This window comes from Cupressus sempervirens, chromosome 5 (genome assembly GCF_028749045.1).
Source record: "Cupressus sempervirens isolate cs-2001-9-10 chromosome 5, ASM2874904v1, whole genome shotgun sequence".
NCBI lineage: Eukaryota > Viridiplantae > Streptophyta > Pinopsida > Cupressales > Cupressaceae > Cupressus > Cupressus sempervirens.
Genome location: NC_143122.1, coordinates 915,181,231 through 915,253,319, shown reverse-complemented (window position 1 = coordinate 915,253,319; position 72,089 = coordinate 915,181,231).

Here is a 72,089-nt window from a genome sequence, read left to right as displayed (position 1 = left end):
GTGTTCAATATTTTCAGTTTATCTTCTATCTCCAATTTTGTATTCAAAATATTATTAAAATGTTCTTTATTCCATCTAAGAATCCTTTCTTTTAGCATTTTTAGCTTGGAGACAAACACGAACATCTTGGAACCTTCAAATTTATCTAGCAACCACCATTCTTTAATGTTTCTAATGAAGTTAGGATCATGAAACCACATCTTTTCACATTTAAATACGTTTCTAACAGGTTTTGCAGGCTCACTGAGTTCAAAGCGAACTGGAAAGTGATCGGACCCAGCGATAGGCAAAATGGTGGACTAGAAGTTTAAGTTATACTCATCGATATTTCCTATCATAAAAAACCTATCCAATTTCTCAGCTATGTATGCAAAATCCTTTCTTCTATTATTCCATGTAAAAATGCCATTAGCTATTGGAATATCAATCATGTTACATTTTTTTGTCCAAACTTTAAAATCTAACGATGCTTGGGAGAGGTGTTGAATGCCACCCACCTTTTCTTCTAGATTTAAAATAGTATTCAAGTCACCTCCTATCAAACAAGTTTTATCCCTAAATTGGGAAAGATAAGAACTAATCTCATCCCAAACTACTATTTTCCCTATTGTATTAATGGGACTATAAATGTTAATCAAAATTAACTACAGATTAGACTTAAGACTCTGGACGCTTGCACTCATCCAATTAGTCCTAGAGATCAAACATTGATTGGCTACTTTCCTAGGGTTCCAAATTAAACCTAGACCTCTTGCAGCTCCCTCTAATTCTTGAAAGCTGAAATCCCAATAGCCTAATGTCTTATTTATCTTTATACCTTCTGCTTTATTTAGCTTAGTTTCCTGAAGTAGAATAATATCTGAGTCAAAGGTTTTAAGATTATGTTTTAGTAACCTTTTCTTACTAGGGGCATTTAGGCCCCTAGCATTCCATGTCGTGATCCTCATGTTTCTTTGGGAAGGTACTTCCCCTTCCCAACTTTCAATAAATGATCTATCTTCCTCTGTTCTCTGCATAATCCCTCTGCTTCTCTGAGTTCTTTCAAGGATCTCCTACCTCTTTTGCCTTTAATTCTTCCATAATTTGGTGACCTCAACCCTTCTTGGTTCATCTGTATCCCTAGGTGCTCTGTCTCATTTTGAACAACTGAGGCTATTAATTCACCTTGCCCTACTTGGTCTTCATGCACTAGTTCACTAATGATCTGCTGAATTATGTTTGACTGTTCTCCATCTGGATCTTCCCTGATAATACTTTTGTTACCTCTGTCCTCATTCTCAGTCCCATTCTCACTTGTCAAAAGCTATTCCTTTTTGTCCTCAATCTCTATTTTAATTAAATCTCTTCTTAAATCTTCGGCCGAATAACCGTCTCCTCCTAATTTAAGAATTTTTTGGATTAATTCCTCCTTCTGGCTCTTTGAGCTATTATCAATATTATCCAACTGAATACCTGTAGTAATTCTTCAGATAGTATTTCTAGTTCCTCATCTTCTGCACTTACATTGTCCAATGTAAAATCCAACCTAATGTCTCTGTTTAGAAAATTTTGTACCTCTTCTACCAATTTACTGTCTACACCTTTAGTGTTTTTCTCTTTTTGCTTATCTGTTGGAGTGAAGGGGGAACTCACAATTGCTGCTGGAGTCTGTCAAAACTTAGAAGTTCTTACACACATCTCCTGGATGGGGGTATTATTTCTCTCTGCTAAAACTTGCTTCTAGCCTTGTTTTCTATGACTCTCTTCCTCCGATTGTCCATCTCCTTCAATTGTGACTGAATCTGCTTCAAAAAGTAAAGAGTTTTCCAAACTTTCTATTCTATCTTCTCCCAGCTCCTCTGTTACAGACTCTTTCCTAGCAACTAGAAGTCCTTTGCCTTGTTCCTTCTCTTCTCCATTTAATGTTTGCATCACTGGATTTTTGATGCTGGATATATCTTCTATGTGTAGATCCCTTTTATTGATGCTGTCTAAGTTTACTTTCTTTCCTTTATGTGTGTCCTATTCTTGATTCCTTTCTGCCTTACTTCCACTTTCTGATCTATCTTTTTCTTTGTCATAGCTGCTTACCTACCCTATATTGTTCCTTGAAGCTTTTTGCTTCTTTTTGGACCTTCGTCTATAAGATGCCTCTTTCTTTCCTCTACTTTCACTACTTTCTTTGTGTCCAATCACAATAATGGATTTAATTCTGCTATCCAATTCTTTTCCGTCGTCCTAACCTAAATCCATGCAACTCGGTTTTGAATGTGAAACCATCTCACTCAGACTTGTGGGCGTGTTAAACTCAATCGATATGTTCCTTATTTCCTTTCCCTGGGTTCTTATCTTTAGAACCATACTTACCAAGTCTGAGGTGCGAGGAAGATAACTCAAGTTTGTCTTTCTAACATTCTCTATTTTAAAGATTTCAGATATCTCTCCTTCATAAGTTTGCAACATTATCTCATAGGCAGCCTTCTTTGTGACCACTCTTTGGTGAATATCATGAGGTTTCTTGAATTTTGTTCTGATCAATAATTTCACATTGTTGGAGTACCGCATGGAGGTATCTATACCTATGACTTCTCCTATGTTAGAACCTATTGTTTTTAGGGTTTCCACTTATTTCAATTCCGGCAGTAAAGCCTAAATAATAAACCATTTAGGGCATCTAAAATCCATCCTATCTAACTTAAAATCTAGAATCCAATCTGTAAATTTAACAAAATGACCATTAAAGAAACAATCTGATACATTCATAAACTCTTTTTTCATTTTTACACTAATACATTGTAAGTAAAGAGTTTTATCTGAATAGCAAGAGATACTTACCTAATCGTGACAAATCTCCTCTAACCAATTAGAGAAAAATAACAAATCTTCGCTAGGGCCATTCCATACCGCAAAAAATCCTAATTCTTGACATTTGCTCCATGCCTCTTCGATTTCTTCATTATGGATGTAGATGGGGTTTTCCACATGAATTGGATTAACGTTAAGATCTGTCTTCCTTTGAAATGAGGAATCCTTATAATGTTTTTTTGTAGATCTTCGATGCAGAGGGAGGTAGGGTTTCGAAGATTTGACATGAGATTCGCTTGATTGGGAGATTTGGGGTTGCGGAGGCTTGGTAGTATCAGACTTATCCCATATCAACTTCGAAAGGGCATACTTGGTGAGATTGAATATTCTAAATTGATCGTTCAAATTGAATATTCTAAATTGATCGTTCAAACTTTCTAGAGTGAAAGTTGATTGAGGCCGCGAATATCCTTCAAACTCATTTTTTCCCTTCACCCATTTTTCTTGTGGTGCTATTTGCCTGGGGATTGAATGCCAGGAAGACCCTCTCTATTTTTTTGCATATTTGTTGTTTTCTAACACACAGAATCTATTCGCAGTTTTAACTGCATATTGCAGATCTTGTGGGTTTCGGGATGCTTCAATTGTTGGCTCTACTTTTTTCGTGTGACTACTAAATTTCGCCATTCTTTCAATGGAATTGTTATTGTATACAATGTTATTATTTATTTTAATTTTTAAATTGAGTAATAAAAAATATTATTAGTAATAATTATTTTACTCATTAAAAAATAGATAAGAAGATTTTTTTTCAAATAAATTTGAAAATATAAATGTTGGACATCATTTTCTTAACACGAAAATATTTTCTGACTGCCGCAAAATGGTTTTACGGGTTTCTAAAGGTTTCTTTGTTGCTTTTAAAGTAGTTTTATGGCGTGCGACAGATTTTTAGGACAACACAAGGGAAATCCCACATTAAAAGTCTATTGGCTTATTATTATGAAATTAAAATTATACAATATACAACAATACTTAAGAGTAAACTTATATTAGTTGGTTTTATACATAAATCTAATGTAGTGGAATGGTTTATGTGAATAGTGAGATATGTTATGAGTAGAATATTAGAAGGTTATTCAATTATTATAGAATTAAAATTATACAATGATATTTGAGAGTAAATTTATATCCTTTGATTTTATGCATAAATGTAATTTAGTGGAATGGTTTATGTTAATAGTGAGATATGTTATGAGTAGAATATTATAAGGTTAATAATAAGTAACTAAAACAAGAAAATAAGAATAGAGTATTTTTTTTAATTTGATAAAGGTTGGCAATTTGAGAACTCTGGAGGAGGGTATTTGAGGAACACTTGTTGATTGGTGTCTATCCTATTCCAGTATATCATGTTTTGATTGTAGCGGATTATTATGAGTTTAAGATCAAAATTCCTATGATTAGAAAGAATTTGGATTTCCTCTTTGGAGCATGTGTATAAGATGACATGATGATGCTGATTGGCTTGAGAATTTTATAATGAAGATGAGGATTACCATAGTGATGATTAGGATGTTATGCGAGAGACAAACCCTCTTGTACCTAACATGGTTTCTTCCAAGACAAAAGGGAAGAGTGTGGTGGAATAAATGCAATGGGAATTTTGTATTATTATTAGTAATTTATATACTTTATTAGACTATAGTTGTAGATATTAAGATATGTTGTTCTAGGTAATAATGTTGTCTCTGTCTATTTATTAAAATTTGTTTAGACCAGATGCATTAAGGGCTTTGTAAAAATATAAGCAGTGTGCAGACACTGATATGATATGCATAGAGATCTTGATCTTAGAGTGAATATTATTTTAGTACAGAAAACTATATAGGCTTACCTTCTTGACTCAAAATAACTCCAATTGCATTTCCATTAGCATCACAATCAACTTGAAAAACTTTAGTAAAATTAGGTAAAGTAATTACATGTAATTCTTCTACCTTTTGTTTAAATGTTTCAAAGCATTTCTTTTCTCCATGTGTCCATCTAAATTAATTTTTATCCCCTCTCATTGTCTCTTTCATAGCATAATATACATAACTAATTTTTTTGATAAACTTCCTCTAGAAATTTTCCAATCCATGAAAAGATCTAACTTCTCCAACATTCTTAGGTATAGGCCAATCAATTACAACTTTTACCTTTTTAGGATCCATCTTAAGTCCATCAACAAAGATAAAAAAAACCAAGGTACGCAATCTCCTCCTTCATGAAAGAACATTTATTTAGGTTTATCAACAACTTTTTCTCTTTGATGCTCTCTAACCCTCATCTGATATGTATTAGGTGTTCTTCTTGGGTCTCACTAAATATTAGTATGTCATCAAGATACACAATTACAAATGTGCCCAAGAATTTCATCAATACCCCATTCATCAATCTTGTGAAAGTGCTAGGTGCATTAGTCAAACCAAAAGGCATAACCAACCACTCATACAAACCCTCATTATTCTTAAAAGTAGCCTTCCATTCATCCCTTCTTTGATTCTAATATGATGATAATTAGTTTTCAAATCTATCTTGGTAAAGTACTTTTCCCCATTCAAACAATCCATATTTTCATCCATCTAGGAGGCAAAGAAATCCAATAATATACTATGATTCTATAGCTCTAGAATCAATGCACATTCTCCACTCTTCATTCTTCTTAGGTTCTAATACTATAGGCAATTCACAAAGACACAAAATTTCTCTAATCACACATTTCTCTAGAAATCCTTGTACTTGTCTATTCAATTATTCATTCTTTGCAAGTGTTAACCTATATGGTGCCTTGTTAGGTAAACTAGCTATAGGTATTAAGTCCATAAAATGATTGATACTTCTCACAAGGGGTAAACCATTAGGCACATCATATGAAATGATGTTATGAAATTTTGTAAAAAAGGATCTAATCTTAGGTGCATGCTCAAGTTCATCCTGTTTCTATGTCTTCCTAGGAATCAAAGCAAAAAAAACATTATATTTCTTCATGTCCTTGACAAACTAACTTCCTTAAAAAAGACAAACTCTAAATGTGGCACACTAATATTCCTCTAGTTTCTCTATCAAATGTAATAATAATTGATTCTTTCCATTAGCCCAAATAGTATATTGATTCAATCTACCATCATACAAAGTTTGTCTATTATACTGCCAAGGTCTTCCCAAAAGAACATGACAACAATACATACACATAATATAACACAAGACCTCATCATAATGATTCCTAATATTAAATTTAACAAGGCATTATTAAATCACCATTAACTTGTGCTCATCCTTGATCGAACCAATGTGATAAGGATTAGGATGTTTCAACATTTTCAACTACAATGTAGAAGCCAATCCTTTTGATGCCAAAACATAAAAAATTCCACCATTAATGATTACTTTGAAACATTTTCCTTCAATCTTACATCTAGTCTTGAATTTTTTTTTCCCCCTCTAAATATGTTCTCTATTCAACTATTTATTCCACAAAGTTCTTTTGATCATCATATTCTCTCCACTTTTAGATTCATTAGGTTGATCAATAGATTCTTTGTGAATCAAGGCATTCATGCTACTATTTCCAATCTTCTTTCTAGATAAGGTACATTCAAAGGCTCTATGTACTTCTTCTCCACATTTAAAAAAAGTGCCTTTACACCAAGATCTATCTTCCCTTTTTCCATTACTATTATTCCTAGAGTAACCATAAGAATTACCTCTAGTGTACTTACCTCTTCCACTGCTAACTTTATCCATAGATTTACCTTTTTCATGAGATGTACTATTAGATTTACAACTTTCTTCATAAGATCTACCTCTACTTCTCTAAAATATTCCTCCTCCTGTGCTTCATCTATGTTTTTGTTTCTTTTCCAATATTTGCTCTACTCTCAAGGCATACATGTATGCTTCTTCCACACTTTCCATATTCACAAAACTAATTTCATATTGAACTAAAGTTCTCAGTCCGTTAAGATATCTAGCAACCTTTTCAACCTCGTTATCAGCATGTCCAGATTCTATGTCCAACTTGTAGAATTCCTTAGTGTAATCCTTTTATAGTCATGTCTTTCTATCTCAAGTCTTGCATTCTTCTTAATAAATTAACTTGGTAATCAACAATAAGAAATGCTTTTTCAATCTGCGAACCATTTTCACCCAAGTCTTGATCTTTTCCTTTACTTTTATTTATTTATCAATTTGCAAGTGTTCCCACCATAGTGAAGCATGTCCTCTAAATTTAGTGGCTACTATCCTCACTTTCCCATCATTAGGGGTACTTTCATAATCAAAATAACTCTCCATCTCTAAGATTCAATCCAATAAGGCATCTATATAAAATTTTCCAAAATAACTAGAAGGATCAAAAGAAGGTCTAGAATTTTCTCTAGTCAAAGCTTTGAAGAGTCTCTCCTCATCTTGTTTCACTTTAGGTTTAAGATTAGGTGTAACTTCTTCTTCTTCATCACTGACATAATAAATATGAACTCTTCTATAGGTTATCTCAACAACTTCAAGTCTTGCTATAATTTTCTTTAACATGTTCATAATATCATTATTTGCATTTCTTCTACCTCAAACCATTTTGAAAATAGTTTGTGCAATAATCATAACCCTCTTATAGGTCAAAAACCAAGTCTGTCACCCTACAACCTATAAAACATTACTCTCTATGATCCCAAGACTCCACAAGGAAGGAAACATTCACTCTAATACCACCTTATGCAAGAGTTGGTGGGAAAATGGTTCCAAAAGAAGAAAGGAAACACTTACCAACCACCCTACTAGAGTTACACACGGAAGAAAAACCAAAACATGAAAGAAGAACTAAATATATGTATTCCAATATAGATATGCTAAGGTAAATTTGTTACAATGTTCCAGGAATAAAGCCTACCTAGTTGTAGACATATACAATAGAACTACAATCAGTGACCTTAGGGTCTCATGCTTATAGATATAAGATAATTCTACCTTTTCTTACCAAGCTTAATCATTGTATACTCTAATCCTAGATCTCAATATATAACCATCAAGATGACAAGTTTCCCTAACAAATATGATTATTACAAGATAGAGGTCCTACCCCAAAGGGAAAATTAGAAACCAAAAAACTAAGAAAATTAACATCTATAGGAGAAAATATAGGTCCACATGTGATCCAAGAAGATCCCCAAGGCCACATAAAGCCTTGAAAATACAAAAATCTCGTAGAAGCCAATTACTAGACAGTACTTAGTATGCTAGGAAATGAACATGCCACAATCAAGGAGAAGGATAATTCTTTAGTGAGATGATTGTAAGTTTCACGACCATAGAGGAATGATCCACAATAGGTTCACATCAAGTAAATAACTTTGTGGAAAGAAATAACATAGATAACAAGGTTTTTCCCATTAACAACAACTGGTAAAGGAAGCTGGCAATATTTTTTGATGATGTAAGATTTCCAAAGATCCCAAGATGCTCTTGTTATAAATAGGAAATACTTGGGGGGGGGGGGGGGGGGGGGTGGTGAATCACTATTTCATAAACTTTTTCCCAAAACTAGATATCTATAATAACTTTATGACTTGCATAAGAAAGTATACTAACTATGTTGAACAATAAACATAACCATAAAACAAAGTAACTCATAACACCATATTTTGTTAACTAGGGAAACCTTGGATAAGGGAAAACCCCAGTGGGGATGGTACCCACAAAATTATCCACTAATCAAAAGTAATTAGTTAAAGATATTGACCTTGTTAGGAGTCTCTTACATCTGTATAGTGTCTCAGTCCTTGTTAGAAGTCTCAAACCCATTAGGAGTTGACATATACAATTTCCAAATGTATGCAAGTTGAGCCCACTACCAAAACATGCAATGTACAATAAAGTTCTTCAATACAAAAATAGATACATAAAACCTTTGCACTGTTGCTGATATCTTCAATATTTGATATTGACTTTGCTGCTCTTCACAAAACATTATCACAATTCACACTACTCTGATCATACAGGAGAATTCACATAATATAAATATCACACCCACTTCATCTAAAGCACTTTTAACATCACATTTACAATTTTCCTTTTATACCTTGTTATTTCATAATTATCTTCTCTATCAGCCTTCATACCTTTACATTATTTCCAAAAAAAATATAACATCAACTTTTGCTAGCTTAGGGTTAACATCTAGGATGTTATCCCTAATTAATTAAGTATTTAGTTTGGTACAAAAAATAATTCCTTAACCCAATACACTGATTTCCTTATCTTGCTTCGGTATTCCTGTACAATACCACAACTGGTAAAATCATTATATTTTTATTCTTACTAACCATACTATTCCACACTCTTGCACACATCATCCTCACAATCTCTACTGATTGTACCTAACTCTACAAGTGCCAATATAGCTTTTTTTGAACCACACTGATCAAAACTCTAATTGTTCTATCAGATGAATTGTGTAACACTTAGAGAATTTTCTAAGTATGTAACCCAATTCTTCATCCTTATGATCTGCTCACTTCACATGACTTATATGTTTCCATAAATGACAACATCATGTTGACAAACCTAGTCAAATTACCAACAATATTTTGGCAACATATGGGAAAATCGGCTAAGTCCCAAAATAAAAATTTAAAAATTTACAAAAATTGTGGATCATCATATATATCTTTCCTTATTTCTCCTAATTGATAGTCCCCCTTGGATTATAATTATTCACTCTATTACAATATTCTATATACATCTTTTCCTATATATCTCTCCCCACTTGACATTAATGAAAAGGTGTCAAAAAATTATATAAATGTCAAAATTGTTTTCACCTTGGTCTTCACACTAAGTTTTTTATCCTGGAGATATAATATGTAAAGTTTGATTTTAAACTCTCAAACTCTTTTTGTCATGTGTCCTTGACCACCTCAGATATGTTGATCAGGGTGCATAGTCAATAGGACACTACCTCTACTACATTAAGGTCTCAATAGATAAAATTTTCATATGGTGTCTTCACTGTAAGACATTCATCCAATTGCCTTTGCACATTATTGACCTTTATAGTTAGGTTTTCTCTCAATAATGAGAACCTCTTTTCAATTCTTTCTTTTTTCAGCTCAACAAGATTTATGTCATCATGTATCTATGTTATAGCTTCCTCTAAGTCTTCAATCTTTGTAGCTGGCTACTAAAGCTTATTTACTATGTTCTGTAGTTCATTCTACTTCTCATTCAACTCTTCATTCATATCTTTGACATAGTTTTATGACATGGTACATTGTCCATACAATGTCTTTCCTTCCATTAGTTCCTTGATACAAGTATCAAGTGTTATCAAATCATTTTTGATATTTGCACACACTGTGGAAAACATTTGTGCATCATGCTTTTCTTGTGCTTGTGTCAGTGACACTTCTAATAGTTGGGTGAACTCATTATCAAAAGTTTTCACCAATTTCATGGTTCTTAGTTGGGGATCTACCTCTATCACCTTAACTATGATGGAAGGCTGCAACTTCTCTGAAACTTCCTCTAATGATTTTTCAAGGTTCTTCACTTTCTTGTTCCTTTCAAGATGTTTTCTCAATGGTCTCATCTGATCATCATCATCATTGGATAAGTTCTAAAATATAGAGTTTAATGGAGCCTTCTCTTCTTCCTTCTGCTCCTATGTTTTCTCTTCTTATTTATTCTCCTCTTCTTCCTCTTTTGTCTTCTTCTTCTTTCCTCCTCTTCTCTTCTCCTATCTTATTCTTCTCCTCTTCTTCTTTCCTCTTCTCCTCTTCTTGTTTCTCCTTCTCCTTCTCTCTTCGTCTTCCTTTTTCTTTTCTTTTCTTCTTTGTCTATTTTATTTCTTTCTTCTTACCTCTTGTCCTTCTCTATTTCTTTCTTTCTATCCTCCTCTTCTCCATTCTTCTTTTTTTCTTCCTCATCCTTAGAAATGGTATAACCTACCAAATTATCAATAATGGATGGTTCATAGTCCTTAAATGGATCCTCTTCTATGTCTAAGATAATTCTTGTACTATCTATTTGCATAGTGTCAGTAGAAATTGTTATCTGTGGAGTGGTCAAAGCCTCAGTTATTACTATAGTTGTTGTTGTTGCTTCTATTGATAATGTTGCTGGTACTACTAATGGTGGTATGCTCTATTGTATGGATTTCTCCCCCTATGTCCTTGCTTTCCTTCTCTTGACTGGGTTCCACTAAGGTCATAAATTTCATAATTTCTTGTTTTGTTTCCTCATTATCTTCCTCAATTTTCACTCATTAGGAGTATTTCTCTTCTCTTATTCCTTAGTAAGGGCTCAATACCTTTCATGATGTTTGCAAGATGCTCATCATTCTTAACTTCACATAACTTATATATCATGTTCTCCCTTATCTTTTATCCTCTTCAATTACTCTTTTCTTCTTATTTATCAATCTATCATAAAGATATTTCAGAATATATTTCTATACAACTTCAAATCTCTTGTTAGACAAAATCATATGCCTAACTACTGTATTTTCCAACTATAATTTGTCCATATTACTCTAAAAATTGTAAAAATTATTTAACTGTATAAAATTTCCATTGTTTATGATAGTGTTCTTTGGTGTCTCTATTTTTGGCTTCCAAGGTTTCCTTCCACTAGGAACCTTCTTTTCTATCTTCACTTCTTCTGCGTCTTTTGTCTTTACCTCAACTTCTTCTTCTGATTCATCTAATTTAGACTCAACTATCTGAGTCCTTCTTCTTTGAATACCATGAAGTATTTTTCTTTTCTTTCTAAGCCCATTGGCCATTTTCTTGGTCCTCATGTGTGTAGGAGATTCTATTGGCTCCTATTTTACTTTAGTTAACCTCATAGACCTTCTAGTACTAGAAGGGGTAACTATATGTACTTTGAAAATGTTGACATTTTCTTCATCTTGTTTCTTCTGAACTGGTTATACAAAATGTGGTTTCTCCTATGATACTATTGTGTATAGTGCACTATCTAATGATCTAGCTATTGTCACTCCCTATGTTGATCCATAATCAATTGCTAAAGGTTTAGAAACTAGTAATTTAGACTGTCCACTTGCTTTCATTTCTAGAGAGATTCCCATAGCTTCCTTGTATTCCTCTCTAATCATGCCTATTTCCTTAAAATGGTCTCTATCTTCTTGTCCACTCTTTTCTTTATTTCTTTTCTATGAAGCTAGATGTCTATCTGTCTGACCTTTTCTTCATATGTGCCCCATCTAGGATGCTCCTTGTTTTTCTTTGATTCTAAGATTATCTTGACATATCCTTCTATTAGTTCCTTTGATATTTCATACCCTAAGGGTCAATGAACTTAACCCTTGGTTCTACTACTGCCATACATGTTACATCAGTTTCAACTATGAAACATATGTCATCTTTGTATTTCTCTACTAGGGAAGGAGGGATTCAATTTCTTTGTTTCATCTCTGGTTAAAAATTCCTCATCATTCTAGTAATATCTTATGTCATTCTTTCTTCTAGATGCTTCCTATTGTAGTGTGTAATTAGGTTCATGGTGCATTTTTTGGCATTCCATTCATACTCAAGAAATTTTCTTATCACTTGGAAAAACAAATGTGTTATCAGAGACTCAAACCTAAATACTGCATTCTTTTTTATCTTGATTCTGTCAATGTTGTCTAGTAATTGTTATTTCAAGATCTCACACATTCACGTTTTCTTTCTTCATAGTCATTAATGAAACTGCACAGATAAATCCAACAGGTACTAAACCTTAACCTATAATTCATTTTGTAGCCTACTATCTTGCTTATCAATTTGACATAAGTCTCTTTGATCAAATCTAACTTCACGCTCCTACTGTTTGACTTGGTTTTCAAAGTGGTTTCAACTATCTTCTTCACATTCTTCTCATTCACATGATTTCTACATTCTTCTCATTCTTCTCATTCACACGATCATAACTAGTATGTCACCAACCCAAAACATATCTTAGTGAATCTTGCTCAGAATAATTCTTGTCCATTCATGATTGTCAAAATCTATGTAAAACATATGGCTAATGATGTTTAGGTCATTTAGGTATTCAAACCCTTGCTTGAGTGATAGTTCATTGTTACAAACTAAGTCCAAGTCTCTATGGATGTCATCATCACCTATACTCTCAAACTTGTAGTGAATGTATGCCATAATGTCCTCTACATGTAAAATGTTGTAGGGTATTTGTGAAAATTCTCCTAGAGGGTCATCTTCCAATGAAACATAGGGATGCTTCTTGAATTTATACCTAGACCTTCCACTGACATCACATAATATTGGGGTTACCATTCTTTTAAGTTAAAATTCCAATCTACAACTGTGCAAGCAATAAATACCTCAATTTATGAAACTAGGGTTGTTGAATCTACTGCTCAAATCACTTTAATTTTGCCTTCAATTTTTTTTCCAAATATCTCTTTTAACTCTTGCACGATCAAATGGTACTCAAAAACTCAATTTAAACCTTTTAAATCACATTGAATTCACTTTTGCATTAATTGCACAAGTATGCAATCACCAGAAAGTTGTTTCTATATATTAGTTAACTTCTTTTGCTTCGCACACTCACATGTGAGTTTCAAATCTCATGAACTATTAACCATAGCTTCTTCTCATCATAGTCTAACTCACAATAACTGTGCAAGTCTCCAAACTTCTCATAATGTTTTAATTAAGTTTCTAATCCTAAATTTCTATTATTTTGCTTATATAATAATTTTCTCAATCAGATAATGATTAGATACCAACTATCATTGATTCCAATCTATTATCTAGTGCTCCACTTGACTAAGTTTCCAACACAAGTATGAATGTTCTCATTCCTTAGCTTTAACAAATGATTCATGAAGGTTTTCTACAAGATCTTTTATGTTTTCTGTTTGACTATTATCGTTACTCTCATTCCTTTGGTTGTTGTTTATTTTCCTTCTAGGGTTAGGGTTTTTCATTTTGTTCCTCATGTTCATTCTACAAATTTTTTTGGTGCATCCCTTGTTGTTACAAATCTAACACACTATAACACCATTTCATATCTAGGTCCTAACTAGCCAATCTGTGCTCTGCAATCTCTAGCAGCATGTCCAAAGTTGTTTCACTTATACTACATAATGTTGTTCCTTATAACATTGGTTCCTCCAATATGTCTATTTTCTATAGGGTTTTTACCTCTAAACATTCTACTATTATTCTTGCTATTATCAAATTTAGGCTCTCTAAAATTTACTGCTCTATGAGCAAAACCGTGATACTTAAAAGAATAACTAGAGATAGGTGTAAATGACTTACCTGTACAATCTCTTTTCATAGGAACAAATTCATTACACACAAAACATCTACCTTTGAATTTGTTTCTTACTTCTTTAGGTGATCTATCTTGCTCAGGTTACTTAGCTACATCAAATTACTCAGGTTGCTTAGGTACATTAACTTGCTCAACTTGCTTGGGTACTTCTTCAGATTGATTTGAATCAATATTGTTCTAATTATCTTCCTTATGTTGAGGATAATGGATCACAAGATCTGGTTCTTTTCTAGCTTTAGACTTCTTCACTAAATTTTCTCCAAGGTATCCAAGACTTGTCTTATCATAAGAGGGTCTCTATATAGAGATCTTCTCATCAAGCTTTTCAGTACTCGAATATAACTTTTCAAGCTATAGCTTAGACTAAGTTCAAGCTCATATGTTACTTTGGTAAGATTGGATCTTAGATATGTATTTCTAGCTTTCAAATATGACTCAAATTTATTGTCATCATCCTTCAAGCTCAACTTCTAATCAGTAATCTTCAATTCAGGCTTTAGGATCTCATTTTCTTTCTTTAGTCTTGAAACTTCATTATCTTGAACTTAAGATAATCTATCTTATCTTTCAACTTTCCAATGCAGTCTTTAGCATCTTCGTATCTATCTTTCAAAGTATCTCTTTCTTTAGTAAGAGTATCAATTTGCTCAAGAGCTTCTTCTAGCTTCTTCTATAGCCATTCCATATCTATAGTGATCTTACTCAAGCTATTAAGAATTCTTTGAGTAAGTATTCTCTGTTACCAATTGTTAAAAAATGAAGCACTAAGGGGGGGGGGGGGGGGGTGTGAATCAATATTTACCAATTTTTTTCCCAAAACAAGATATCTATAATAATGTATAACTCACATAAGAAAGTTTACTAACTATGCTAAGAAGTAAACATAAACATAAAATAAAGTATCTCATAACACCATATTTTGTTAACTTGGGAAACCCTGGCATTGGGAAAAATCTGGTAGAGATGGTATCTGTTAGGTAACAATTTTTCCTTTTTACATAAGAGATATTTTAACACTGAGAAAAACCATCACATAAAAAATGAGTTCTCCATAAATAACTCTCTATGCTTTGAGGCATAAATCCCTCACAAAATAATAGATAATAATTCCTATATTTTTAAAGAATGAAATAAAATGTGATCTTTTAATCAGAAAGAACTAAAGGCATCCAAAATACTTTCCCTTAAATATGTTAAAACATCTTCCAATAAGATTAATTGATAGATAAGCCTTATGACTTACATAATACAAATCATATATATTGATCAAATCAATTGAACATAATGATTCAAGTGCTATTATCAGGTTAAAATGAATCAACTATTACAATCAAGATTCAATTCCACATGAAATAAACCCAGAACCATAAGATTTTAGGCATATAATAACATAGTATGAAGAGCCAATTGATCCATCATCATCATTTCTATTAACCATTTGTGAAAATGTCACATTCAAAAGAAGTAGCAAAGATTACTATCTTACAAATATGTTCAAAGAGTCAAGCCTCAAAAAGTTAATTAAAGTAGCATATATAGCCACACAGGGCTCGAAGTAGTTTTTAAAACGATCCCCTCATAGAGTAACTAGAAAAGCCAACTAATAGAGTTTAAATTAAAAACATGCCAAAAATAGAGTCATCACAATAAAACTATTGGCCAATTCCCCTATAACTAATCTAATCGCCAGTTGTACTAGTTGGATCAACTTGATGCTCTTGGTTTATGGAACTATTCCCACCATCTTCCTTGCATTCTTTGTGTGATGCCTAGAACTTGATGATTTCCTTTTGTTGAGGAACACCCAATTGTTCAGTCCTTAGTTTCCAAATAGTAATTACGTTGCAAGTGTACTCCATCTTTTTTTCCTGCACCATCAAGTGGTCATTGTAGATGGCCATCATGGCATTTGCTTAAGCTGTGATAGAAAAATTCACAACTGAGACCTCCTTTATCTCTTTCATAGCCTTTAATTTGTTTTGGCAAGCATCCCCTATATCTTATAAGTCTTTGTTAGGTAGGTACTCATTGCCCAAATTTTTTGACATCAATGCAATTGATGTCATTATCAAGGATTTGTTTTAGACATTCCAATTCTTTTACCAGTTCTAGATACTCATCTAAGCATTACTCAATCACCATGTTTCTCCATTCTAGATTAGTTCTCGATACATATAGAAAATCAACACTTATGTTGGTGTTTGACTTCTCTAACAAAAACTTGTCAACTCCATAGTCTTGAACTTTAGTGATATGAACAATGATTTCATCCCATTTTTCTTTTTCTTCTTCCCAAGTGCTCAAATTAGACTCTAGGTCATGCATCATCTAATTGATCTTGACCTTTGTCTCAAAGATATGAGTGATGTAACTAAACTCGTGAGAAATAAAAAACTCTATCCATTCATCAAATGCTTTAGAAACTAACCTACCTCTTTTTACCTAGTCAAGGAAGTGTTAGTTTGTTGGGGAAGTAACATCGATCACAGAGAGTGCATTGGGTTGAGACTTGGTCTCATTATTTTGAATTACGTGAATATATTCTTCCAGCAGTCAAATGGACTACTTCAACTCCTTTTTCTCCTTCCATTCCTTCCAAATTCTACTAGTGACTCTTGCATGCCCTACATCCAAGATTTTCATGTTTGTGGCTCTTGTCGTAGGTCCAAGGGCAATCTTTTCCATGGTATAGTCCTGGGGCATTATGTCATCAAGGCTCTTATCTACATTTGGTTTGTACACATCAACCTCCCAATTACCTACTTTCTCATCAATCTCAAGCAAGATCTCTATTTTGGGCTCTTTCTCTTAGGGGTCTTGCCCAAACATTTTCCCACCATATCCTCCACTAAGACATTTATAGGAACAATGCTCCTTTTCTTACTAGCAAACATGTCAAACTAGTTTTGTGTGGAAGGATTACTTTTAGATAGAGGTATTTGAAAAATAGGGGAGGTTGCAATAGACATTGAACCCTAAGTGTTAGCTCTATCCAATTCTTGTTGGGTGCTTTGATCCATAACTTTAATCAAGTTTTTGATAGTAGAATCAACCACAACTTCAATATCTATCGATTCTTCACTAACACCTATTTTAGTACCTTGTTGAAACTTTCTCCTTTGAGTACACGAATGGATCCACCTTGTTGCAAGCATCTCTTGAACTGTACTTTGGACCAAAGGTTCAACTTTAGGTTCTCATATGGGTGCACCTACATAAGAACATGTGACAATTTTGTCAGTACACCAAATACAAAGTGCAAGCTTAAAACTAGTAGGACCTCTCAAGGAGCTTGAAATGGCTTGCCCCAACTTCAAATTTCTTTTGTCTATCAACCAATTTTTGGTTCTTTCAATAACAAGAAGGGTTCTATCCTGAAGATCATCTTCTTCAGGTGAATCCCAATCCAACATAGGTATAGGAAAAATTCCACTTATTGAGCATAAAAAGGGTCTTCCACCTCTTCATTCTTGTGTTCTTCAACATCAAAGATGTCAATACACACCTTGAACATTTTTACTTGTTTCAAAGTGAAGCTAGGGCACCATATTTTCCTTACTTCATAATCTTCTTAACAATCAACCCAAAAATCCTCTATTTGTGGTTTGTGAATGAAAATAGGGTGTAGATCAAACTGAGACTGCACAAAACCTTTACTATCAAATCTCGAGTGAGCGAAGTAGGTAGAAAAGTTCATTTTCTTTAATTATGCTTGTAGACCTAAAGCATCTTCAATGCTTTTGCACCTATAATGACCAAGCTCAATTGGGAAGACATAACCAGAGCCCTTTCTAGATTTACATTTTTTATCTACTTCTACCATCTTCTTGCAAATTTCAAACAAATTATAGTGATCTATGCAATACCAAGGTAAATTCAAAGGTTTTCCGTCATAACTACCAACTCTCACATATGTAAACTTAGGAAACTGAGTGAAAAATATTCCATAAGTAGTAAGAAATTGAGCCACCTCATTTGTTAATCTCCAATGCTCTTTACCTCAAAGTTCAAAAACTAGCTTGTTGAGGAAAGTGTCTTATACTCTTTTAAAAACCTTGGTATTTTTCTCTTTTTGCAAAAAAGGAAAATATTCATATACAGGCATATTGTATACCCAAGCTTGATGTGGCAAACCTTCCCATTCCCTATAACATGCCAAAATATAAAATAGGTAAGAAGACATGTAGAAGCCAGAAATCCTGAACACTTGTGACACATCTTCATGTAGTCTATCTGCTATAATCTCTTCCCAATAAATGTACTTATTCTTGCTTAGGATGGTCTGTACAAATAAATACATCCAATTTTCCCAAAAGAAGGCATTCTAATTTTCCCAAAAGAAGGTGTTCTTGTTGTCTTTAATTATATTAAGTAGGGTTATCATTTCTTTGACTTCAGTAATCATATGATCATGCATTAGAGGGTGAGGGAGACATGAACCACCCTTCTCAGGCTTAAGAAAAAAATTCTTAGCAATGATATTATTGAATTTACTAGCATCTTTAGTGTTAGCACCCAATAAGATCACAATTTTAAAATTTGTGATTCATGTTTTTGAACCACTTTGAACCTCAGTTCAAAGTAGTTCGAAGTGGTTTGATTGTTCAATTGACTCGTCCTGCAGGTTCAAAACAAGTGAAGTTCAGATTCTGGGCTTGAAATGTAGATTTAGTGATAGGATTCAGATTCAATGTCTTCAAGATCAATGATCTAGTGTAGAGGTATAAGGACCATTTAATTCAGGTTCAGATGACTTCACAAGAGGCCTTATAGGTTTAGAATTCAGTTTAGATGTTTGATGATATCATTGTCAGATTGTAAATCTGGAGGCATTTAATTAAAGAAGATCCATCCATCAAAGGGGGGAAGATCAAAGGCAATCGGGTTTCATTTTGGATTCAATTCAAATTATAGAAAGTCGATGAATATATTGGATTCTTGGATTTGTTTATCTTCATCGAGATCATATTTCGACAAACATGATTGTCTAATTGAATATTGATAGTGCTAGAAAAGAATGGTATATCTACCAGAATACATTTCAAGCATCTGATAATACAAATATAGAGCTCAAGACAAGTTCCTGCAAATCACTCACCTGTATTGATTGGAGTGATCAGTCAGCTATTTATGAAGAGAACATGAGTCATGAATTTCTATCAAAGACATCATTTTTTACCCTTAGGCTCATCATCTAAGATAGAGAGTTTTCTATGATAAGATTGACCAAACTCGATCGAGTTCAGCATATTGGGACCCACCACTATGACCACGGGTTCCTCATTAAATGAAGCATCCTTGCCATCCAATGCTCATGTCGCCAGATAAGGCAGCTTTGTGATGAGGAGCATGAACCCAATATTTGGAGTGCCGATTGTACATACCCGACAAGGCACCAAACTTTCTATATCCAATATACGATTCCCATTTTAAACATCTTCCCATCCTACAAACCCGCAGCTGCGGAGGATATGAATGGCATGGTGCTTGAATGGAGGTGAATTCGCTAAAGCAAGAATGGGAAGTCTATTATAAGACAAAAATCATAGGTTCTAGAGATGGTGTAGAGATGAATAGAACCCGCTCACCTTCACACAATGAAAACTCTTGATTGATAAATTGTCCGAGTGTGGCAGGCCCGAGTAACATTTCTATCACCAAAGTCACAGAGAAGCTGATGCTTCATTTGAATCCATCCTGATACAATACATAATCTTATTTAAATCTGTGCTTGTATGCAAAGGTTTTAAGCAACACTGGTCGTGTAATGGGCGAGGTGGTTACTACTTTGGAGCAAGAAAATAATAGTATTGCCAGTAAAGCAGGCAAGGAAAAGGAATTGTCTTTAGCAGATATACGTTCTATCATTTGAGAGCGAAAAGCACTTCATTCGATTACAAATGTGATAGAGATTCTGTACACCTCGGACCACGTGTGCCATGAATTCATCAGATGAAATGTTTGAGAATGTCTTTGCTATTGTCGAGGAAGGAATGTCAAGGGACCCAATGTGCATGGTTGTCCTAATTGTGGAGTGTTACCACAGTATAGTTGTAGAGAGAGCTCATCGAATGAAAGGAGGCAACAGAGCTGGTTTGGAAGTCTCATGTTTGAGTCACAAATATGGCAAGTGTTTGACCCTAATGCTCCCGCATTCACCCCTCCTTCAATCTTCTATTCACAGCCACCCTCGTGATAGTAGGAGATAAAGATCAACATAAAAATAATATTGCCCATAGCATCATGTTTCATGTGTTCCAAGTGGCTGTTCTCAGGCCATATCAAGCCTCATATCGAGCTTGAGATTCCTATTTTGATTCAGGACTAAAATATTTATATTCATCCAAGTTTGCAATTGCCAACGCAGATAACATCAAAGGCATAGTACTTGGTGGGAAAGCACATGAGCTCGAAATGAATGCACGTAGAGTGTTCGACGAAGAGCATTAGAATAAGTATAGGTCGGGTTTCATAGAGCTCCATTTGTGAAAGCATTGACAATGACAATAACAGTTAGAGCTCTCTAGGCAACACTAATCAAACCTCCCAATGGTTGATGTTTTAGAATCAAATTCTCCATTAATTGTTGTTACAATGCTCATGTGAATGGAATTAACAGCACAAAAAGGGAAATATTGTCCTCATGTATCATTACATTATTACCGAGCAAGTGCCATCGTGTGTAAGTTTATTTTGTCATGCAAGTATTAAAATGCTATATAACAGGAATCCTTTGGGGTCATAAAGAATATAGCAATCAAGAAGGGGGAGCTAATGAGTCATCAGATATATGCCACCTGTCAGAGAGTAATATGAGTCTTTCGTAATCCATAATTAAAAGGAGATTCAAGGTAAAGAAAGGGGGACTTTTAAAAGAACATAAGAACTAAAAGATTGGAACGGGAGCAACCAAAGAGGGGACAGTTCCAAGATTCAGTTAGGGAACTAAAAAGCCATGGGGAAGAATAGGTTAAATAAGCTAGCAGCAGGGTAATCAGGGGTTCCAATTTTTGGCTTCCTTCTTCTAGACTGGAGACTTTGCATTCTAGAAGGGAAGGAGATTTAGCAAATCATTTTCATTTTCCTTGAGAGGCTACGAGAGGCAAAGCATGGGCTTTATTTCTCTTTTTCTCTTTTTTAGAACTTTGTAGCTGAGATAGAGGCAGGATTTTTGATAGTTGATGTAATCTTGTGAAAGAAGTTTCTGTCTTTTTTTGAAACAGTGGTTTGTTCGTAATGAGTAGAAGACATTTCATAATCTTTTATAGTCAGGGAAGGGAGACTGAAGGTTAATTATATCAGAACTTTGATTATGGTGTACTTTCCTTCCATTGGTAATGAACTTAGCGTCATTTTCAGTTTTCTTTGAATTACATTTCGATATCACTGTTTCCCTGTTACATTATCTTTTCAAAATATCTTTAGAGGCTCTATTTTTTATTCTCTCAAGAAGGTGAAAGATACAGTTTTGTTCTCATTGCACTATGCAGTGTATATCAAGTGAACTTTGTGTCATCTGCTATTCTTTATTCTCTTTTTATGCAGTAGTATAGGTTTTCACACCTACATTGTATTTACGGGTAGATGTTTGATATCCTTTCGTGCTTTCTGGTAAAAGCACCCACATTTAATTCATTGTATATCTTGTATGGGGAGCTGTACCTGATAAAAATTTAGAGGAAGGTTATCAATCCCATGATAACTTATCCAACTGTTGGTGTTAGTTTGTCCTTTCACTTGGGCATTCAGGGTCAGATCTGCATACATTCATTCAAAGGACAATCTGTTCACTAACATTTAGCAAACTAAGAATCAAATAAAGTAATTGTCTAGTCTTCATACTCATCATGGGGTGAAATCCTCAAAGCACCCATTACTATTACTCTATTTACATACAAAAGCACTTCACTTGTATGGGTTCTAATGCATCTTTCAACAACATTATATCTATTCCTGTATTCTTTGACCAATTTTGGACAAGATATTGCTTCCAAGAAACCTATGACTTGTACCAATCCACTTAGAGACACCTTTTCCACAATGGACGTAGATTTGGGTTTCGAGAATCTTGAGACTAGTTTCTTAATGTTTTCATTAGTGAGGAATATGTGTTGACAATTTGGCTAAGGTAATAATATAACATTGTCATTTATGGCAACATATCAGTTATGTGAAGAGTGCATATCATGAAGATGTAGTTATGATAGTTATACTTAGAAAATTGTCTAAGTATCATACAATTTATCTGGCAACACATATAGAGTTTGGTCAGTGAGGTTTACTGAGGCACAATGGACATGTGTGGAGTTAGGTACAACTACCTGACATCATGATAATGAGGTATGCAAGTGCATTAGTTAGTACAGATAGTTCATAACATGTTATGAGTTAATTACCAATTATGATAGAGTACATGCAGAACATAACATACCAAGAAATTGGATATAAAGGGTTAAGTAATCATTTTTTTTATCAAAATAATTATTTAACTAATTAGGGATGACATCCTAGATGTTAACCTGAAGTGGGCAAGAGTTAAGTATGTATTTTGTAAAGTGAATAAAAGGTTGAAAGCCATTTGGATAGGAATACTATAATTGTAAGGGTATATAAGAAGATTGTAATATGCAAAGTTAAGCGTGGAATCAAAAAGTGATACGTGTAATATGCAAACTATGAGATGCAAATTCTGATGTATAATTAGAGGTATGCAAGTTTTATGAAGAGTAGTCAGAGCCATATCAGATATTGAAGATATCAACAAGTAAAGAGGTTTTTGTATCTATCTCTTTGTATTAAGGAACTATATTGTATATTGCATATTTGGGCAGTGGGCTCATCTTGCATACATTTTGTATTTGTATATATCAACTCCTAACAAGGTTGAGGCTTCTAACAAGGCCTAAGTCCTCTAACAAGGATAGAGACACTATACACATATAATAGACTCCTAACATGGTCAATATATTTAACCAGACACTTTTGATTAGTGGATCATTTTGTGGGTACTATCCCCACTAGGGTTTTCCCTTGGCCAAGGTTTCCTTAGTTAACAAAATATGGTGTTACGAGTTCTCTTATTGCATGGTTATATTTATTGTTTAGTATAGTTTGTTTGCTTACATATACAAGTTATATGGTAATTAATAATATATAGTTTTGGGATAAAGTTTATAAAATACTGAATCACCCCCCCTCTTAGTATTCCCTATTTCTAACAATTGGTATCAAAGCATAGTTTCTTAGAAGAGGCTTACCAACTTGAGTAAGATCCCTATGGATATGGAACACTTACAAAATAACCTAGAAGAATATCTTGAGTAGATTGATGTTCTCACTGAAGAAAGAGATAAACTGAAAGAAAGATATGAAGATGCAAAAGAGTACATTGGTAAGCTAAAAGACAAGATTGATAATCTTAAATCCAAAAAGGAACCTAAAGATCAGATTAAGGATAGTGATGAAGTTTCAAGATTGAAGAAAGAAAATTAGATCCTGAAACATGAATTGAAGATCACTGAACTAAAGTTGAGTGTAAAGAAAGGTGATAGAAAAATTGAGTCAAATCTAAAATTTGAGAATGTAGATCTAAGATGTCATCTTACAAAAGTTACATCTAAACTTGAATCCACCAAGTTAGAGTATGTAGAACTTGAGAAGTACAATATTATTGTGAAAGGATAGTTAACTTAGACTAAACAATAATTAGAAAATTTATATTCTAGTAGTGAGAAATATTATATTTTTAGAGACCTTCTTATCATAAGACTGGTCTTGTATACTTTATTGGAGAAAAATCAGCTAATAAATTTGAAGCTAGAAATCAAACTAGTGCTAAAATTCATTAGCCTACACAAGAGAAAGAAGAAATGAACAAAGATGAGCCAAATAAATTAGATAATTCACCTAAGGAGATTGAACAAGTTGATAAACTTGAACAAACTAATGAACTTAAGAAACTTGAGCAGACTGAATTGCCAAAGGAAGCAAGATATGAATTTAAAGGTATATTCTTTGCATGTAATGAAATTGGTCATATGAAAAGGGAATGCACGAGTAAGCCATTTAAACAAGTTACTAATTTTTATTGTTATAATTGTCATGGCTTTGGTCATAGAGCAGTTGATGGTAAGAAACCTAAATTTGATAATAATAATAATAGTAGAAATAGTACAATGTTTATAGGTACTAGCCCTGCAAGAGAAAGAAGGACATACAATGAAGAAACTAATGAAGCAAGGAAAAACATTATGTGTTACAAATGCAACAACTTTGGACATATAGCCAGAATATGCAAAACACCTGTTAAGCATCCTGGACCTAGTTATAGAAATACTGCACCATATGTTAGTTATGTAATAACTTTGGTCATATAGCAAGATTTTGTAGAATGAATATGAGAACCATGAGGAATTCAAACTTTGGAAGAAATATAAACAAAAATGTTATAAGAAGTGACAATAATAGTGATAACTAGAAAGAAGAAATTAGGGAGCATATGGAAGAATTAAAAGAAGTATTTTTCAAAGAAAAAGATCCATCCAATTCACATGTAGTATAAAAGAACAACCATTTGATGCATTTGATGAAAGATTGAAGTCAACAATTGTATGTGATTCATCCTATTTGAATTAAGAAATTTTTACTTAAAGAATGAGTATCAGAAAGATGAAAGTAATAATGGAGAGTGATTTAATAGTTGTGAAGTTAGTATGAGGTAGAATGAGGTATGTTGAAGCCATGGTTAAGTGCATAGATGATTTGAAGATCACTGATGTTATACAAATCAAAATAATTTACTAGTAAAGAACAAACATTTTTTTGTGGATTGCATACTCAAAAAATTAATGTAGTTGGTAAATGAAAAGATTAAAGGGTCAAAATAAAGATTTTGAGCATCATTCAAGCATGTGATGAGTTAAGGAGTGAATTGAGTGTGAATCTAAAACAATCTAAGTAGCATTGAAGCAAGTCCATATAAAAACTCCACATTCTGTGCAACTGAGGTATTTATCAAATTTCAAGAAGTTCATCAGTGAATTTGAAATATAATTTGTGGTAATCATGGATAGGAGTTTGATACATAATGTTGAGGATGAGGCAAAACCAAAATTGAAGATAAACCCAATTTCACCCTTAGAAGAAAATCCTACCACAACTTTTTTTGTCATTCCAGATAAAGTTTTAACCCTAGAAGATATTGGAAGTTATCTTAGAAGTAAGTTTGAGATAATAGGTGAAACAAGGATGTCAAAAGAGTTTGAACACATTTATAATCAAGACATGATTTTCAAAACTAATTACGAGCACTTAGAGCTGAACAAGATGATAAAGTTTTTGTTTTCACATGAGTTTGATAATGAAGATTATGTTGAGTAGAATTCATGATGGAAGATTCTAGTTAAGAGACAATGTGGTTGACCTATTAGTTAACCTAGTTCATGAGGTAATTAGATTGTACAATGAAGGATCTATTCCTATGAATGAAAAGAATGTAAAGAAGCTTGTATTGGAGGAAAAAAATATGAGTACAATGGAAGATGTATAGTCATTAGCAAGATAAAGCAACATGATGTAAGATTCATAAACAAAATCATGGAATCCAAGATTTGTGCCACTTCTAGAGATGATGACATGGTAGTAGGTTTCATCCATTTAATCTATATGATGTGTGTTGAGAGAGAGAAGGTAAAAATGTGTGAAATCTTGAGAGCGCAGTTGGTAAAGAACTTGAAGAAGATAAAGAAAGTGAAGAACAACCAGTTAATATTTAAATCATTGATTGTATCAGTTCATATTTAAGTCATTGATTGTTTACATGTTTTTCCAATTAATTAAGATATTTTCTTTTCTATCAGTTATTGATTTTCTTAATAGTGACAAGTGCACAATTGAGAAGATAACCAGTATTCATATAAGATATTTAGTTGATAAGATTCATAGCAATGTAGATCTTATCATGAAAACCTTTCAAGGAGAGATGAAATAGAGGTACAAAATCCCATCTTCAGTTGTAAGGAAATTTAAGGATGATATATGTTTCATGGTTGATACAAATTTTGCCTACATAGAACTAGTTGAGCCAAGAATGAATTATATTGAACCTCTTGGTTATGAGATTACTAAGGAGAAGATTGAAGGCTATGTAGAAATAATTCTAAAATTAGCTTCTGATGAAGAATTTAATAGGTTTGGAATTTATGAAGCGATTATGCAGGCAACATCTCAAGCTTAGCATAAGAAATCTTCAAAGAAAAAGGTTGAAGCAATGATGAGGAAGATATTGGAGGAAGCAAAGATGATACTTGATGAGATTAAAATAGTGAGACAAACTATTTTTCGAATGAAAAAAAGTGGGAAACAAAGAATTATGTATGTACAACCACTTGCAATCGTAGGATCATCAAAAGGGATAACCACATGGGAGAACCCCAGGTAGCAACTGTTGGTGTCAAAAACTACTAAACAACAAAATGTTCAATACTAGAATGATAACACTCATATAACCTAAGGATCAGCCAATTCCTATTATCAATTACATAAGTAAACCATTTGGACCCAACTTCAACAAATCCAAAGGATGGTTTCCTACTCTTTTGGCTCTGCTAAACCAAGGCGGGTATACCTAGAGATGATTTTAATGCAAACTGCTATGTATTTAGTTTCATTTTGATTCTCATTTATTACCCACTAACACATGAGCAGTTTACTTCACTTCTTTTAATGTTCTCAAACTTGTATGTACCCCTTATCAGTAGATCTGGTCATCATTCTCCTTGAATTTACAAATATTCCTGATAATAGTAGCTACCTAAGACTCAGAGAATATATATAAATGAGTATTGACTAGCATTTATAACTTTGAACACAATTGAATGAAAAATGATTTTGATTTTATAATTGTTTTGATCTGCAATAGCAAAATTCATCCTTGTTCACTTCTGACTTATGTGACCAGTGTTTTATCCATAGAGCAAAAAATTGACTATTGGTGGGAGATCTAATTCAATTAATTTGTAAATGAATTAATCAATTGTAATCACCCATTTGCATTCTTATGAAGTATCCTTTGTATAAACTCATAAATCCTACTGATTCATTGAAGCATTTCTATAATTCCTTGAATTAAAAGCAACAATGATATCAACATACAACCCATCCAGATTGCATTCAGCCAAGTTAAACCTTATTTAAAATGACTTCAAAGTAGACAAACCCATAAAAAGGAGACATAAATTGATGACACAAATATAGTGTAAATACCCCTTTGTATTATCCTTTTAGATGACTAATACAATGACCAATAGAATTCAAAGGAAAGCCTAGAACAACTTGCTGCTTCTATGATTTCAATATATCATCAGAAAGTACAACTAGAAAATAAACTCAAAATAGCTACACACTATTGGACCTACTGTATTCTCTCAAAGACTTAAAATTGTACAAAATTTGGACCCTCACATTGCCTTGAAAACTCATTTATATAGGCATGAGTTGCAACAAGCAAAGGGTAGATGTGAATGACAGGTGTCCTTCAAAAAGATTTTTTACACACATCTGTAACAAAAGACAATGCAAATAATAGAAAGGCTAATACATCGAATATTCCTTTGTGGGCCCACTTCTGTTATTTCCTTTGGAAAGGCAAGAATACTTTGATCAGATTCCTTTAGTGCTCTGGCTCCTTGGGATAGGTGTCCATCAAATGTGACAGTGATGAGTCATCTCCCACTACCTGAGGATCCTCTTTGTCTTTATCACCAGTAGCAGAGGTGGCTTCTACTTTTGTACTCTCTTTTTTATCATCATCCTCCACCTCATCACCTTCTTCTGTTTTTTCTGTAGACATAAAATCTTCCTTCCACTTATTGTAGATAGTGTCCTCCACCCAATCAAAATTTAGAACTTCTCTTTGTACAATTACTAAAGAATTTGCATTTGCCTTTATATCAACAAAATCTTTTCTGATGGAGTTACAGAATATCTGTACTTTTATCAACTCGTCACTTGTCATTGCCCACAATAAATGGCCCGTTTCATTTATAACATTATTTATTTTCTCACAGAAGGCTTCATCTAGCTCCTTCTTCCATTCTTCCTTTTCCTTTATTTTATCAACTGTCTTTAGAGCACAAGGGAATAAATCAAATTTTTTCGCAAAATACTTGGAAAAACAATTAGTTAATCTTCTATAGAAAGAATCTTGCTTATCATCAAATCCTTGCAACTTATTTAGTAAATCAAAAATTCCTTCTATCTAATGATATGTTAGCTGAATAATAGATATACACATAGCAGTGATATCTGAACTTCTCTCTGTCCACTTCTGTACAATAGGTCTGAATATAGCTTCATTTTGCTTCAATTCATCCCTAATTGCTGAGATCCTTGCTAATTGATCAAAAAATGTGGGCCACTCGATCTTATCTATTAAATACATGATACCTTGCCTCAAATTTTCCTCATATTGATTATTAAGTTCTACATGCATTGCATATAATTTATTCTTCTCCTCTTCAAAATCATTTGTAGTATAGAACTGAGGCCTTTTAGGAGTATTAGGTATCTCAATAATTGGTGTTGACTTAAAAGGCTCAACAGGTGGCCTTGGTGGGTATGCAATCCTGGGTTTACTAGTCTCTCCTAATTTTCTTTTCCCAAGAATCTTTTCCATTTGAGTTACTTTATTTTCTAATGATTGTATTTGCATACCCCTCTCTTCATATGCTTTCAACACTTCTTCAAATCTAGCATTGAGTTGGGCAAATTTATCTTCCTCTTGGCCAGACACTATGCTACCAAATTTTACATCTCTGATGCCATTCCAATTATTTGTTTACTGCCTACCTCACTAGCCCTAAACACTATCAATGCACTAGTATGCTCTACAGTGGGAATCTCATGCATTTTGGTATTTTCCCTTTTTTTCATGGACCATATAACAAGGGCTTGGTGGTCATCACTGAATTTGACTCCTCTATGAGCCTATAGTATTTCTTCAGCAGTTCTTAATTGAACATCCCTCTATTTCCTTACTAAATAAAAAATAATGGCATTTGCTATATCCCATTCCGATAGAAGGAGGAATCCTAACTGTCTAACTATTTTCCTCCCAACTTTAGGAGTAAACTGGGCAAAATCATTCAAAAATTTAGATTTCACCTCTTCCTTAATATTTGAATCAGGTTTGTCTAGCTGTTCTACTTTTATCTTCTCACAGGTTTTCTCAAAATTGCCCATGTTTAACCTCCACAAAAACTGAGCAAAAGCCCTAGACTTTACAAAATTCTCATCATTAATAAACCTTTCAGAAGCTTAGGCAACTATCAGATCAATTTCCTTACCTTGGTAATAAGCAATGGTTAGGTCCAAGGAAGGTGTAGGAAGTTCTTGTGGCTCTCCAACATCCAAATATGTAGAAGTAACAATCACATCCTCTTCTCCACCCATTTGTCTAAGCTTCTCCCTTAGAGATGCTTCATCATCTATCTAGATTGGGGAGTATTGTTCTTTTTGAAAAGAAGAAGACCCCAAGTCTAATTTTTGCCTTCTTGGAGAGCTGGTTGCAGATGGACTTCTTGACCTTGGCTTCTGATGAAGGGGTGCTTGTTGCACATTTTGAATCATGACATAACCTACCCTTCTCTACAATGTATACTGGCTAGGATCCACCACATTTCTACTACTTATCCTTCTTTGTACTTCTGCAGCCTTGTTTGGATGTGTCTCAACATATATGGCTTTCTTCTCATTCATGGTTTGGATTATTATAGCAAAATTATTCATTAGTGCTTGTATTTTAGCTCCCAAGTATTTCTTATCTTTCAATGGGTCATACTAGGGGTCAAAAGCATTAATGAATTCTAAAGTATTACTGAAAACTATCCACTTTTCTTTCCTTAATTCTTGTTCTTGCAAGGTGAAAACATTTCTAATTATATCCTCTGGATAATAAACTTGATGTACCATATGAGAAGCTTTCACCCTCTCTCTTAAGAGTTCATAGAATCGTTCAGGATCAATGAATCTGGCATGAGATTCTGCCATGTTATATCTATCCAAAAACAAATTTAGGTATTTCCACCCTTTCTTGACAAAAACAAAATCATGCAGTACTACAATAACAATTGGAAAGAAGGTACCCTTCTTAGACAATTCCCTCTCATCTATAGTGCCTATCTGCCATAAGAGCTTAGCTATCCCTATCTTTAAGGGCACACAAAAGGGCAACACATGTGGATTTTCTACAAAACCATATACTCTTATTATAGTTGAAACACTATAAGGGATTATATCCCCCCAATTATGACTAACCAATAGTCCTTGTGCATGGTCCTTAGGTCTAACCAATTCCAACAATGCTTGTGGAATTCTAGGGCTATCACCTTTCAAGAGCAACCTAAGCTTTGAAGAAAAGTATCTATCAAATCTCACATAGCTGACATCTATAGCTTCTGAAGTCATATCTACACTCCACAGCTACACTGGATTCCTCTCTCCATCCTTGGTTGTTTCCAGCTCCATACCCTTAGAGAAAAAGGTGAATCCCTTGTACAAGCATACATGCATAAGCAATGAATACCAACAGAATGGTTTGTCCACTTTTCCCCTTGCTATCCCCACCAGGCCATTGTGAATTTCTTTTGCAAGAAAAGTAGCAAAATCCAGAATAGTACTCATTCCAAATTGAAGGGTTTGAGCCATTATGAGAATAATTGAGCCTGGGATCTGGTCAGCTTCATCCATCCCAAAAATCTTGCAAAGAGAGAAGTATAATGCTTGAGCTCTAAGGTTGAAATGCCTTCTTAGCAATGGCTTTGGGGTACTGGCTATAATCATAGGCAAAGTGCCAATTTTAGTAGCATGCTCTTGTAGTGGCCCTGTTCTCAGGTAAATTCTTTGCGCATCATACCTTGCTTGAAGGTCATCTATGTCAATAGTTTCATGTACAACATGGTTAGGATTGAGGTTGAAAACTTCACCGAATAGCTCAGGGAAAACCCTAAAAAGATTGACTCCAGAATGATTTTTTACCCACCCTGTAATTAGATCATATTTCTTTGCCAGATCCATCAATAAATCACTATCAAAGAAAACTATGGGGATTGTTAATTTACCAATATCGAACTCCTATACATTGCTCATAGGAGTGTCTAGTTTTCACTTTGAAAACCATTTCTTAAACAACTCTAGACCTCCCATGGAAACTTGGGTATCTCTTACCCAATTTGCTTTGTCATAGAAACGTTCTGCTATAGCCACTCTCGGGTGTTTTGGAATGAGTTCCCTCCCCTTAGTTATTTCATGTACTGATAAGGGGAATTGTTCAAGAAAATCATCGTGCACAGAACATTTCAAATAATCCATTTGCCTAGTGAATTCTTTTCGAGGAAGCATTTTGAATAAAACCCTAGAAATTTTATAATAGCAGATACTCAAACTTTTTAAAAGGTCACAGAGTACTTACCCACTAGAATTCACACTTCTACACTGTGTGATTTCTTCTGCAATTTTACTGGATCGCTTAGCTAAAATTTTTGTGCCCTGGCTCTGAGAATTTTGTATGCCCTGATGTTATTTTTGTGCTTTGGTGATTCATTAATGGTGAAACCATGAGTTCTTTTCATACATTGAAATCACATGAAGGAAATTTGCACCATATTTACTCTTAGTAACCGTTACCTCCAAATTGCAACCAAATTTGAATCCTATCTGTAGATTTTCACCAGATCAAATGACTTTGATTTAAAAAGCAACAAACTTTATGGCTCTAAAAAATAAGGCTACATGTCGCAGTACTACTTGCCTGCATTTCTTAAATTCCTTGCACCTTAGAATTGCGGGGAAGCACCACTCGTTGATCAAGACAAGATCAACGATAAAAAAAATTCATATTTGAACAAAGTTTGGTCAGCTAGACCGACCAATAGGAAACCTCCATATGAGTTCGTGCCTTCTGACAACATTCTACGCTAGCGGATCCCATATCTTCTTTTTAGCGCATAAGTGCTTGACATCATCTTTTCCATGTGTCAAGCTAGCACATTCCCACTTTTCTTATTTGACGAGAATCTTCAAATTGCGGGTTTGTGCCAGTTGTCAATCTTCAAAAGATCAATGGTGGTAATGTTGGGAATCTGCAAACCTTACAAGATTAGAAAAGTGATGTTACCATGGACACATGTCGGCATGGCACATTCTCATTTTTTTAAAACTTCACTCAAGTTCTTTATGCGGGAAAGCACCCTTCGTTGATCAAGACAGGATCAACAGTGTGAAAAAAATCCTACATTTTATGCTCACACCATCCACTTGGGCCAATGAAATGATTTCTTTTAATCCACGTGCTCTGACTCACCTGACTACAACATTAATTTCTGAAACTTTTCATGCCCACATCATAAGTGTTTCCAGCTAAGCACAAGTGGTAGACCACATGGCATGACCCAACGTTCTTCTATAGTTTGGCCCCACTATGACACACATCACATAGGCGCATACCCACATTCCTTAAATCTCTAGCATCTTCATAATGTGGGATTGCACTAACCGTTGATCTTTGAAAGATCTACGGCTAATGAAGCTTCACTTCCATTTGGCAGACAAACTTCTTTAGTGGCACATCTGGCAGTACACATCAACGATCATTTTATAGCATGGCACACTCCAACATATAGTTAAAATTTCTCGACCCCACCTTGCCACACGTCCAGAAATTGCTTGCCCACATTATTTATCTCTCGTGTAGCTTCAAATTGCGAGCATGCACTAGCCTTTGATCCTTGACAGATTAATGGTTATAAAATTATGCGTTTGAAATACCACACTGGCTAAAGTGACAAATAAAATATCTCCATCTATTCCAGCTTGCTTGACACTTGCCACGGAAGACATCTCAACATCATCCTTGAGAACAGTAGGCCCATCTTGTCAGACTGTGCCACTTGTCCAATTTTTGCTTCCCCGCATTATTTATCTGACGAGCATCTCCTTCTTGCAGGAAAGCGACAGCCTTTGATTCAAATGAAATCAATGGTTGATGCTTCTTGGTGATAAAGGCATATCTCTGTTGGAAAATCAACCAATGACATCAAAGGAAATCCAGAATGTGCATGAAAAGAACTGAAAAACCTATAAAAGCTTTTGACAACTTATGACTCCTTTTACAGTTCACTAGAAATTTAGAAAGGTAAGGGCTAGGTGTCACCAAGTCACATGCCCGTATTATTTAAAATCCTTGCATCTCGAAATTGCGGGCATGCGATACCCGTTGATCTGAACAAGATCAACGATTATAAAAACTTTATGTCATCAGAAGTATTTCCTAATAGAATGATTTAGCAATTTGAAAGCCAAGCACGACCACGTAAGGTTTAAACAATATTATAATGAATTCATGCTTGCACAAGCCCTTCCTTAGGTGAAAAGATATACCATTAAAAACATTTTTCTGAAAATACTTTGAGGGTTTTTTTTAAAATGAGGGAAATCTAAGGATTTGAAAAATACAAGGAACAAAACCCTAATTTGCAAGATTTTAAGACTCAAATGATTTTTCACTAAAATTTTCCATAATTTCTACATTGTGAAAAATCAGATCAACATCAACATTGACTATTCCTTATGCAACTGTGTTATATGAACAACCGGCCAAAAAACCAATCATTCAATCAATTAAGTCTAGTGGTGAAGCAAAAGAAGTGAAGACCATGGAAAAAAGAAGAAAATCAACTAGATTAGCTGAAGTCAAACAAGAGTAAGCTGAAGGACTAAAGCACAAAAGAGTCAAATAGATGGCAAGTGGCCCTAGTAAAGGAAGAAGACCTTAGTGACTTCTGAAGGAATAAAGATGTGAGGATAGGTGGAATCACTTGAGAAGGTAAAAGACTTAGAACTATCTATGCAAACAAAACCAGAGTCACCAAACAAGGCTAGGTAACCATGGAAGCCTAAAATTGAGAAATTGAACAACACAATTACCAATAAAGGTAAATTTTCTTAATTAAACAAGTCTTATGATTTGTATGGCAACTTGGATAAGTTACAGTTAGAAAATGCCACTATAAGGTATATGATTTTGAATAAGAAGAATTTTGAGGACATTAAGGACCACATTTCTAATGATCTATATGAGAGGTTAATAAATAGAAAAAGGAGAGTACAAGAGGGGGAAACACATTTAAGAGAAAACATGATTAGGAAGTTATGTGTTGTAGAAAGTGAAGAGCACCTAAAGAATTTGTTACAAAGTCTTGAACCGTTTATAAGGAACAAGACTAGGGCTATACTGATTATAGGTGGAAACTATGAGGAGGTGAAACAAGAAACACAAGAAGCTATTATGCAAATGATGAAGAGTTATACACCTACTAGCCACCAAACCACAACAACCATAGAAAAAGCACCACAAGTAATAGTTGGAACTGATACTATTTAGATAGATAAAACACATGTTACTATAGATACTAAAGAAGACCCCTTTAAGGATTTTGTTGCAAATTTTGACAATTTGGTTAGCCATGAAAGTTCTAAAGAAGAAGAGAAAAAAGAAAAAGTAGAAACATAAGAGAAACAAAAGGAAAATGAAGAAGAAAGGAAGAAAGAAGAAGAAGAAAAGAAGAAAGAATAGGAGAAGGAAAAAAAGGAACATAAAAAAGAAGAAGTAGAAGATAAGAAGAGAGAAGAAGAGAAGAAAGAAAAAGAAGAGAAAAAGAAAGTGATGCAGGAGCATCCTAGGCTTACTTGCAATCCTGCATGTTTGGAGGAATTTTAGTTAAGTGTTGAGGAGCATCAAGCTTAGATTTTGGTGTAGTTATGATTTTCATGGTTAGGGATGAATTGGAGAAAAATTGGAGAACCTTTCTTCATGATTTCATAGAGATTGGATGGATTGAGTTGAAGTTTGAGTTGTTTGTACCTTATTGCTGAAACTGTGTTTTTTGATTTTTGGGTGCTTGTTGCAGGAAATGTAGCTAATTATCCTTAATGAATGAGAGGTTTCAAAATTTAAGGATTGAAGAGGTCCTAGATTAATATTTATGGTCCAAGGTGCAAGTTCTAATTCATTATAAGTTAGGAGATATGACAATTCTCCTAAAATATCAATTTCTGGCAAATTTGTGCGACAATTTTTTGTGTGTGACTCTTGGGATGGATGCACACATTTTCTTGAGGAATTAGGCTTTGTGAATTTAATGGTTTGTAGAGGACCTAAAGTAATACCTATGGATCAAAGCATGAGTTCTAATTTAATCAGAGCTAGGAGATATTGCAATTTTACTTAGATATCAAATTTTGGACATTTAATTGCTATTGCAGGCTGACTTGTGGCATTTAATTTATGTATTTGTATTTAATTTGTGTTCTTGGCCAAATTTTGGCTTAGATTGGTATAATTAGGGGTCTTGTGGAGTATTTTAGTCATTGATTTGGGATGGAATGAAGAATAAATGTGAATGATAAGAGCTAGAGCTACGACCTAGGAACTAAAGAATCTCTTGGTGGACCTGCGAGTACAAGTGTGGATTCTTCTTGGTGTTCTTATCTAGTTGTGTATCTAGACTAGCTAAGATTTGTTTGTAAGTTGGATCTTGTTGGATCTTTTAGAACTAATTTTGTAATTTCTATTTGTATTTGGCCCTAACCTAAAAGGCCTTACAACCGGGCATATTGCATGTAATCAGTTATATTCTATGAATGAATTATTGTAATTTGGTATCAGATCTTGCATTGTGACTTCTTGCTGTTGTGCTTTCACTGTGTGGTTATATAGCTTGGGACTAGGACATATCCTTTGGGGATACTCCTACCTTGCACTACATTAGGTGGTATCAGAGTAAAGGTTGTTCCTGATTGTGTTGATAAATCACCGAAGTTGAGGCAATTTACACCAAGATTTGCAAAGAAGGTTGATCTTGTGGCTAATTGATCTTCTAGATTGGTGGATTTTTTGCTTAAGGTTTTCTAAAATTTTGGAAGATGCCTCCAAGAAGATTGGACCCTAAGGAAATTGATGATCTCAGTGATGCTATGGAAGAAAGGATCTTAGAGAAGATAAGGGAAAAGTTTAGATCTGAGATTGCATTGATGAAGAGCGACATGATTGCTGAAATTATAAGTGCTTTAGGTGGTGTACCTAGGCATGTGGGTACTAAAGATAGATATGAGGAAGTTTCTAGATTGAGTGGTGGGGAAGGAACTGATCATGTGGAGAGACTTTTTAGAATTAGGGGTTGGTCAGTTTGCTCGACCTGGATCTCAGTTGAAGCTGAAGCATAAGATGGAGGTTTCTAATTTCTTGGGTACGTTGAATCCTAAAGACTTGATTGATTGGATTGGTGAATTGGAAGACTAATGTGAGCTTGAGGATATTGAGGATCTACTCAGAGTGAGGTTGGCACAAACTAAACTAAAGGGACATGTTGCTCTTTGGTGGAAAGAAGTACAAAGAGATAGAGAAGAGGAAAGTGAGATGAAGATCTCTAGATGGAGATTGATGGTGACTAAACTAAAGGCTAAGTTCATTCCTATTGATTATGAACTTGAGTTGTTTAAAAAGTTGCAGAATTTGAAGTAGAAGGATATGATTGTGAAAGATTATACATAGGAGTTTTACAAGTTGGATATTCAGTCTATGCATAGAGAATTGTCAAAAGAGAAGGTAGCTAAGTATATTAATGGTTTGAGATTCAATATTTAGGATGAGGTTGGTATGCTAAATATTTATTTAGTTGAGGATGCTTATCACTATGCTTTGAGAGCAGAGGAGAAGCTAAAGAGGAAGAATCAGGGTAGTTTCTGAGGGAAGAAGAAGCAAGATAGTTTGGCACAAGCTAAACCAAAAGTAGAAGGTGAACCAAAACTTATTGAACAGAAAAGAAAGATAGGTGGAGGTGGGTTCAGAGGTAATTATTTCAAGTGTGGTCAAGAAGGGCATAGATCTTTTTAATGTCCTATTGGGAGGACAACTGATGTTGTGAATGAGGTTGCAGTCTAGGGCAATCAACCTAAGCAAGGAGAGAGTTTGCTAGCTTGGCGAGTATTGATCAGTGAGAGGACATTGGATTCTTGTCAAAGGACTAGTTTGTTCAAGACTTGTTGTAAGTCTAGTGGTAAAGTCTGTAAGGTGATTGTAGATGGTGGTAGTACGGATAACCTTGTTGCTGAGGAGATGGTTCAAAAACTTGGTTTGAAGAGAATGAGACATCCTTATCCTTATAAGATTGGTTGGTTGTGTTGTCCTACATTTTGTCACCACAAAATGTAGGTAATAGTATGAAAATTTTTCAAATTAGTTTCACATTTCTCTGAGTTTATTTCATTATTTAATTGGTTAGTATTGATCAACCAATTGGTACCAATTGATACAATGAATCTTTTTACTGAAGGCCTTCGTAAAGTCATTTTGTTTTGCTTTCTGTCAAGCATTTGTTTAATTTTTGAAGCCTTCAAAGTCTATTTTTTTTCTTTTGAGTTTGCGTTTGTTTATTTTTAGTCCTTTGGTTTTGCTCATGTCATGCCTTTCATTTTTTCCTTTGATTCGGTCTAACCTAGAGGTCAATCAGAGTTGTTAGTCAAGAGATATGGTCATTTTAGTACCTCAAAAGTGGACATTTTAGGTGCAACAACACGAATTAAAAATATGATGTTATATTTTTATTTTGACATTCACTTTTTGAAAATATAACATTTTTTCTCACTTTTTGTTATGTTTTGAAGTTACTTTTCATTTAAATTTATAACTTAAAATGACTATAGTTGCACTTTATGTTATAATTTTAAGTTGAGTTACTTTTTAATTTTTCACTTAAAGTGACTATAGAACTATATAGTTACTTTTTAAATTTTTAAATTTTAAATCAAATACTTATATAAATATCACTTTAATATAATGTTTATGTATTATATTGATTAATATGATGCATAAATGTTATTTTTGACCCATATTGATGAGATTTTTATAAATCTAAGTGAAATACATAACTTAAATGCCTGAAAGTGGACTTTTTATGTGTAAATGCATATAAAAATCTATAAAAAGTGGAAACTTTTCATGCTGTTGCACCTAAAAATTCACTTTAAGGATACTTTTCATGCCATTACATCAAAAGCTTGTAAAAATGGACCTTTTTGATGTAATGACATGAAAATTTAAGTTTTTATGCTTGTGCATCAAAAAGGTGAGACATTTTAAAATATGTAAGTGACTCCAAAAAGTGAGATTTTAGAGTCTTACACATTTTAAAATATGCAATGAGTCTCAAAAAGTGAGATTATGTCTCAAGACATATTTTACAACATGTAATGAACTCTAAAAGGTCCTCTTTTGCCTTCCAACATGTTTTGAAATATGTAATGAACATAAAAATGTTCTATTATGTGAAAAAAACATGTTTTTGCTCCAAAAACTTCTTATTTTGATCATAACTTTTAATTTTCTCCATGGATTTGGATGAAATCAGTTGCATTCAAAATATTTTGGAGAGGTGATCATTTTGCCCTCATCAAAAATTAGTTTATTGCACCCAAAAATGTGTTCAAAACTTCCAAGCTAGGGCGCAATTTTGCAAAAAAACTCCATAAATTTTCAAATTTGGAACATGTTTTTGTTTGGAATCAATTTTTTTTTGACCTTATTTGTTGATTCCATTATATTGTGATCATTATTTTGGTGTTAAAACACCAAATCGTTTTTGCTTGGAGAAACACGTTTTTGCTTAGAATGCCCAAAAAATTGGAGTTTTAATCCACTTTTATGTGTTATAAAGCAACTTTTTTGAATTTGGATCCATGTATATTCATTTGGGGAAGTCATTTTTGCATTCACAAGTCGAAAATGACTAAAAAACATGCAATTTTTGGCCACGTTTTTGCAAAAATGGCCTAGATTTTTTAATAAAAAAGTCATGTTTTTGTTCAAAAAATTCAAAAAATTGCATTTTCAACTCATACTTTTGATCAACAGAGATTGTTTTTGAGTTTTAAATGCATGATATTATTTTTGGAGACCATTTATTTGACACTTTCATGTCAAATCTGACCATTGAATGTCCATTACATGCAAGTGCGGAAAAAGTCAAAAGGTTGTTTGAAAATCTGGATTTAAGGGAGCATTGGTCTTAAGACTATAAAACTTGCTATTTTAGCTCTTTCTCCTTCATTTTTGGCACTTAATCTTCATGTAAGTGGACCTCTTCTTTCATGCATTTTAATCCATGCTTATCTTTGCTGATTTTATGCATGAAATCGTTGAATGGATGCCATTTGTAAGAATCTTTGCCTTAGAATGTGCATTTTGCCTTTAAAAAGGATGAAAACTTTCATTTTCACACTTTTGGAATTTCCCCAAACTCCAAATTTGAATTTGCATGTTGAAGTGGTTTCCTTGTTGACATGTTTGAGTATTTTGCCAAAAGCATGTGTTTATTTTGTGTTTTTTTTTAAATGTTTTGCTTGTTTGCATTTTGGTTTTTTCTCCATTTGGAAGAAATTGCAAGTTCTTTCCCAATAACTTGAGCATGTTTCACTTCACTCAACTTTCCATTTCCATGTCATAGCACTTCATCTATCACTCAATGAAATGTGATTACATATTTTTCATCCCATTCGCCATCTGCATATGCATGTAATCTCATTTTCCACTTCTGTTTTCACCCATCTCACCTTTCATTTCCATTTGCATGACACGATTACATGAAATGTCTTACGTGTAATTGCATCTAAAAGGTCTGATGTTGACTAAAAGTCACTTTTTGTAAAGTCAAAAAGATGTCATTTTCTCCTCTCCATATGCATTCACACCTCCATAAGCAAATACTTGTTTTCGTATCTTTCCATGCTTTCCATCTTAGCCTTCATTTGCATATGCATGTAAAGCATATCTTTCACTCACACTTGTATCTCATTTCACCCTCCACCTTCTGTTACATGTTGCATTTACATGCAATCCATTTTTCGTGCAGTGACATCTTGAAAGCCCAAGTCACTTTTTGAAAATCGACAATCTTCATTTACACACATTCTCATGTGCCAAGCACTTTACTTCAAAAAAAAAAAAAAAGGAATTAAAGGTGCTGATGGAAAGTTGTTTCGAGTGTACATCCGAACATCGTCAAAAAGGTTTTCAAAGTGTCAAAGACTCTAGTTTGTGCTGATCTACAAAGGAGAATTCACGACAACTTGAGCAAGAAAAGATGGATCACATCAAGTTTCCACATGATAATGGACAATTCATCAAAGAGAGCTAGAGGTTATCAAGAGACACAACACTATGGTTATTAATGTGAATGCAGTAGTACAAGGTACAAGAACTCCCAATTCTATTATCATCTAGGATTGCATCGTCAAGTACAAGGCCTTTCAAAATTGTTCTTTTCTCTTCCATCTTCTTTTTTCTTCTTTCATTTTTGTAGTTGGAGAAGATGCATTACATGAAAAAGTGTAATTACATGTAATGCGAGTTACATGAATGTAAAAGATGTAATGCGAGTTGCATGTAACTCTTTATTTTTTGTAGTTAGACTTGGTCAAAGTTGGTTGAGTTGCTCTCACTTTTTCCTCTCCCTTTTTCTCAACTTCTTTGCCTATATAAAGGAGTGCCCCCCTCATTATAAAATCATCATTATCTTTATGCAAGAGAGCTCTGAAAAAATTGTGCTAGCAGAACTTTGTTTGTGTAGCACTATTTTGAGAGAAAGTGAATACAAAGGAGCATTTGAGACTTAACTTTGATTAAGTGAAATTGTCATTTGTATGAATTGTAAGCTTTGTCTATAATTCATTCAAGTTACCTTTGATTTGTACTATCTTTTGTCATTGATATTGTATCTTGTGATTGATAGAAAAGAGTTAAGAAAGAATTGAATCCCGAGCTTTGACCAGGAACAATTGTGAAAATCCATAGCTATTAGCTTTGTCTGTAGCTTGGGTGTTCATCTTGATTCGCAAAATAGTTAGATTTTTCTTATTTTTAGGAGTCTTTATGCCCTAATTGTAGAAATTTTACTATATAGAAGTACAATAGGACTTAGAGCCAAACTGGTACGTTTTGGCTAGCCTTTGAGTTAGTTAAAATCTATCGGTATCACTGTTTCTAGCTCATGATAGAAGTGTAATTAGAGATTCACCTTGCCCATTATTCACCTTACGAATAAGTGGATACTTTCTTGAAAGTTAAGGAGAAAGGATAATAGTAACACCTAGTTTATAAATCTCTTAGTTTCTTGCTTACCTTGAGTTGATCCAAGGAATAGTGAGAAGGGAGAGCCTTCCTTTTAAGGTAGGAGAGACTCTGTCTCACACGTTGTGGCTGGTCATCCTATTTTGCGACTAAATTTTTATGCAAAATTATCGGTTGCAAAATATCCACCCAACAGGTTGCAAGGTGAGCATGCTTTGGAAGTGAGGGAGTAATGCCTTATTGATTTCTAGATTGGGTAGTCTAAGGATCAAGTGTTGTGTGATATTGTGGATATGAACAATTGTCATGTGTTATTTGGTAGACCTTGGCAGTATGATTGCAGGGCTATACATGATTTTGTTAAGAATGTGTTTACTATTGAGAAAGGTGGTAGGAAGTTTTCCCTGATTCTTTTGTAGAATGAAGAGCTTGGTAGGAGGAACCTAATTAATGGCAGCTAAGTTGAGTTGGCAGATTTTGAGAAGGTTAGAGATCAATATGAAAAGTAGACCTATGGAACACATGTGGTGGATATGAAGAAGAAGAAGGAAAAGAAGGGGAAGAGTGTTTAAGTTGAAGACTTGGAGGATATGTATGTGAAGAACCAGTTTGGGATTTATGTGCTGAATTCCTGAAGATGTTCTTCTAGTTACTAGAACATTTTTTAGAAATTGGGTGTCTGATGTAGGAGCATCCTAGGCTTGCTTGCAATCTTGCATGTTTAGAGAAATTTTGGTTAAGTGTTGAGAAGCATCGAACTTGGATTTTGGTGGAGTTATGATTTTCATGGTTAGGAATGTGTTGGGGACACATTGAATTTTTTTTCTCATGATTGCATAGAGATTGGATGGATTGAGTTGAAGTTTGAGCTGTTTGTACCTTGTTGTTGAAATTATGTTTTCTGGTCTTTAGGTGCCTATTGCAGGGCATGTAACTAATTATCCTTAATGAATGAGAGGTTGCATAATTCAATAATTGAAGAGGGTTTGGAGTACTATCTATGATCCAAGGAATGAGTTCTAATTCATTATAAGTTGGGAGATATGACAATTCTCCTAAAGTATCAATTTTTGGTAGTTCTATGTTGTTAAAAATAATAAAATCAAAATGAACTAAAAAATAAAGAATTATAAATTAATCCAAGAGAGTTTGTGATGAAAATAATTACCATAATTTACAAGAGCTTCCCAAGATCAGCACAATAATGGAGACAAATATTTTGAAAGGGGAAAGCAAAGAAAACCCCTTGTGAATTATACGAATGAGGCAAATGCCTAAGAATGAAGAAAGAGATAAAGAAGGAGATAAGTAAAGCCAAAGAGCTCATTACATGAACTACATCATGATTGTGTGATGTAGAGAATGAGAGAGAAGCATCTCTTATAAAGAGATGAGAAGAGGAGTTATTTGTAACTCCCAAGTGAATGATTGCCACATTCATAAGTGTGTGCATAACAAGTGTCATAATCCTCTTAAGGAGGAATAACTATTTTCCTTAATAAAAGAATTAAAAAATAGACTTGTCCTCACATGTGGACTAGAGGACAAACAACATAAAGGATACCTTGGTTTATCCCACTTAATAAATAAAACCAAGGAAAAATTACCAATTCTAACATATGTGATAGTTTTTCGTTTGTGACTTTCAAGATGGATGCACACTTTTTCTTGAGGAAAAAGCCTTTGTGAATTTAAGGGGTTGTAGAGCACCTAAATTACTACCTATAGTTTGAATCATGAGTTTTAATTTAATTGGAGCTAGGAGATATTTCAATTTTTCTTGGATATCAATTTTTGGACATTTAATTGTTGTTGCAGGCCGACTTGTGGCATTTAGTTTATGTATTTGTATTTAATTTGTGTTCTGGGTTAACTCGTGGCTTAGATTGGTATACATAGGGGTCTTGTAGAGTCTTTTAGTCATTGAGTTGGGATGGAATGAATAATAGATGTGAATTTGAAAAGCTAGAGCTGTGGCTTATGAACTAGAGGATCTCTTGGTGGACCTGTAGGTACAAGTGTGGATTCTTCTTGGTGTTCTTATCCAGTTGTGTATCTGGACTAGCTGAGATTGGTTTGTAAGTTGGATCTTATTGGATCTTGTAGAACTAATTTTGCAATTGCTATTTGTATTTTTCCCTAGCCCAGAAGGCCTTACAATTGGGCATATTGCATGTAATCAGTTATATTCTATGAATGAATTATTGTAATTTGGTATCAAATCTTGCATTGTTGCTTCTTGCTATTGTGTTTCCAATGTGTGGTTATATAGTTTGGGGCTAGGATATCTCCTTTTGGAGATACTCCTACCTTGCACTACATTAGAAAGATAAAGAGGAGATAAAGAGGAAGGAAGAAGAGGAGAAAAAGAAGAAGGAAGAGGTAGAGAAAAAGAGGAAGGAAGAGGAAAAGAAGAAGAAAGACAAAGAGGAAGAAAAGAAAAGAAAAGAAGAAGAAGAAGAGAATAAGGAAAAAGGAAAAATTCCCTTGGTAACTACATTACAGAGCATAATAGATGATGATCATCAACAAGGATTAGTCTCATCATTAAGTTGTTTGAGAGGAATAAGAAGGTCAAGCATTTGGAAAAGACCTTAAGTGAGGTATCTGACTGTTGAAAATAGATTGACATAATTATGAGAAAGTGTTTCAATCATTGTTTTACAATTAATGTCAAACTTGATACTTTTTGGTAAGATAAGTTCCTAGTTGATTTGAGTACTATCATTTGTTTCATTGATGACAAGGTTTTGATCAAATGCGATATCAAAATAACCAGGAGGAAAGGTTTAGTTATGGCAAAAAAAGAGAGTACAAAGACTAGTTAAGATAGTGATGTTATAGTGTATTCATTATCTACTTAAGGATGCAATGGTTGGATACATTGACTAAGTCTAGAACAACAATTAGGAAGAATTGAGTCTACCAAGCTTGATCGAGTGGACAGTAGGTGCTAAGAAAAGTTAGTGCAAGCCAAGCATAAAATCAATTAGAGCTGAGCAAAGTGAAAGTTTAGTGTATGCTGAGTGATACAGTGTAAGTTGAGTAAAGTTTAGTTGATGCCAAATACCAGTAAACTTTACTATTTGCTGAGTGATCTAGTTGAAAATGAGTGGAAGAACAATTTGGAAGCTGAGTGACAATATATTGATGTTGAGTGCCAGTATTCATGTTAAATAATAATTTTGACAAATTTGAACCAATTATTTTATTTTCTTGAATTTGTGAAGCATGTGGAAGATAACTACGATGAGTTGGTGGCATAGAATTCATGGCAAACCATTTTGAGGCAAATTCAAAGAGGATTGAAGAAGAAGTTTCTAGAAGGGAATTAAATAAAAGATGGGTAGATTCATTGAATCCTACTTGACCCTAAAATGGATGATAGAGGTTGAACGATAATAGGTCTTTATTTTATATTTATAGAGATGGCTAGACAGAAGCAAGCTTGGTCATGTACGAGAACCTAAGTTAGACAAGATTTCTAAGGTATTGCTTCATTTAGTGACTAAACAAAAGAGACTGCTATTGGCAAGCAAAGTAAGAAGGCTTGAGAGTATGAATGCTTGAAGGGTGAACAAGCTATCAAAGCTGAAGTGTGTGAAAGCCAAGTATAATGGAGGAATGAAACAAAGATCTATAATCTCTAAGTGAGTTGTAATTTGTTATCAGATCAAGCCTTACTATTAGTTTCTAATCATTGTACTAGTCTAGGGTAAATCCTTTGGATTAAGGTTGACCTAATAGTTATTTGTAAGTCCTTTAACTAGGTGACATTCCAAGTGAATGATCTAAAGTCCTCTAACAAGGCTCACTCCTGACAAGGTGATTGAAATGCTCTAACTAGGTCACATTTAATAATGTGTATTGTAACCTTTAACAGGGTTGGCCTTTCACAGAGAATCGCTTTAGAAGAGTAAGAATGAGTAGCATGTTAGTGGTGGTTTTTCAAAAATTGAGTTTCCATGTAAAATCCTAGTGTCAAATGTGTTATTGAATCTATTGTGTTTCATGTTTACATTTCTACAAAGTTGTTTTGACCTAGAACAATAATATACAAGTTTAAGTGATTGTATAATCTAATGGATTCATGCATGAATATGTTTTATGGATATGGGTTCACGAAGATGTAAAAAATTTTATTTGTACATCTAGACCTTGGATAGCTGATTCACCACCACTCTTAGTTATTCTAAAGAATTCCAACAATTGGTATCAGAGCAAGGTTGCTTAAGAGGACTAGTTTGAAGGTACTAGAAGCAAAAGATCAAGATGTCAAAAAGAGAGGTACCCAATCTTAACAAGGATAACTTCCCTATACGAAAAAGTCTAATGAAGCTACACCTAGGAGGTCTTGGAGACCATGCACAATCTACCATCACCATTAAACATGTTGATCCTATTGGAGCCCTAGCTACTGAAGATCTGAAAAAGAAGAAAGAACACAATTAGGAAATGTTGGAGATTGCCTCTGCCCTAAGTCATGCTGAGTTCAATGAAATAAAGGGTTGTGATAGTGAAAAGAAGATGTGGGATACTCTTCACACCATCTATGGAGGTGATGCAAATGTTTTGAGAGCCAAATCTAAAAGTATTAGAGGTAAGTTTGATGATATGAGGATACAAGAAGGTAAGAATGTTGCTCAATAATGTTCTAGAATAAAAGATGTTGTCAATGCTATAAGAGGAGCTATTGGTAAGATAAGTGATGATACTATATTGAGTAAAGTACTGAGAACACTACTACCCATCTATGTTATTAGATTTTATGCAATACAAGAATTGAGATGTATACCAGGTTCTAATCTAACTCTTGAAGGTCTGGTAGGTAGGCTCATTGTTTTTGAGCTATCTAATTTTGACATTTTCAAATCTGACAATGTTGAATTTTCTTTTAAAGCTAAGCTATCATTGAAGGAACCTAATGAAAAGAAGAAGAAAAAGGTAAAATATGTTTTCAGTGATAGTGATATAGATGAGGAAGAAGTAGAACAACTTGAAGAATTGCTAGCAAGGAGATTTCACGGAGGTAAAGGAAAATTCAAAGGTATGTTACCTACCATTTGTTTTAATTGCAATGAGGTTGGTCATATTATTGCTGGATGTCCATAAAAGAAGAACAATAGAAGTGGAGACAAATACAAAAGTAGAAGAGATAAGGACAACAAAGATTACAAAGAAAAGGCAAGAAGTCTTGCTACATTTTAGAAGAGGAAACCAAAGATGGATCTGACCATCATGATGATGAAGTGGTGTATGTTGCAATGAAGGATGACCCTAATGAGGATGAGGAAACTACACTAATGTCTTGTGTGAATGAGAATGATAGATGGATCGTTGATAGTGGGTGTTTACATCACATGATTGAAGATAAAAGTAAGTTCATTACCTTGAATTATTATGATGGAAATAGTGCAAGGTTTGGTTATGATGCACCCTGTCTAATAAAAGGAAAAGGATCTATCAAACTCATAGAAAAGATTTTATATGACACTACTTATTATGTTGAAGTACTTAACTATAATTTGTTGAGTGTGTAACAACTGAATAGTTTAGGTTGCAAGGTTGAATTTGAGAAAAAGATAGCTAAGATAAATGACACTGATGGAAAACTAATTGGAAAAGGTGATCAAACAAGAGGTAATCTATTCTACCTTGATATGAATGATGCTACTTATCTAGCTATAGAATTTGATGATGTGTGTTTATGGCACAAGAGGTTATGTCATGTTAATTTTGATAACTTGGTTAGTATTAGTAACATGAGAAGAGTTAGAGGTTTTCCTAAGTTGAAGAAACCTGACAATATAATTTGCAAACAATATTAGTTAGGAAAAATAACAAAGTCTACTTTTAAGAGTAAGACTCAGACCTCTAAAGGAATTTTAGAGATTGTTCATACTAACTTGTGTGGACCAATTGATGTGCAAAGCTACAAAGGTGATAAGTACATTATTCTATTTGTTGATAATTATTCTAGGATGATGATAATTATGTTTCTAAAAGTAAAATCTGATGCTTTCCAAATGTTTAAGTGGTACTTAACAAGAGTCGAAAAGAAAACAGGTAAAATCTTAAAATGTTTGAGATCTAACTGTTAGAAATGCTTTAGAATAACCAAGAAAGGGGGGGTGGGGTGGGGGGTGAATCAATTATTCAAGGTCCAAATGTTCAATTCAAACTTTTCTTCTAGTAAAGTGAGCCTAATAAGTTATTCATTCGTCCAAGCTTAAACATTCCTATTCAACAAGTTACTACAAATCATCATGCAAGCATAACACATTAAAAGATCAACACATGACACAATGATTTATATGGAAACTCAATTTGGGAAAAACCACTAGTAACATGCTACTCAATTCTCACTCTTCTAAAGTGACGCCCTATGAAAGACTTGACTTGTTAAAGGCTACAAGATACTATTAAATGTGACTTGGTTAAAAGATTTAACCACCTTGTTAGAAGTGGGCTTAGTTAAAGGACTTTAGAACATTCACTTGGAATGCTACCCTATTAAAGGATTTACAAATGGTTGTTAAACCAACTTAAGTCCATAGGATTTCTACCCTGACTGATCCAATTTCTAGAGAGTAACAATAAGGGATTTTGACCTGATTATAATTCACAACTTATCTTGCAGATTTTAGATCACCATTGAGCTCTTCACAATTTTCCTAGCTTTTAGTCTCTATAGCTCTGACAACTTGCCCTCCTTTCAATATTTGTCACTTTGAGTCTTCATGCTCAATGTACCAATGCAATCCTCTCTTTTTGACCACTTATCGAAGTAGAGTCTCTGTGCTCTATTCTTCCTTCTCCTTGACACCCTTCAATTACTTCACAATTTGGCACACAAGTAGCTCTTACTTCTTGGTCTGTGACTCCTTAAATAGAAGTCTAGAATTTCTTTACCTGCTCGATTCTTCCCTCCTTTGATTTCTATTAGAATGGGTTAGGTAGGATTCATTGAATCTAACCCACATTTTATTCCTTTTAGAAACATTATGAAGAATCCTCTTGAATTTTCTCAGGAATGATTTATATAGAATTCTGTGCCACTAGCTCATCATCCTTATCCTCCAACTGATTCAAAAAATTCAAGGTAACAAACTTTTCAGCTCAGATTTGGTGAATCTTTGACTTTTTAATAATGCAACAACTTGACACTATTGAAATTCTAGTGCTCAGCACATACTGTGTTACTCGACATCAACTATGTTTTACTAATGCTCGACACCTACTGTGGATTCACTTGGCATCCACTAAGTTTTTCTGATGCTCGACACTTGTTACTTTTCTCAATATCTAAACATGCTTGGCTGCTTCTATATCACTCGACACATACAAGATTTTTCATTTGCTTGGCACTAACTGAAAATTTGCTTGGCTTGAACTAACTTGCTTAACACTTACTAATGAACTTAGTTTAATCTTTCCAATCAATCTTGTTCCAACTTATTCCTTCAATGTTTCTAAGTGTGGCCAGCCTCTATATCTTCAAGTACATTATCAATACATCATTAACCATTGTCTTAACTGATCCTTGCACTTCATTACAAAACAATAACTCAACCTTTCCATTAGGTGCTTTTGTTACATCTTGTTGATTAAATCAATCAACTAAGTGATAGTACTTGGATCTTATAAGCAATTGTCATTCTAGCTAATAGTAAGTTTTAAATCAATGATAAAACAATGATTGAAAACATTCTTTTAACAAAAATCTCTCTCTTTCAACAATCTCCCTCTTTGGCAGTAATCTTTTTCAATCAGTTTTCCAACAATCTCCCTCTTTGGCATTGATGACAAACCAAACTGATCAACTAGGTTAAGAAAATGCTAACTTGGTTAAAATAGTTAATTAAATTCCAAAAAGAAAACTATATTCAAAACTATTCATTATCATTATATCAGAATCATAAGTTAACTTATGACTCCCTCTGAATTCTTTTGTTGATAAGCTATCTTCCTCTGATTGATTCTTGTCTATACTGATTTTCTCCTTCTAAGCTACTATTTTCTCTTTGCTTTACTGACTCCCTCTTACATTTTCTCCCTTCGTATGCATTGCTCATCTTCTACTATTCTAGTATCTAACTACTTCTCTCTCTCTCTCTATCCATAAATCTGACCAGTTTCTTCATTCTTTTTCATTTTTCTTCCTCAACTGTTCATCAGTTTTCTTCATTCTTCTTCCTCTTTGACAACAATGCCAAAGACATACTATTTCAACATATTACCATGAAAATTTAGCATATGTAGTTACTCTAATTTCTCCTTCTATCACCTTATTTGGAATTTCATCACTTTGATTACTTCAGGCATGATCCTAAAGTAAACATTCTCTACATCAATGTGTAATATCTCAACAATCAACTAATTTGATGCAAGGCAATCTTGTTTTATCTTAAGTAGTGTTGGCTAGGGGTATGAACCCTAACTTACCTCTAAGATACTCAAAAACATATTTAGGTAGTGCTTTTGTGAAGATGTCAACAATTTATTCCTTTGAGCTGACATATTCCATCCTTACTTGCTTACCTTTCACCAATTCTCTTATATAGTGATACTTGATTGCAATATGCTTTGTTTTGGCATGCATTACAGGATTCTTTGATATGTTGATGGCACTTGTATTATCACAATAAAGTATCAAAGGCTTGTTTACCTCTTCTTTCATGCCTTGCAATAGATGTTTGATCCATACAATATTAGTGCAATCAATAGTAGCTGCAACATATTCAGCTTCTACTATTGACTGTGAGGTACAACTTTTCTTTTTATTGGTCTAAGTAATCAGTCTTTTTCCCAAGAAAAGTGCTCCTCCACTGGTGCTTTTTCTGTTATCAATATTAACTCCCCAATCTACATTAGTGTAGGCTTTCAACTCAAACTTTTCACTCTTCTTATAGTATAAGTCAAAGTCATCAGTTCCTTTTAGGTAGCTTAGAATTCTCTTTAATGTCATCAAATAAATTTTCCTTGGATTTATAGAAAATTTTGCCATTATTCCAAAAACCAATGCAATGTTTGGTCTACTATTTACAACATACTACAACTTTTCAATCATTGATCTATACATTGTCTGATTTACTTCAGCTGACTCATCATTCTTTGATAACTTATGTCCTATTACCATTGGTGTGCTAATTGGTTTTGAGTCTTCTAATACAAATGTCTTGAGTATCTCCTTGATGTATTTTGATTGGGTCATAGATATGCCATGCTTCAATTGATGTACTTGCAATCCAACAAAGAATTTGATTTCTCCAAACATTGACATTTCAAACTCATGTTTCATTTGATCAACAAAATCTTTGCATAGAATATCTTTTACTTCAAATATTATATTATCAACAAAGATTTTAGATATCAAAATGTCTTTACCTTTTTCTGCCTTGATACACAGGTTGTTGTTGTCATCTATTCTCTCAAATCCTATCTTCACAAGATATTTGTGCAGTCTCTCATACCATGCTCTAGGTGCTTGCTTTAGACCATAGAGTGCTTTGTGCAGTTTGTAAACCATATCCTTGTTGTTGTTATCAACAAATCCTTCTAGTTGTTCTATGTAGACTTCCTCTTCTAGTATACCATATAGAAAAGTAGAGTTTACATCCATTTGGTAGACCTTGAAACCTTTGTAAGTAGCATGTGCAAGTAGTATTCTTACTCCTTCCATTCTTGCAATAGGGGCGAATGTTTGCCCATAGTCCAATCCTTCTTCTTGTGCACAACCTTTGTAGACTAGTCTAGCCTTGTTTCTTGTTATCTCATCATTCTCATCAAATTTATTCCTGAAGACCCATTTAGTACCAATTACATTCTTATCAGCTAGTCTAGGAACTAGAGTCTAGGTTTTGATCTTCTCTATCTAATCTATCTCTTCTTTCATAGCTTTATGCCAATTATCATCTTGTAGTGCATCTTTCACTATTTTGGGCTCAACCTTGCTCAATAGACATGAGTCATTCCTTAGTCTATTCCTTGTAATTGGTCTTGCATCCTTATCACCAATGATTTGTTCTTTAGGGTGATGTCTTCTCACATACTTAGCTAGTCTTGGTTTTGTTCTTCTTTCCATATTTCATCTTTCAGCTTTAGAGTCATTTTTCTCTTCTCCATCTGGTATTTCATCATCTCTTTCATGTGTACTATTTTTAGAGTCAGAATGTGCATTTTCTTCATTCTACAACTTGACTTTTGAATGTAGCTTGACATTCACTAGTTGTGACTCAGCTGATAATGAAATTTTTTGCTGATTCCCAACTTGATTGGCAGCTTCATCTTCAATTGGTATTCCTTCATAGAAGTATACAAAGGATCTATAATCTTCTGGTTGCTTGGATTCATCAACTTGGACTTCTGCATGCTCATCAAAATTTACATTTACACTCTCCACAATTTTATTAGTGTTAGTATTCAGACACTTATATGCTTTTATTCTAGTGGAGTATCCAAAGAATATTCCTTCATCACTTTTTGCATCAAACTTTCCATTTCTAGCATCCTTAAGAATATAGCACTTATAACCAAATACTTTGAAATGTTTTACATTAGGTGAGTGACCATACCATAGTTCAAAAGGTGTTGCATTTGTTCATTTCTTGACTTGGACTCTATTCAGGGTGTAAACAATAGTACTTATAGCTTCTCTCTAGTACTTTAGAGCAACATTTTTCTCCATCATGAATGTTCTAGCACAATCTATCATTGATCTATTCCTTCTTTCTACAATGCCATTCTATGGGGGAGTTCTTGGTGCTGATGTTTGTCTTTTGATACCTTTATCATTGCAAAATATCTCAAATTCTTTTGATGTAAACTCTCCTCCTCTGTCTAATCTTATGCACTTCAGACTTTTACCTATTTCCTTCTCAACCCTGAACAAGTACCACTTAACCATTTGAAATGCATCATATTTTTTCTTTAAGAACATGGCAGTCATCATCTTGGAATATTCATCTAAAAATAGAATTACGTTTCTATCTCCTAGGTAGCTTTGCATTTCTATTGGTCCACATAAGTCAATATGGACTAGTTCTAGTACTTCTCTGGACGTATAGGTTTTGCTTTTGAAGTTTGATTTGGTCATCTTTCCTAGTTGACATTGTTTGCACATTGTGTTTTCAGGCTTCTTCAATTTTGGCAAAACTTTGACTTTCTTTTTTTTGGTGATGCTAATTAGGTTGTCAAAGTTAACATGACATAGCCTTTTATGCCATAACCACACATCATCAAATTTAACAAAAAGACAAGTTGCATCTTCCATATCTAGGTAAAACAAATTACTTCTAGTTTGTTCACTTTTTCCTATTAGATTTCCATCACTGTCATAGATTTTGGCAGTTTTGTTTCCAAATTCTACTTTGCAACCTACATTGCCTAACTGTGATACACTCAACAAATTGTAGTTCAATATTTCAACATAGTATGCATTATCACATGAAATTTTCTCTATAATTTTAATTGAAACTTTTCCTTTGATTTGACATGGAGCATCATTTCTAAACTTAGCATTATTTCCATCATATTGAGTAAAGGTAATAAACTTACTTTTGTCCCTTGTCATGTGATGTGAACATCCACTATCTATGATCCACTTGTCATTCTTGTTGACATAGGTTACCAGTGCTATTGCATCATCTTCATTTGATTCTTCCTTTATGGCTACATAGACTACATCATCATTCTCATCAGAATCTTCTTCAACAATGTAGCATCTTTTTCCTTTGTCCTTGTAATCTTTGCCATCATCTTCTCTTTTGTTCTTGTACTTGTTTCCTTCTTTGTAGTTCTTCTTCTATGTACACCTTGCAACAATATGTCCTACTTCATTGCAATTGAAACAAATGATAGACAACTTACCTTTGAATTTTTCTTTGCCTCTGTGGAGCCTTCTAGCTAGTAGTGCTTCTAATTGTTCCACATCTTCTTCATCTATGCTACTATCACGGGATGCATGTGTTCCTTTTCTACTCTTCTTCTTTGATTTCACCTCCTCAGTATCTTTCAATGTTAGCTTGGCCTTGAAAGAAGATTCAAGATTCTTAGGTCTGTAGTTGTCAAAGTTGGACAACTCAAATGCAGTAAGTCTTCCCACTATTCCTTCAAAGGTTAGTGTGTTTCCTGGTACACACCTAGCTCTTGGATGGCTGAAAATCTAATAGCATAAATGGGGAGCAGAGTTCTTAAATATTTTCTATTAATAGTATCATCATCCAAATGACCACCTAGACTTCTTATTGCACTTACCACTTCTTTCATTCTAGAGGCATATTGAGAAACATTCTCACCTTCCTCTATTTTCATGCCATCAAACTTTCCTTTGAGGCTTTCTCTCTTCACTCTTTGAACATTCTAATCCCCTCCATAGATATCTGATAGGGCTTTCCACATCTTGAATGTAATATCACAACCCTTGATGTCATCAAATTCAACATAAGTGAGTGCAGAGGCAATCTCCAACATTGCCTGATTGTGCTCCTTCATTTTATTCAAATCATTTGTAGAGAGGGGTCTAGTTGTATCTACATGTTCCAATCCAATTGAGGTTTTTTCATAATCACCTATTGATCCAAGGTACAATTTCATCAGACTTTTCCATGCAACAAAGTTGTCTTTTTTGAGCTTGGGAACTTCTCTCTTGGACATCTTGATCTTCCTACTTCTAGTACCTTGAAACTAAATCAGCAGATGGCTCTGATACCAATTGTTAGAAATGCTTTAGAATAACTAAGGAAGGGGGGGCGGGGGTGAATAAATTATTCAAGGTCCAAATGTCCAATTCAAACTTTTCTTCTAGTAAAGTGAGCCTAATAAATTATTCGTTCATCCAAGCTTAAACATTCCTATTCAACAAGTTATTTCAAATTGGCATGCAAGCATAACACATGAAAAGATAAACATATGACACAGTGATTTACGTGCAAACCCAATTTGGAAAAAACCACCAGTAACATGATACTCAATTCTTACTCTTCTAAAGTGATGCCCTATGAAAGGCCTACCCTGTTAAAGGCTACAACACATTGTTAAATGTGACATACTTAAAAGATTTAACCATCCTGTTAGAAGTGGGCCTGGTCAAAGGACTTTAGAACATTCACTTGGAATGCCACCCTGTTAAAGGATTTACAAATGGAAATTAAACCGACCTAAGTCCATAGGATTTCTACCCTAATTGATACAATTTCTAGAGAGTAAAAATAAGGGGTTTTGACCTAATTATAATTCACAACTTATCTTGCAGATTTTAGATCACCATTTAGCTCTTTACAATTTGCCTAGCTTTCAGTCTTTGTAGCTCTAACAACTTGCCCTCCTTTCAAGCTTTTTCTCTTTCAGTCTTCATGCTCAATGTGCTAGTGCAATCCTCTCTTTCTAACCACGTATTGAAGTAGAGTCTTTGTGCTCGGTTCTTTCTTCTCCTAGATGCCTTCTCCTTGACACCCACTAATCACTTTGCAATTTGGCACACTAGCCACTCTTACTTCTTGGTCTATGACTCCTTAAATAGAAGTTTGGAATTTCTTTTCTTGCTCGATTCTTACCTCCTTTGATTTCTATTTGAATGGGTTAGGTAGGATTCATTAAATCTAACCAACATTTTATTCCTTCTAGAAACATCATGAATAATCCTCTTGAATTCATGCAAGAACAGTTTATATAGAATTATGTGCCACTAGCTGATCATCCTTATCCTCCAACTAGTTCAAAAAATTCAAGGTAACAAACTTGTCGGCTCAGATTTGGTGAATCTTTGACTTTTCAATAATGCAGCAACTCAACACTATTGAAATTCTGGTGCTCAGCACATACTGTGTTACTCAACACCAACTATGTTTTATTGATGCTTGACACCTACTATGGATTCAATTGGCATCCACTAAATTTTTATGATGCTCAACACCTATTACTTTTCTTGGCATTTGTTACTTTGCTCAGCATCTAAACATGTTTGGCTCCTTCTATATTACTCATCACATACTAGATTTTTCACTTCCTCAACACTAACCAAAAATTTTCTTGGCTTGAACTAACTTTCTTGACACTTACTAATGAACTTAGTTTAAGCTTTGCAATCAATCTTGTTCCAACTTATTCCTTCAATGTTTCTAAGTGTGGCCAACCTCTATATCTTCAAGTATGTTATCAATACATCATTTAACCATTGTCTTAACTAATCCTTGCACTTTATTACAAAACCATAACTCAACCTTTCCCTTAGGTGCTTTTGTTACATCTTGTTGATTAAATCAATCAACTAAGTGATAGTATTTGGATCTTATAAGCAATTGTCATTCCAACTAATAGCAGGTTTGACACCAATGACAAAACAATGATTGAAAACATTCTTTTAACAACTATCTCCCTCTTTGGTAGTAATCATTTTAAATTAGTTTTACATCAAATGATTTTGAAATGTTCTATAATGATAAAGGAATAAAATGACATACATCGGCCCTTAGGACCCCTTGAAAAAATGAAATTTCTGAAAGGAGAAATAGATCTATAATGGATTATGCTAGGACACTTACAATGGAGAAGAATGTTGGTTTGAAATACTGGAGAGAGGCTATAAGTATAGCAGTCTATACTTTGGACCATGTGCAAGTCAAGAAAGGTACTTATTCAACACCTTTTGAACTATGGTATGGATACTCACGCAATGTAAAATATTTTAAGGTATTTGGAAGCAAGTGTTATATTCTCAAAGATTTCAAGAAAAGTAAATTAAATGCAAAAAGTGAAGAAGGTATATTCCTTGGCTATTCCACAAGAAGTAAAACTTATAAGTGTTTAAGTACTAACACTAACAAAGTTGTGGAAAGTACAAATATAAAATTTGATGAATATACAGAGGTTCATGAGGCTGAATCTATGGAAAACCAAAAGAATACAAATCTTTTAAATAATTTTATGAAGGTATGCTTATTGACAAAGATTTTGTATATCAAGTTGTAAATCAACATCAAGTTTCAGTGACTACTGAGTCATATACAATGAATGTCGAGTTGCATTTAGGAACTGAGCTATAGTCAGGTGCTGAGTTGTAGACTGAAGTTGAGGGATATTTTGATTTTGATATTAGTATACATGAAAGAGATGTTGAATTACCTAATATAGAAGTACATAGTTATTCAAAATTTGATAGACCTAATGAGGAAAATAGAACATAACCAAGATTGTCAAAGTATGTCAAAAGATATCACCTTGCTATACAAATTATTGGAGATAAAGATGCAAGACCGATGACAAGAAACAAGAGGAGAAGTGATACATGTTTTCTTAGTAGGCATGAACCTAAAATAGTGAAATATGCCTTAGAAGATGAGGGCTAGAGTAAAGCCATGAAAGAAGAGATTGAAAAATTGAGAAGAACATGACATGGACTCTAGTTCCTAGACCAAAAGATAAAAAGGTGATTAGCACCAAGTGGGTGTACAAAAACAAGTTAGATGAAAATGGTGAAGTCACAAGTAATAAGGAAAGATTAAATTTCAAGGGGTATGCACAAGAAGAAGGGATAGACTATGGAAAAAAATTCACCCATGTTGCAAGATTGGAAGGAGTAGGAACTCTACTTGCTTACTTTGCATACAAAGGTTTCAAAATTTATCAAATATATATCAAATCTACATTTCTGAATGACATATTGGAAGAAGAGGTCTATATAGAACAACCAGAAGGATTTGTTGATATTAACAACATAAAACATGGTATGTAGACTACACAAAGATTTATATGGTTTAAAGAAAGCACCAAGAGCATTGTATGAAAGGCTTCACAATTATCTTGTGAATATTGGATTTGAGATGATTGATGATAACAACAATCTATACTTGAAGATAGAAAAAGGAAAATGTATTTTACTATTTGAAATTTTTGTTGATGATATCATATTTGGAGGTTAATATACTTATATGTAAAGCCTTTGCAAATGAAATGAAGAAAGAATTTGAGATGTCTATGTTTGGAGAGATCAAGTTCTTTATGGGTTTGCAAGTACATCAGATGAAACATGGTATATACATCACTCATTATAAGTATGTAAAGGAGATATTGAAATTTTTTAGATTGGAAAATTCCAATCCACTAAACACACCTATGGTGATAGGACACAAGTCAAAAAATGATGATTTAGCTAAGGTGAATCAAACATTGTACAAGTCTATGGTTGACAAATTGCAATATGTAGTGCATAAAAGACCTAATATTGAATTATCTATTGGAATAGTTGCAAGATTATCTATTAATTTGAGGGAGAATCATATGATGGTTGTTAAGAGAATAATGAGATATCTAAAAGGAACAGAAGCCTATGGTCTATACTATAAGAAAAATGAGAAGTTTGAGTTGAGAGCCTACACTAATGTTGATTGGGTTGGAAATATTGATCATAGAAAGAGCACTAGTGGAGGAGCATTTTTCTTAGAAAAAAGGTTGGTTACATGGACTAGAAAGAAATAAAATTGCATACCTCAATCTGCTGTTGAAGCTGAATATTTTGCTACTGTAGTATATTGTACAAACATTGTGTAGATCGAACAACTAATAAAAGGTATGAAGGAGGAAATCCTAAACCTATGATACTTTATTGTGATAATACAAGTGCTATAAATATATCAAAGAATCCGATGATACATACAAAGACCAACCACATTGCTATCAAGTATTATTACTTGAGAGAGTTAGTTCAAGACAAAGAGGTGAAAATGGAATATGTGAATACAAAAGAGACAATAGCTAACATCCTCACAAAAGTATTACCTAAGGATGGTCATGAGTATCTAAGAGGTAAACTAGGGGTGATACTCCTATCCAAGGCTATTTAATAATCATGAGTAGTGCCCTGCATCAACTAAGATAATTGAAATATATTACACATTGATGCAATGGATCTTACTTTAGGAGCTACCTAAAGTAATCAAAGAGCTCGAGCTACAAATTAGTCACAAGCTAGGTGATAGAGGGAGAATTTGCAAATGTTCATATCTACATATTAAGATGACAAGTCTTTGGAATTATTCTTAAAGAGAGAGAAATATTGAAAGGGAGAAATACAACATACCAAACATAGTGAGAACAAGGGAGAAATATGGTCTAAGAATTTTTCTTAGGGAAAAATCACCCAAGATCAAGGAACTCAAGCACAAGAACATAATAGACCAAAGTATGATTAGAATAAAAATATAGTATTCAATTGATGTAATTTCATGTACAAGTACACTAGGAGTGCTTGAATATAAAGGCCTCTAGAATGCTTCTAGAATGTCTAGAAGTCAACAAACTGATAAGTCTTACAACCAAGTACATGTCCACTAGGAGTGGATTATCCTCCATTAAGCACAAGAGTAAGTGCGATGATGAGAGGATAAGCTTACAAAGGTGTAGCACATAAAATTATGTTGTAGACACCATGTGCTAGAATAAGAGTGTGAATAAATGTGTTGTCAACATGACAAATTAGTTAAATATGCAAACTCCGGTGTTGTAGACACCATGCGCTGAATTAGAGTTTCTTACTCCACTGTTGTCAATATGACAACTCATAAAAGTACGCAAAATCCTAAGTGTCTCACTAATAAATAATAAAATAATGCATTGACCTAAGTAAACTTAAGTAAAGTGTAATAAGTAAATACTTATTTACACTAACATATGGAATATCTACTCAAAGGGAGATAGTGTACCTGATGATTACTATAGAGGGAGAAATGACTAAAAGACATACATCTACCTAGTAAGAGGGAGAGAGCATCAAGGGAGATATAAAGAAAAAATTAGTATAGAGATACCTAAATATTAGAAAGAGGGAGTGACCAAGAGGGAGTCATAAGGATGAGTTGATTGTTTGTTGATTAGAATAGAATTTTGTAGCCTATATAGAAGATGAAAGCTACTCATAGAGGGAGAGATTTCAATACAAGATTATTTTCTTTTTTGGTATTTTTGTTGGTATGCTTTTTCATCAATGCCAAAGAGGGAGATTATGGAAAATAGATTGACATAAGTATCAGAATGTGCTTCAATCATTGTTTTTTCATTAATTTCAAACCTACTACTTGTTGGTAAGATAACTGCCTAGTTGATATGAGTACTATCATTTTTTTGATTAATGAGGAGGTTTTAACCAAATGAGATAAAAAAAGAACCTAGACAAAATGTTGAGTTATGGGACGAAAAAGGAGTACAAAGATTAGTTAAGATAGTGATGTTATAGTGTATTGATTATCTACTTAAGGTTGCAAAGGTTGGATACACTAACTAAGTCTATAAGAACAAATAAGAAGAATTGAGTCTACCAAGCTTGACTGAGTGGACAATAGGTCTCAAGAAAAGTTAGTGCAAGATGAGCAAAAAACTAGTTGGATCCAAGCAAAGTGAAAGAATAGTGAATGCCGAATGATATAGTTTAAGCTGAGTAAAGTTTAGTTGATGCTGAGCACTAGTAAACTTTAGTGTTTTTTGAGTGATCTAGTTGAAGATGATTGAAAGAACAATTTGGAGGCCAAGTGACAACATATTGATGTCGAGTTCTAGTGTTCATGTTAAATCATATATTTGATGAATTTGAGCTGACAATTTTATTTTCTTGAATTTTGTGAAGCATGTGGAAGATAAATATGATGAGTTGGTGGCACACAATTCATGGTAAACCATTTTGAGGTGAATACAAAGAGGATTGAATAAGAATTTTATAGAAGGGACTCAAATGAAAAGATGGGTAGATTTATTGAATCCTACCTAATCCTACCTAACCATAAAATGGACAATAGAGGTTGAACAACAAAAGATCTTAATTTTCTATTTCTGGAGATGGCTAGTCAGAAGCAAGGTTGGTCATATACAAAAACCTAAGTTAGACAAGAGGTCTAAGGTATTGCTTCATTTAGTGAGCAAACAGAAGAGACTGCTATTGGAAAGAAAAACAAGAAGGCTTAAGAGTATGAATACTTGAAGGGTGAACAAGCTATTAGAGATGAAGTGTGTGGAAGACAAGCTATTAGAGCTGAAGTGTGTGGAAGAAAAGTAGAATGGAGCACTAAAACAAAGATATGTAGTCTACAAGTGAGTTGTAATTTGTTATCAGATCAAGCCTTACTATTACTTTCTAATCATTGTACCTATCTAGGGTAAATCCTTTGGATTAAGTTTAACTTAATAGTCATTTATAAATCCTTTAACTGGGTGGCATTCCAAAAAAAAATCTAATGTCCTCTAACAAGGCCCACTCCTAATAGGGTGATTAAAATCCTCTAACTAGGTCACATTTAACAGTGTGTATTGTTACCTTTAATAGGGCTGGCCTTTGATAGGGCATCACTTCAAAAGAGTGAGAATGAGTAGCATGTTATTGGTGGTTTTTCCCAAATTGGGTTTCCATGTAAAATCCTAGTGTCAAATGTGTTATTGAATATGTTATTTTTCATGTTCACAATTCTGCAAAGTTGTTTTGACCTAGAACAATTATCCACAAGTTTAAGTGATTGTATGATCTAATGAGTGCATGCATGAATATGTTTTATGGATATGGGTTCACTAAGCTATGAAAAGTTTTATTTGTACATCTAGACCTTGGATAACTGATTCACCCCCCCAAGTTATTTTTATAGAATTCCAACAATAAAGTGCAAGAAGTTGTATCTGTTACAATAATAAATACTAATCCTTAGACAAGGGCAACAAAAATGATAAGTTCATTTGAGAATGAGTTTACTCAGTTGGCAAAAGTTGAAACTAGTCAAGTGCAAATAAAACATAATGCACAATTGTTTGATACTATTTGCACTAATGTGAGGAATGACCTATAATCACTCAATGCTTGCATCAAGGAGCTAAGAAGATGTGAAGAAGAAGGAAGAAAGTTGTATCGACAGTGCACCCTATCATACAATTATACGAAGGATATGAATAATGAGTTTGGTGCCAAATTGAATGAATTGCAAGTTTAACATCCATATTGTAGTAACTAGATACAAACATAGAATATTTAGAGGCATAAATTGTACAAGTACACAATGAGATAAGAATCATTGAGAGAAGGAAAGACTGATTAAGAGGTTCTCTTTGCTAAGAGAACATCTAACGCTAAATTTCAGTAATGCACATAAATAACTTGTGGAGTGTCTTGTAGCTAAGACATCCTATGACAAGTTTGTATACACAAATTTGAATGTAGAAGAGGTGGAATCCTATGGCCTATGCGTGTTATTGAGCATATCAAAGGCAATAAGGGACACTTGGCAGAAGGAATTTGAGAGCTTGAAGAAAAGATTTGCAGATTATTTATCTAAAGTCTCAAATTCAACATAGAGTAGATGCAATACAATTTTGACTTGTATATAAGTTTTGACACCTTTTTCATTGATGTCAAAGGGGGAGATAAAAGTAAGGAAAATTGTATAGAAGTTGTACATGTTTAAAAGGGAGAGAAAGGTAAAGAACATTGTATATGTATAAAGGATGTAAGATAGGGGAAGTAATGTAACATCTTAAACTATAATTAAAGGGAGAGTTATATAATTTATTTAGGAGATATAAAGAAATATGGTTAAAATATGATGATCCTTAAGTTTTTAATTTTAAAAATTTTGATAAGGCCAAATTTTGTAAAGTTTTAAAGTAATAAGTTTTTGGGACTTAGCCAATTTTCTCACATGTTGCCATCAATGCCAAATGGGGAGATTATTGAAAATTTGGCTAAGGTAATCATCTAATTTTGTCATTTATGGAAATATATCAGCTATGTGAAGAGGTAAAATCATGAAGATGCAGTTATGACAATTATACTTAGACAATTGTCTAAGTATCATACAATTTATCTGATAGAACATATAGAGTTTTGGTAAGCAAGATTTAATGAGGCACAATGGACATGTGTGGAGTTAGGTATAACTATCTAAAATAATGATGATGATGATGATGATGTATGCAAATGTGCCAGTTAGTATGAACAATATGGAACAAGATGTGAGTTAATTACCAGTTGCAACAAAGCATAGGTAGAACAAAGGATAACAAAAAATTGGATATTAAAGGTCAAGGAATTATTATTTTTACCAAAATAATTATTTAACTATTTAGGGAACCCTAAGTGGGAAAGAGTTAAGTATGTATTTTGTAAAGTGTATAAAAGGTTGAAAGCTGATTGGATAGGAATATTATAATTGTAAAGGTATATAAAAAGATTGTAATATGCAAAGTTAAGTGTGAAATTGAAAAAGTGATATGTGTAATATGTAATCTATGAGATGAAAATTCTAATGTATGATTAGAGGTATGCAAGTTTTGTGAAGAGCAGTTAGCGCCATATCAAATATTGAAGATATCACCAACAAGTAAAGAGCTTTTTGTATCCATCTCTTTGTATCAAAGAACTATATTGCATCTTACATGTTTGGGCAGTGGGCTCATCTTGCATACATTTTGTATTTGTATATATTAACTCCTAGTAGGGTTAAGGATTCTAACAAAGCCTAAGTCTTCTAACAAGGATTGAGACACTATACACATGTAATTGAATCCTAACATGGTCAATATCTTTAACTAGATAATTTTGATTAGTGGATCATTTTGTGGGTACCATCCCCACTAGGGTTTTCATTGGCCATGGTTTCCTTAGTTAACAAAATATGGTGTTATGAGTTCTCTTATTGCATGGTTATGTTTATTGTTTAGCATAATTAGTTTTCTTACATATGCAAGTTATAAGGTAATTAATAATATCTAGTTTTGGGCTAAAGTTTGTAGAATGCTGATTCAACCCCCCTCTTAGTATTCCATATTTCTAACAACATGTCTTTTATCAAAGGTAAAATAAGTTAGGGTTGAGAATTCTTTCTCTTTGGGAAGTTTAGGGTGATAAGAGGCCATGACAATACTATAGGTTGCAATTTTACCGAAAGAGAAGACAAAAATAAAATGGAACTAACAAAACAATTTAATTGTAATGCAAGAATAAAATAGGAGCTGGTAGGGAGAAGATAAGACTCACTAAGAGGAATGCATTACGAATCTCCTACTAGACAAGACAAGTTGCAGACCTTTAAATCTCCAATAAGTCAAAATTCTTATTTCATATAATTATAGAAAGATAAATAGAAAGGAAGCTTTTGAATGTTTAAAATAAAAGAATAATTGTGGATAGGAAGGGAAGGTATTGGTTTGACATAAAATTTAATCATTACTGAGTGTTGTTGAGCTTCCCACATAATAAATTTAACTTCACCAACTTTTTCACTAATGAGCAATCAATATGTGTCCTTTCCACCTTTTGGGAAATATTTAGTGATCTCCATACTACCATGTGTCATCTATTCAGAAAGCTTTCAAACTCATGAAGCTCAAAATCTTGAACTATGGAAATTATTCAAAGTTCAAGTTTGACAGTCTTAAAATGTTGGGATATGGTGTTTATGTACTGACTTGACACAACTAAAACATTTCCATACTAAAATTGAACTTTGAATATGAACCTTAATAGTTCAAGGTTCAAGTTCAAAAAGAGCACCAAAATCCACTTGGTACCATGCACACTATTGGGATTTTACCTATACTAACATGAAACAAACTCCTAAACTATGAACCTTGAACCACCGGGTTCAATAGTTAAAGTTCAAGGTTTATATTTGGGGAAGACATGTTGTAAACCCAAATACGAGGAAGAATTTCCAATGTGTTTTGATAAATTTGAAGCCCTGAACCTTGAACCAATTGGTTCAAGTTCAAGGTTCAGACTAAACCTTGTTTTTCATGAAAGACTCAAAAGTGTCTACAAGGCTAAGATTAAAACATAGGCAACAAATGGCTTTGAATGGGGATTCAGATTGTGAGGGACTAAAAAGGAGCCTAGATTCTATGGTTTCAGAAAAGAAAAACATGAACTAAAATGAACAAAGCAAGATGAAAGGAAACCTAAACCTAAAGAACACACCCCACATGACTATATAAATTGTGTACAAAGGGAAGGAGGAAGAAATTCGATAATTGATAAATCTTTAGATCTTGCCCATTATATGATGTTGGTAAACATATTTGTTCTTTTTAGTTTTGACTCACAAGTGGCCTAATTTGTGAACAAATTCTGATTATAATAGTTTGGAAAGTTGCTTCTATTAAGGCTAACTTCCCTCTAAATTGTTAGGTATAGTTCCCTATTGCAGATTTGCCACGAATTTTGTTTATCCTAAGTTTAATGGGGTATTTTCTTAACCCAAGAACAAGAGAGGTTAAATGAGCTAAAAATATATGAGATTTTAACCCAGAAAAGGAATACTTTAGATAAGATTAACTAAGTTTATGAGTTTCACACATCCTATGAACTCATATGATTGAATGGTTTTAAAATTGCATGCTAGCTGCTACTAAGCTAAATTTATCAGAAACTAATTATAGAGAAAAGAAAACTAAATCACAAAATGAATGCCTAAGAGATCCCTTTTAAACTCATAACGACAACACTTATCCCAATTAGTTTGCTGCCTGAAAAAAGGGGAATAAAGCTCTATTATTTTCTTATTAATCCAGACAAAGAGAAGATAAAGCTATTGACATCTAAAAAATTGGAACATAAAATAATTGATACAGAAATACCATTCAATTGACTTTGCAACATTAAGTATTCCATGCCAAAATTTTTTTGACTGTTAATTAATCTTTCATTAACATACATATAGGATTCTAAGATGACCATTACAAAGGAAGTTCAATCAGTTCATCTCCTCAAAAATGACAAATGTCAAGCAACCAATTCATCTATTACAATGATTACATAACAAGAATGGAAAGGGCAAAATATGAATCACTTCATCTTCTTTCCCTTTTCTACCTTGGTCCTATAGGCCTTAGTGGCTACAATGATTGGAATTAAATCCTCATGCCTATTGATGTGTACATTGGTGTATCTAAAGAGCCATTTAGAGTGCTCTCAGGCTAGGTCTTTGACAACACCTAAACGATCTTGTAGTTCATCCATGGCCACATGCACACCTCCACCAAGCTTTTGTAATTCAGATATCCTATTCTAGGGATTAGAAGCTATTTTTGTCAGACGATCTATAAAATTAGAAAAGTTGGTTTGCATAATAGGCATCGTGATGATTTCCTTTCCTTGTTCACTAGACTATGAATTTGTGTGCAAGGCTCTTAGTAATTCATAGTATTTGTCCTGCTCCTTCTTTACTTTAGCTTTGGTTTCCTTTAGTCCCTCTTCTATTGCTATGATCATTTCAGACTTGAACTACATGCTCTGAAACCATTCAACTACAAGCTCATCCCCTTTAGGAAAGATATTTTCTTCTACAACCTCTTTTGTCTTAATGTGAATGATCATTTTAAATAAGGAAGCACAATCATCACTCTTAATTTTGTCCACAACCAAGGTGGCTTTGTTTGATGATATGTTTTCCTTCTCTATTTCCAATATTAGTATAGCATTGCCAATCGGCTCTATGATGGAGAGTCCTTCAATCTTGAGTTTTATGCTCCACTCTCTACCAATTTTCCTGAAGTGCTTATTTTCTTGGAGTTGGCAGATGAGGGCTTGAACATCTGCAGTAGTGGGATCACTAGTCATAAGCATCCCAAAAATGCTTGCCAATGTGGTAACCAATTGCTTGATGAAACTATTTAATTCTTGTATTTTAGCCTTCATTCTAACCTTTGACAACTTGAGGCTTTCTAATTGACCTTCAATTACTTCATTTGTTAACTTCCATAAGCCAACCTTGGTTTCATATCTGGCTTCTCCAAGATCCATGGAGTGTAAGGAAAAATCATCAGGAGACATGTCCTCCAATCTTCCTTCCTTGATGGGCTTGGCAACTTCCATGCTCATATGCCCTATTTTAGGATCTTGCCCAAGGATGGACAAAGTCTTTTGGTTCTTGACTTTTCTCAATTCTTATCTAGAGTGGATGGCAAGGGATAGAGTATCCTTGTTGGGGGCACCTTCATCCTTCCTCTTCCTTTTTCTTTCTAAGGTATCCTCCAACCATGAATAGGTACTTATTACTTTAGAGGCTATTCCAAGAGAATCTATGCTAAACATCTTCCTTTTGGTTGGAGTGGTGGCTTTGGCAGTCAAAGAAAAAAGATTCTTTAGAGTTTGTGAAATAAACTGTGATGAGCCTTGAACTTTCTCCATTTCCTTTGATTTCTTTGCCACCTCATCAGATTCAGTGGATTCACTATCACTGCTTCCATCTCCCAAATCTACCACTTATACCTGAGAGCTACTTGGCAAAAGGAGTGTAGGGCTTACTGATGAAACTAGACTACTATGAGGGGAAGGGGGAGGAGTGACCACCGTATCTTTTGCTTCTTCCACCTTCTTCTTCTTAGCATCCAATGGGGATCCGATCACTAGGAGGGAGCCATCATGGCAAGTTTGTGTAATAGGGATATTCTTATCAGGAGGTTGATCAACTCTACCAAATGGTTGGACTGGTCCTTGGGTGATAGCTAGCGTCACACTAGATGTACCACTTTGAGAGGAAGGAGCTACTGCAGCTATTGGAGAGGCTTGAGCTATCACACTTTTTCTTCAACTCTTCCATGTCATGGTCTACTAGGCCCACTTCTTAGTTCTCTTCATAAATTAGGCCATCATTAGTTCTAGATCTTCACATGCATCTTCATAAGGTTTAGAACTAATAGGAGTACCCCTCAACTTTGTTAGATAGGTATTACTGTACATGTTTTGTCGATCGTCCTCAATTCCTTTGACATCAAGATTGATTCCATACATTTTTACTTGGTCTACTATGAGCCTAGAAAAAGCACAATCATAGCTCTTGAATTCATCTTTGCAATTGACCCAATAGTCTTCTATAGTGGTGATATTTTTAATCATACTCCCAATCTAAAGAACATCTTTTGCATATCCATTTGGGTCAAACATAGGTCTCAGGACCTCATACATTTCCAACTTTTACTTCATCTCAAACACCTTAAGCATGTTCTTTGCATCAGAATAGGATTCACAATTGAAAGCTACCACTTTCATAGGGAACTCATAGCCTTTCTTCTTTAAGCTCTTGCTCAACACATTCACCTGAATTGCTTGCCTCACGATCTCGATCAACACAATCATGTCGCTCAGGTACCATGGTAGCTTCAAAAGGGAACCTATCAAAAGCTACAATCTGACACAAATATGAAAAGGATGAGAACTAGATTAAAAGCTCCCAAATTGACTAATAGCCACCATAGCTTCTAGGCTAAATCTCCTTTCTAGATACCCTTAGAGTTCCCTACAAATTCTCATAGTAAATTCGTCATTAACTCTTATATAGTCTACATAACTATTCTCCAATTGTAAACAAGGGTAGAACTCATAAGACTTCACATCATCAGGAAAATTCTCCATGCTTGGGAGGCCTGTCCATAATTGTAGAGAAGCTAACATATAAATGAGGAAAGAGGACATATAGAATGTGCTATAGAACTTTGTAGCACTAAGAGCATTGGGAAAATTTTCTCTTACCTCGTAAGCCCAATCAATTTATTGGGTATCAAAACAAATAACTTGCACCAAGAAGTATTGTTCAACAAAATTCAAAGCTTCTACCTCACCTTTAATTCTGTGCAAGAGGACCATGATGTTGACAATCTCAGGTTTGAGATTAGTACCAAATATAGTCATAGGGACCTTACTCTTGGTTCCTTATGGATTTTGGAACCATGATTTCATAATTTCTTTTCTCCAGACCATTTTCTTTATGAAAAACTGAGAGATGGCTCCACCAATTGTCAAATTTAAAAACTCTTCTCACTCCGAGAATCGAAGAAAATTTTCCACAGTTTTCCTATCAATAGAGATCAATACAATGTTATCTGGCAATGCAATCTACCTGGTGTCTAGATTATAATGATTTATGCATTCATAAATCAATTCAAGAGCTTGGACTACAACTGAGAAACTGACTGCTTCAACTAGTCCACTTCCTTAGAGCTTCTCAGTAATGGGATGGATTGGCTTTGATTTCACCCTTTTCTAAAAGTCTTGCATGTCAAAGAAATAGAGAGAGGTATTCATGAAATTCTACAGAGAAGACTTGATTCCATTTAATCCATCAAAACCCATGAATCTAGTTACTATTCCGTTCATGGGTGAATTTCAAAATCTAGAAAAGAAAAGAATGGTAAATGCACAGATGCTAGCATTTCAAATAGAGGTTGTGCAAATTAACAGAATAATAGTTTGAGTAAGAGTGGTAATTTTTGCAACTATTCATATATCTCTATATAGGAGTTTTAATCCATCTGTTAATCTTTAGGGTTCACGCCATACAAATGAATTAAAGGAGAGGTCCATTGTAATAGTAAATGCATAGTTTCAATGGATAACTAGATGTCATTTCACTTTTATGTTGGGCCAATGGTAATTTTCTGTCCCTCAAATTTACTTTCCCATTTTACACTAAGTTTCAAAAAGTTATGAACAAAGTACCCTGTAACAAAATATCCACTGAAGAAAATTATACTTAGTAGATCTTTCCTACCATGGTTAGGTTTTTTCCATTATCATCTTGAGAGGTTTAGCAAATGAAAAATGGGTTTCATTCACTCACCAACTTGATTTTCTTTAAAATCTAGAAAAATGTCTTCATGGATTGAAAACCCACCAAGGAGAAGACAATTTTCATTTCTTTGCCCAGGCTTGCCTTTCAACTTTACTTTTTGTTCATAGTTTCCTTTGAGTTTAGAGATGTCAAATAATTAGTGCGAGAAGTCATTATGGACCCACCTTTTCCTCTTTTTCTTCATTATTGACTTTTTGGGAAACTGACTTCATGGGTTGAAAACCTGTCAAGGAGAAATCAGTTTCTAGTTTTCCACCCAGAGTGATTTTGAGAATTGTTATGGATTCTAAATACTTCTTGAAGTAGATAATTGTAAGAGGAACCTCAGTTTTTCATAGGGTACCTTTCTACCTTCTTACTTTGGCCCGTATGTATCATTTGCTACTTTCTACAGAAAATTGCCTTCATGGGTTGAAAACCTGCCAAGGAGAAGGTGAAGTTCAGATTTTTGAAAACTTCTATTCTCATGGAGAAAACAATGAATCTCAAGTATATATAACTCTTGTAAATTTTCTTTGCATGTTATGGGAATCTCCATTGGAGTAGTTACCAAACTACATGCAGAAACTCACAACACAAAAGGAAAACCACTTGGCTATGAAACATGGGGAAGGGGAAGATGAAAAATCTGATGAAGACTCCTTCCACCTAAGGGGGCTTGGGATTGGACTCGAACACACCTAGGACCTTACTAGACACAAAATTTATACTTTAAAAATTGGTTAGAGAATAAAAAGTGGGACAACAACTAGCTCTAATTGGGGACTTGGGTAGACTATACCCAAGCAAGGAATCCAAAATTTCTAGTTTTATAAAAATAAAGGGGGGTACACGACAAAACTAAAGCAAGGAAAAATGAGAAGAAGAAAGTAAGGGAAACCTAGCTAGGAAAACAAAAATAGGAACTAAATGAAACTATAGTATAGTATAGGGGTTACTTGTTTTCAATTTAAAATTTGATAAAGCTTTAGATCTTGAACATTGTAGGTTAGAGGTAACACCTCACAATTTGGATATGCCAATTTAAATGAGTTGTTTTTGAACAATTGATGAATAGTGAATGGGCCTTTCCACAAGGTCTCAAATTTATTATGCATACCTTTTGGAGCTCTTCGCTTATATTATAGTAACACACTATCTCCTATCATGAATTTTTGCAGCCTCACCTTTTTATCAAATAGGTTCTTCACACACATCTAATGTTGCATGATATCATCTACGATTGCTTCCCTTTCCTCTTTGAGTTTTCTTAAGTACAAAATCCTCTTCTCTAAGACATCCCTATAGATATCATCTTCAATTAATGTTCTCAATTTGTTTGTAGCTAATTCCAAGGGTAATGGGAGATTAGCTTCAGTCCCATAGACCAATTCAAAAGGAGATTGCCAATTGCCCTTTTAGGCGTCACCCTATCTACCCATAGTTCCTTGTGAATTTTCTTGTGCCAAGTCTTCTTATTATCCAAAACCAATTTCTTGACAATATTCATCAAATTCTTATTGCTGGATTCTACCTGACCATTTCCTGTTGAGAAATAATCAGATGAGTGACTAACTATAATTCAATGTTCAAAACATAACTAAGTAATTTCAACTAAAGAGAAATATGCCACATTATCCATTACCAATTTGATAGGAACACCAAATCTAACTAGTATATTTTCTTTAAGGAATTTTCAGACCACTTCAGAAGTAGTTTTCTTAGTTGCTTTGGCCTCCACCCACTTAGTGAAATAATCAATCACAGCTATACTATATTGGTGACTAGCACTAGATGCTGGGTTGATAGGCCCAATGAAATTGAGACCCCATTGTTGGAAAGGAACTTCAATGATGATAGGTCTAAGAGGAAAAGAAGCTAATTAAGGTTGCTCGACGAACATCTTACATTTCTCACATTTTGCCACCCAGGAGTAGGCATCTTTAGATAGTCCTGGCTAGTAGTAACACTGTCTTAGTATTTTGAAAGCTATGACTGAAGAGGAGAAATGTCCACCGCATGCTTCATCATGGAAGGTTCTCAAAAATTTTTCTTGCTATTGCTTATCAAAACATCAAAGAAAAGTACCATCTATAGCCCTTTTAAACAATTTGTCATCCCAAATTATGTACTTAGCTGATTTCAACTTGAGATCTCTCCTTTGTTTTGTTGTCATGCCTTCTCGACATTCTCCGTATGTTAGTAAATAAGAAATATTCTTGAACCAAGAATCTTGCATGCCTACTGCTAATACTTACTACCTTTCTCCTAATTCCTCTATTTCTTCAACAATCCTATTTTTTGCATTTTCTTTGCACAAAGAATTGCCTCTCACTAGCTTAGTAGGCTTGATTTCAATATCATACTCTTGCATTTTCCCAATCCACATCCCTCTAGCATTACATCCTATATCCTGCTGCATCAACATACTTTTTACTGTGACATCTAGAACATAAACCACAGAATGTGAGTGCAAGATATAGAATTTAAAATTCTTCAGCACTTTGACTATTGCAAATTCATGTTTTTCAAATTGTGAGTATTTGAACTCATGATTTTTTAGAGGTATGCTCATGGAAGCTATAGGGGCTTGTATTCCTTCTTTGTTATCTTGCATAAGTATTGTTGATAAAGTATGTTAAGAGGCATAACAATAAATGATGAAATTCTATTTATAATCTAGCATGACATAATACTAGAGCATTAGCAATGGTAGTCTTAATTTTCTTGAAAGCTTGTTTCCTAGTTTCATTCCATTTAAAATTTTAATTCCCTTTCATCATATCTACAATACATTTATTAGTTTCTACAAAATTTGGGATGAATCTTCTAAGGAAATTTACCTGTCTGAAGAATGACTTGACTCCTATTTTGTTTACTGGTAGGCTTAACCTTCGAATGGCCTCCACCCACTCTAGATCAATTTTGATACCTTCTTGGGAAACTATATGACCAAGAAGCTTTCCTTCTATAAAATAGAAAATGGATTTTTTTGGGTTTAGGAGGATTCCATGTTCCCAACACCTTTGAAATATTTCTTCAATATTCGATATGATTCTTTCTTTTCTTTGAAAACATAGTGAGATCATCTAAGTATATACCAATACTTTGGTCTTTTAAATCAATAGATATTTTACTCATGCATTTTTGAAATGTGGCACCAACATTAATGAGTCCAAGAGGCATTCTATGGTATGTAAATGTACCCCATG